The 72,089-nt window shown below is 42.2% G+C and overlaps 2 protein-coding genes and 2 pseudogenes across 3 annotated transcripts; 2 read left to right on the top strand and 2 right to left on the bottom strand.

The window, feature by feature from the left end:
- Positions 1 to 14,012: 14,012 nt before the first annotated feature.
- Positions 14,013 to 23,896, top strand: LOC118809020 (zinc finger BED domain-containing protein 1-like). 2 transcript variants are annotated; one of them, XM_036571944.1, is made up of 6 exons: positions 14,013 to 14,046; positions 14,199 to 14,248; positions 14,354 to 14,446; positions 15,119 to 15,220; positions 15,663 to 15,764; positions 22,085 to 23,896. In XM_036571944.1, the coding sequence occupies exons 2-6, from the start codon at positions 14,221 to 14,223 to the stop codon at positions 23,515 to 23,517; spliced, it is 1,758 nt and encodes a 585-aa protein (XP_036427837.1). In that variant the 5' UTR covers positions 14,013 to 14,046; positions 14,199 to 14,220; the 3' UTR covers positions 23,518 to 23,896. The 2 variants fall into 2 exon arrangements, with proteins under 2 accessions (XP_036427837.1, XP_036427838.1); XM_036571945.1 differs by having other exon boundaries at positions 14,033 to 14,046; positions 14,213 to 14,248.
- A 1,912-nt stretch (positions 23,897 to 25,808) lies between these two features.
- On the top strand, positions 25,809 to 37,393 carry LOC118809034 (annotated as a pseudogene).
- Positions 37,394 to 39,217: 1,824 nt separating this feature from the next.
- Positions 39,218 to 53,793, bottom strand: LOC118809033 (annotated as a pseudogene).
- A 3,907-nt stretch (positions 53,794 to 57,700) lies between these two features.
- Positions 57,701 to 71,400, bottom strand: LOC118809032 (gastrula zinc finger protein XlCGF26.1-like). The gene is made up of 4 exons (XM_036571963.1): positions 71,161 to 71,400; positions 68,573 to 69,474; positions 59,093 to 59,113; positions 57,701 to 59,001 (listed from the first exon to the last, which is right to left on the bottom strand). Exons 2-4 carry the CDS (start codon positions 69,322 to 69,324, stop codon positions 58,209 to 58,211), a joined length of 1,566 nt encoding a protein of 521 aa, XP_036427856.1. The 5' UTR covers positions 69,325 to 69,474; positions 71,161 to 71,400; the 3' UTR covers positions 57,701 to 58,208.
- Between the last annotated feature and the right edge of the window lie 689 nt (positions 71,401 to 72,089).

The raw sequence follows: 72,089 nt of genomic DNA, 5'->3' as shown, positions 1-72,089 counted from the left end.
GAAATTCCTTCATAATTTAATCATAGAGGTGTAAACAGAGTGATTCAGAGTGGTTTGGTGTGAAATGGTTCAGATGTCTTCACAGTGGTGGTGATAGGAAGCAGGGGTCGCCATGACTACAACAAAGATATAGACATTTTAATTACTATCCAAAACCACCAGTGAACCAACACGAGTCTTCTGAGTTTATATGGAATGTTGATGATGGAAAATAGTGGAAAATCTGAAATAATAAGTTTTCTACTGTTTTGCCTCACAGCGCCCTGCATGTATCCCTCCACCATGAACGGAGTTTAAGTTCTCAAAACGATCATAAAACAGTCTCAGTCATCAGGCAGTGAATTCATAACCATTTCATGTAGTAACTTTCTGTGAGGGAACTTTTAGAGGTGGACGTCCGGTTCACCACCACTGTGAACAATTCTGACTAGGTAAGTTTCTCTAGAACAGAGAACCACTATGAAATGAAATGAACCTTTTTCTTTAGCCAACTGTGTCTGAACACATCGGAATTAGACCTCTGCATTTAACCCATCCGTGCAGTGAAACACCACATACACACTAGTGAACACACACACACACACTAGGGGGCAGTGAGCACACTTGCCTGGAGCGGTGGCCAGCCATATCCACAGTGCCCAAGGCACCAAGGTTGGGTGCCTTGCTCAAGGGCACTTCAGTCACGTATTGTCAGCTGAGGGGATCGAACCGGCGACCTTGGCTGGTTCCCTAACCTCCAGCGCACGACTGCCCCCAAAATCGACGAGCGGTAATCAGACCCGGGTCTCCCACGTGGCAGGCGAGAATTCTACCACAGAACCACCAATGAAAAGGCTCTGAATGACTCTGTTTACATCTTAACTGTTTAATTATGTAAAAATCAGAATTCATTTTATACTGTGGTATTAAGAACATTAACAATAAACTACATTGCTGTGTTATTTGCTGCATTTCCTTTCAGTTACACCAATAATTTAATTACTTATGCTTATGTACTGTCATTAATAACGCGTTTACAGTGCTGTTTAGTTCTCTTTTGATTTGCCAGTAGATTTTACACATTTATTCATTTCAACTGAATTATGTAAGCAGTGTTGCAGCTCTTATTTCACTGTAAAATGCAGGGCGACGGTTTCAATGTTCAGAGAAAATCAGTCACTTATTCAGTGATGTGCTCATCTGTCCTGCTGGGATTTCATCACCTTCATTTTTTTCATAAGAGTCACACCATAAAAGAGTGCCAGCTTTCAAAACAGCACCAGAAACTAAAATAGAACTTAAATATATTCAATTAAAGTTCATTATTAACACAGAGGACTGAAAAACATTGCAAGTGAAAAGGTTAAGATTTATCTGTGTATTTGGCAATTATAGGCATTTACATGTCAGTATAGACACTGTTTGAAGTTCCACCTCAAATAAGACAAAATATGAACATTAAACCTTTGCTATGCACAAATATCTGTTTCCATAGTTGCACTACATATAGTTATTTATTTATTTATTTATTTACATTTCATTCTTGCTCCCAGCCACGCAAACACACTTAGCCATAGATATAATATAAATATATTTATATTATATTTATATAATATAAATGATTGGTATGATTGAGAGTGAGAGCCGTGTTTTATTGTTTAGAGGAGTCGAGATCGACAAGTGGAATTTTTTCTTTTTTATTAAACACAGATGATCTGATGGGGTTCAGTTCTGAATTACAGTAACATATTAATAAAACAGTTACTGAGATGGAAAAATCAGTTTTTGGTAAATGTGGCAGGAACTGGGGATAAAGCTGTGTTTCAGACTCAGTGCTGATGTAGGCGGAACTGTTCCGCCATCTGCTGTCGAAACTCTGTATTTAGTGATTTCAGCATAGCCGTTTATGCAGGTTTAATAGGACAGACATAGAAATAAACATTATATTTCTGTTTTAATAGAAGAAATACATTTATTGGAAGAAAGACAAACTCTTCTTACAGAATGCATGAACACTGCTGAAAGTTATTAGGAGTTATGTTCAAACATTCAAATATTAATGACAGTAGATAACCCTAGTTTATTGATCTCCAAGGGAAATAAGAGAACAGTACATATCAGTGTATATGATTCTCATTGAATGGAGCTTAAGTTCTCAAAACAGTTCATAAAACAGTGTCTCAGTCATCAGGCAGTGAATTGATAACCATTTCATGTAGTAACTTTCTGTGAGGGAGCTTTTAGAGGTGGACGTCTGGTTCCTATCACCACCACTGTGAACAGTTCTGACCCTGTAAGTTTCTCTAGAACAGAGAACCACTCGGAACGACTCTGTTTACATCTTAACTGTTTAATTATGTAGAACATTTTGGAAAAAAAAAAAATATATATTATTTTAATGATGTACCACGGTATCAAAAACACTAACAATAAACTACATTGCTGTGTTATTTGCTGCATTTCCTTTCAGTTACACCAATAATTTAATTACTTATGCTTATGTACTGTCATTAATAACGCGTTTACAGTGCTGTTTAGTTCTCTTGTGATTTGCCAGTAGATTTTACACATTTATTCATTTCAACTGAATTATGTAAGCAGTGTTGCAGCTCTTATTTCACTGTAAAATGCAGGGCGACGGTTTCAATGTTCAGAGAAAATCAGTCACTTATTCAGTGATGTGCTCATCTGTCCTGCTGGGATTTCATCACCTTTATTTTTTTCATATCAGTCACACCATAAAAGAGTGCCAGCTTTCAAAACAGCGCAAGAAACTGAAATCGAACTTAAATATATTCATTTGAAGTTTATTATTAACTCAGAGGGCTGAAAAACATTGCAAGTGAAAAAGTTATGAGGTAAGATTTATCTGTGTATTTGGCAATTACAGGCATTTACATGTCAGTACAGACACTGTTTGAGGTTCCACCTCAAATAAGACAAAATATTAACATTAGATAGATAGATAGATAGATAGATAGATAGATAGATAGATACTTTATTGATCCCGAAGGACATTTAGCAGCCAGTATCAGTCACACAACACAGCACAGTAATAATAATAAGAGTGAAACAATATAAAAGGAAGAATACACAAACACACACACACACACACACACACACCTAAACCACTTATCCTTCTGGGTCATAGTGTGGTGCTGGAGCCTACCCCAGCTGTCATTGGGTGGAAGGCAGGATATAAAAAGAAGAATAAATATTTAAAAAATCCTATTTACAGGCAAATATACAAATAGAAATATACAAAAATCTGGAATAAGATCTATAACCTGAGATGAAAAAGGCAGTGCAATAATGATGTACAAGGAGGCGCAGGTAACAGAATATAATGACAATACTGAACAAATATGTGCAGATATTGGTACTGAAATAAAGTGTCCAGGTGTGGAGTGTCCAGATGTGCACAATGCGCGATAGTGGGGTACGGAAAGTGCAATATGTACAGTAAGGTGTCCACATGTGCAGACGGATAAAATAAACCTATGATTTAGTATGAGATTCAGATTCAGTCCTCATCTCTCCTCTATGCACAAATATCTGTTTCCATAGTAGCACTACATATAGTAAATCACTTATTTATTCATTTATTTACATTTCATTCTTGCCCCCAGCCACGCAAACACATTTAGCCATAGATATAATATAAATGATTGGTATGATTGAGAGTGAGAGCCGTGTTTTATTGTTTAGAGGAGTCGAGATCAGCAAGTGGCATTTTTTCTTTTTTATTAAACACAGATGATCTGATGGGGTTCAGTTCTGAATTACAATACAGTATTAATAAAACAGTTACTGAGAAAAATATGAGGAACTGTGGCGCCATCTGCTGTTCAAACACTGACATTACAGGCAGTTCACTCAGCACTGCATCATTACAGCGGACAGACACAGTACTGATGTAGGAGGAACTGTGGCGCCATCTGCTGTCGAAACTCTGTATTTAGTGATGATTCCAGCATAGCCGTTTATGCAGGTTTTATATGACAGACATAGAAATAAAAATTACATTTATACATTTATTGGAAGAAGAACAAACTCTTCTTACAGAATGCATGAACACTGCTAAAAGTTATTAGGAGTTATATTTGGACATTCAAATATTAATGACAGATAGATAACTCCAGTTTATTGATCTCCAAGGGAAATAAGAGAACAGTATATATCACTGTATATGATTCTTATGAAAAACATTTACAGTAAAACCACAGGAATCAATACATTCAGAAAGTTAAAACAGTCTAAAGCAACACACTAAACAAATATTATTGATTACCATAAAACAGCAGTACATGAACCTTATACAGGGGAAAAATTATAATAAGAGCCTATTTCCAAAAAAGTTGGGACGCTGTGCAAAATGTAAATAAAAACAGAATGAAATGATGTGCAAATCATTTAAACCCTGTATTTCATTGCAAACAGTACAAAGACAACATATCAACTTTTTTGAAACATGCTGCTGGCATCAAATTCAAAATGGGCAAATGTTTTTCAAAAAACAATCAAATTTCTTAGTTTGACCATCTGATATCTTGTCTTTGTACTATATGCAATTAAATATATGGTTGAAATCATTTGCACATCATGGCATTCTGTTTTTTTATTTATTTAAGTTTTTTGGAAACAGGGTTGTAGATTATTCTAAACAATTACCATCATTTAAAACAAAGTTAGAATCAAAAGCCGAGTCAGAATCAGAGTCAGAACTGGAGTCATAGTCAGAATCGGAGTCGGAATCAGTCAGAGTAAGAAATCAGAGTGAAGAGTCAGAACCAGAATTGAGATCTGAACATGAATCACAGTCAAAATCAGTATCAGTGATCAAAGTGAGAATCTGAAATCAGACTCACAATCTGAGTCAGAATCAGTCGAAATCAGAGTCGAAATCAGTCAGAGTAAGAAATCAGAGTGAAGAGTCAGAATCAGAATTGAAATCTGAACATGAATCACAGTCAAAATCAGTATCAGAGTGTTAAAAGTGAGAATCTGAAATCAGTCACAATCTGAGTCAGAATCAGAGTCAGAGTCAGAATTAGGGAACGAATGACCTGTTTTCAGTTAAACAGTATCTGACAGTGCTTTCTGACGTGTGCAGTCAGATGAACATCCACACCTGAATCATAATCAGTGTCTTGGTTAAACTTTGACTTCCAAAATGAAGGTTCACAAAAAAAAAGCAGAGCAACAGTTTCGGCCCACGATCATAAAACCCCCTTCAGGAAGCTGATTTACATAAAGACACATTCATCAGAGCAGAGAGGAAACAGAAATAAAATCATAAGGGTGAATAAAAGAGATTCAGCAGTGCAGACTGAGCCTGTTTCTGCTCTCTGAGATTCCACACATCACATCAGCCGCTTTCACCTTTACTGCCAAACATTTCAAACACGCTTTGAGTCAATATGTAAATCGCTGTTGTCGGAAGAAAACCTTGCATCTCCAAAATGATAACTTTACAGGAGAAGGAAAAAACCTACTTTACTTTTAATGTAACTCAATGGAACCAGAATTTTTTCAGACTAATTTTGAGTCATTTCTTTTAGTCTATTCATCATGAAATTTACACACAATGTAAAGGACAACAGGCATTTTCAAAATATGTCACAAAACTGAAAAACAACAAAAATGGAGATACGAGGTTTTCTTCCGACAACAGCGATATTTTAGTCTGAGTTGTCAGTGCGAATGTGGATGAACTGCTCTGAACTCAAAGTCACCATAAAAACTTTAAAATGGTCCTGGAAAGAAACTTTTTTCGGAATTCTGGAAAAACAAATAAACAAATTCCACAAAACAAAGAGGTTAATGATTAATTGAATTACGTTTTCTCAGATCTTCACCATCAACTAGTGTTAATCCTGTGGTAAATGATGTCATCGCTAGTGACAAACCCTGTTTATCCAGTAACTTAAGAATGAAAAGAGAACAAACAAGAGCACAAACGTTTCTTTTAATGGCACAAACCAGCACAAACGATGAGACCCTTGTGGTGCGATTTGGCACTGATGGGGGCTGCGTGACGTCACTCATCCAACCTTTATGGCTTTATAACTGGAGAATTAAAACAGCTGGAATGTTTCTTTTAATGGCACAAACCAGCACAAACGAATAGTAGTATTTTTATTCTATTTCTGACCACATGGTGGGGCAGCTTCATGGAGGTGAAGTCATATGACTGAAGGCAGTCTGGACAGTCTGGCCTGTTTAAAAACAAATACTCAAAAACTCTGCATACAGATTAAAACACAGCATACTCTTTCAGTATTTAATGAATCACCATGTACAAATTATTATTCCTGTATAATTTGAAAAATATTACCAATTATTTACATGCTGGGCTTAAACAGATAGTGGCACAATCCACTTCTAACGAGGGTACCCCCCTCTGCCCCTTTGGTAAATTTAGCTTAAAAGCCAACAGTAGTCGCTAAAGCTGGTTTAACAGAGCTGTTTTTCTCTGTAAAGCCAGGCTTACACTGTGCGATTTTAGAAATCTTGTTCTTTGGTGACTCACACTGTACGTTTGAATCGCCCATCGTGTTCGGACAAAGCCTGCTATTTATGTGATCACACTGTACGAAAACACTAGGCCTGACTGACATGACGTGACATGGGTGCTCACACTGCATGTGAAACGCAGCCCCTACAGTAAAGCTGTTTCATTCAAAACAACACACTGCGCCTCCGATGTCCTGATCAAAATACTGGCTGAATCTCAGACGGCTCCCTGCTCCCAACATAGTGCACCACATATTAAAATAGCTGCTCCTGCACCCATAAAGTGCATCACATGTCTAATAAATAGCCTTCTGAGATTCAGCCATGTGTGTACAGTTCCATACTGGACAAACAGTGCACTGTTTTGGTGTTAAAGCCAGATTTAGCCATTGACAAACAGCTACAACAGCTTTGCTAACTTGTGCCACACTGTGCACTGAAGCTGAAGAGAAGGCAGCGTACAGGCAGGTCTACGAAGACAAAACGTCACTGTATTTATTTATACCTCACAGTTCAACTCAGTCAAACAGAGGAAAGGTGGCATACACAGACGCTGGGGCCACAAACGTGGGCTTTTTTGCCTCTGTGTCGGAGTGGTGGTTGTTATTGTGTGTGGTTTTGGGTGCGACTTTGAGAAATCGGTTCGTGAGGCAGCTCACACTGTGAGACAAGTGAAAAAATGTCAGAAATCCACCCGATCATCCGACTGCTCAGTCGGAGCTCGTTTGGGCAGTTAATCGGGCATCGTTTCCCCTCTGGCACCGCACGGCTGAAATTCGGCCCGAACATGAAATTCCGACCAAATCGGGCTTAAAAACGGGCTAAAATCGCACAATGTACGCCTGGTTTAATGTGATCTTTTTGTTACTGTGTTCTCAGAACTCACGACACAGATCTACAGGCCTAACTGGAGTTTTGGGGGGACTTTTCAGTCGTACTAACTTACACCACATCCATCTGCTAATGACGGGATTGTTGACAAGAGCACCAGCGCCCCCTACTGTAAGCCTCACATTAACAAGGTGTTGGATTGGTTTAGAAACTTCACTCTCAGTTTATTCCCCCCCAAATCGCTCTACATTCTCACCCTCATTTAGCCCAAAACGTCTCATGGTCGTTCCCTGATGTTCTTTTTACGAAATGCAGCATTAAATTTCAAATATAACTGTTCACTCTTCATAAGAGTCACACCGAACAGTTTCCGTTCAGACTAGAACAAGTGACCTTCAGAGTTGAATCACCTCATTAGATATTCAGCACTTCAAAGTTTCACTCTGACTTAAATGAAACTGCAGCTGCAGCTTAAGGCCACGCCCACAGGTTAGGGCCACGCTTCACTGTTCATACAGAACGGTCCCCATCACACTGCACAGCACTCACACTTTCTGTCTCTCTGACAAGCTTTTGACTTAGAAATGAGATTTTCAATGCATGATGGAAAGAGTCCAGATTATCAATCAATCAGGCAATCAAGCTTTATTTTGACTCAGACGTCCATGCAGTCCATGCATTTACAGTGTAGCCAAGTAGGTTTAAACAGGGATTATTTACAGAGAGTGTAGATGTGATATAAGATGCCATACGGCCAGAGAGCGCCAAAGGAATACAAACAAACCAATAAACCTGCTGAAATTCATAGAACCCACTAAAAGGTTCACTAAAAGTGCATAGGTGTAGACGGCAGGATCATTAACATATAAGATAATTAGGACTGGAACAAGGTTTGAACCTTGCAGGGACCCCTTTAATGACCGTGCGCTGCTGCGTCGTAAGTCAGAGGTGTCGGGTCGAGAGTTTTTCACACAGCAGCATACATCTTTACATACTGTCAAGTTTGTCTTCTCTGTGTGGGTCGAGGCTTCGAATGACTGACACAACAACTGAAATGTTGTCAGATTGTGAATTCATTTGTGGATAAAAGCTTACAACTGCAGTTGTGCATAGGGAGGTGTAGCACCGCCTGTGCTACCCCGGGCACAAGAAGGACGTTGGAGGCAGGGCTGAAAGTCACAGCAGCCATTTAGCTTTATTTTTCTCTTCAAGCAAACACAAAACAACTCAGAATCAAAGCTGGCCACTTTTCAGTGGCTTCAAAACTAGACTTTTCAGACCTTTTCTCCAAAACCTTTCGGCTCCTTAATCTTTTCTGCTGCTGCTCATTCCTCCCTCTCTCACTCTCCCTCCCTCCATCCCTGTCTCGCTCTCTCTTTCTGCTCTTTTTATAGGTACCCTTCAGTGTCAGTATCAGCTGGTTCTAATTAAGGGCAATGTGAGCACCTGAGCCAAGAGGGACAGAGAGTTAGTTGCTCCATCTCAGTCACTGCCCTCGCTCTCTGGCTCGTCCATCAGGATTGAATGTGAAGCAAATTAAAGTGGCCTTGCTGTGGGACCAGAGGCGGTGCCCAGGAGGTGGTGCTCAGGACCCTTAACCTCCAGCCCACGACTGCCCCCAAAATCGACGAGCGGTTGCATTGGCCGGGAATCAGACCCGGGTCTCCCACGTGGCAGGCGAGAATTCTACCACTGAATCTATTGCTGTTGTTGGAAGAAAACCTTGTATCTCAAAAATGGTAATTTTACAGGAGAAGGAAAAAATCTACTTTATTTTTAATGTAAGTCAATGGAACCAGAATTTTTTCCAACTAATTTTGAGTAATTTCTTTTAGTCCATGGATGACTGAAAGGGTCTAGATTAGTCCCGGTGGATAAAGCTGGAGGTCTAGATTCGTGCAGGTGGTTGTTGGAAAGGGTCTAGATTAGTCCAGGTGAATGATGGAAAGGGTCTAGATTAGTCCAGGTGAATGATGGAAAGGGCCTAGATTAGTCCAGGTGGATAAAGGTGAGGGTCTAGATCAGTGCAGGTGGATGATGATCAGGATTGTCCTCACATCTACTGTGAATAGACCAAATACTTGGTCGGTGGGGGAGGAGCGTGGTCACATTTACTTCAAAACAATGGGATCTAACTGCTCACCATGGGGCCATGAGGGACAGGGATGCAGCCTCACTTCCTGCTCTAAAATACAGGGACGTGACTAAAATAAGGCTCCACCTACCTATTAAACTTTTTTTATTAAAGTAGTTTCAGTAGTGACAAAAAATGTAGGACAGCATTTTTTAAGTAAACTTTTTTTTATTCAAAAATGAAGCTCATGATAAAACAAAATATACAGTGAAGTAAAGGGTCTAGATTAGTCCAGGTGGATGTTGGAGCGTGTCTAGATTAGAGCAGCTGGATGACTGAAAGGGTCTAGATTAGTCCAGGTGGATAAAGGTGGAGGTCTAGATTAGTGCAGGTGGATGACTGAAAGGGTCTAGATTAGTTCAGGTTGATAAAAGTGGAGGTCTAGATTAGTGCAGGTGGATGACTGAAAGGGTCTAGATTAGTCCAGGTGGATAAAGGCGGAGGTCTAGATTAGTGCAGCTGGATGACTGAAAGGGTCTAGATTAGTCCAGGTGGATAAAAGTGGAGGTCTAGATTAGTGCAGGTGGATGTTGGAAAGGGTCTAGATTAGTCCAGGTGGATGTTGGAGAAGGTCTAGATTAGTCCAGGTGGATGACTGAAAGGGTCTAGATTAGTCGCGGTGGATAAAGCTGGAGGTCTAGATTCGTGCAGGTGGTTGTTGGAAAGGGCCTAGATTAGTCCAGGTGGATAAAGGTGAGGGTCTAGATTAGTGCAGGTGGATGATGATCAGGATTGTCCTCACATCTTCCGTGAATAGACCAAGTACTTGGTCAGTGGGGGAGGAGGGTGGTCTTCCCCATCGGCTGGTTGTTCTGTTGATCTACATGTGCGTAGAAATCACAGTTTCTGGGAGCGACGCATCACCATTACACACATCTGCCACATACACTGTGTGTCTCTGGAAAGAGTCTGTAGATTGTCTGTGTTTTGTTTTACACCACAGCGACGAGCTCAGTGAAATCTCTCCAGGAGGCAGAACGGCTGATTCTGTACAGTCGTAAACTCAGCCAGCAGTGACTCCACACCGACACAGCACTCCTGCACTGTTCTTCATTACTGTAAACACACACATTGTTGGCGTGAACATTAAGTGTTGCTGATTTAGATATTTTAGTTCCTGATTCAAAGATAAAGTCAGAAGTCACATGACTGAAAGCAGCCTGGACAGTTTGGCCTGTTTAAAAACAAATACTTAAAAACTCAGCATACTGATTTAAAACACAGCATACTCTTTCAGTATTTAATGAATCACCATGTACCAACTATTATTCCTGTATATTTTTTAGAATATTACCAAATATTTACCAGCTGGGCTTAAACAGATAGTGGCAAAATCCACTTCTAATGAGGGTACGCCCCCTCTGAACCCTGCCCCTTTGGTAAATGTAGCTTAAAAAGCAAATAGTGGTGCATTTTTTTAAATAGCTGCCAATTCTCACCACATTTACTCTGACTATATTGTCTGTGAACAGCAGAGACCACGTACAGGTGCTGGTAACCCACCGTTAACCCACCGTTAACTGGTCGTCCCCTGATGTTCTTTTTACGAAATGCAGCATTCAAATTTCAAATATAACTGTTCACTCTTCATATGAGTCACACCGAACAGTTTCCATTCAGACTAGAACAAGTGATCTTCAGAGTTGAATCACCTCATTAGGTATTCAGCACTTTAAAGTTTCACTTTGCCTTAAATGAAACTGCAGCTGCAGATCAGGGCCATGCCCGCCAAGCTTCACTGCTCATAGTTTTTTGAGTTAGAAATGAGATTTTTAATGCATGATGAAAAGAGTCCAGATTATCAATCAGTCTAGCAATCAACCTCTATTTTCACTCGGATGTCCATGCAGGGTGACCCTCATTTACGGTGTAGCCAAGCAAGTTTAAACAGGGATTATTTACAGAGAGCGTAGATGTGATAGATGCCATACGGCCAGATGGTGCCACAAAAATACAAACTAACCAATAAACCTGCTGAAATTCACAGTACCCACTAAAAAGTTCTCCTGGTTCCTGGTGGTGTCCAGTTGTCTCTAATGATGTTCTGTGTTTTCCTGATGGTTGATATCACAGTGTAAAGGACTCTAATGGTTTAACAGGTGTTCTGTTTTCTTAATGGGATCTAAAGGTGTCCTAAAGGTACTACTGGTAACCATTAAGTCAAGTAAAACCCTCAACTTCTAACCCTAATGGTTCTAATGATCTTTTTTCAGCAGGGGAGTTTCCTGCCGCACAGCTGGAGGACCAACCAACTTGTTTCTAAAGTGTGCAGTGATGGGTCTCAGAGCAGAGCGGCAGACTGAATGTAGTGGTTTGACTGATAGATGCATGTCTGTAGGTCACATCACTGTAGTTTAGGATGGACAGTGAGGTTTAAGACAATGATTGTCAAACATCTTGTCTTGGAACAAGTATCCAAGCTTCTGTTTTCATCTGCTGACTATTTTATTAATGTAAAATTTAAACGTAAATTTATCATCCAACTAAATGCCAAGATACTTTTATTCTGTGGCTTTCTCAACGCTGGGTCCCATCAGGGTTTTGATACTCACAGGCGCTCTGAAAAACAGCATGAATTTAGATTTCTTTGTATTTAAAACTAGCTTTTGCTTGTACAGAGTACTGGAGTACAATAGTTTTTCTACTGCTACATGAACAGAGCCAGCTGAACAACACAGAACAGTGTCATCTGCCTACAAGTGCACCTTTAAGTCAGGTGGAGACAGCAGAATCAATTAATATGTAAATTAAATAAGACTGGCACAGTGGGTAGTGCTGTCGTCTCACAGCAAGAAAAGCCTGGGTTTGATTCCTGGCTGGGTGACCAGTGTGGAGTTTGCATGTTCTCCCCGTGTCTGCATGGGGCTCCGGTTTCCTCCCTTCCTTCTTTCTAAGTGGAAAGTGTGTGGACCAAGGATTGAACCTTGCAGGACCCCTTTATTGACAAGCATTAAATCTGATTTGAATTTTTTACTGTAACCAATTGTTTGTAAGCTATTTAGAAGAAGCAAGTGGTTACAGTATCAAAAGCTTTGGTCAGATCAATAACAAGGGCAGGGCAGTGCTTTTCCTGTCTAGGACCATTTAAAGAATACTTAAAGCAGCACTACTTCATATTTTTTGTTAAAACTGAAAGAAGCAGCATTATGGAATATGGAGAAAAAAGAAAAAACTAAAAATGGTGACCGTGCGCTGCTGCGTCGTAAGTCAGAGGCGTCAGCCGGGAGTTTTTCACACAGCAGCATACGTCTTTACATACTGCCAAGTTTGTCTTCTCTGTGTGGGTGGAGGAGTCGAATGACTGACACAACAACTGAAATGTTGTCAGATTGTGAATTCATTTGTGGATAAAAGCTTACAACTGCAGTTGTGCATAGGGAGGTGTAGCACCGCCTGTGCTACCCCGGGCACAAGAAGGTCGTTGGAGGCAGGGCTGAAAGTCACAGCAGCCATTTAGCTTTATTTTTCTCTTCAAGCAAACACAAAACAACTCAGAATCAAAGCTGGCCACTTTTCAGTGGCTTCAAAATTAGACTTTTCAGTCCTTTTCTCCGAAACCTTTCAGCTCCTTAATATTTTCAGCTGCTGCTGCTGCTGCTGCTCATTTTTCCCTTCCTTCCTTCTTTCCTCCCTTCCTCCCTCCCTCCCTCTCTCTCTCTCTCTCTGCTCTTTTTATACAAACCCATCAGCATCAGTATCAGTATCAGCTGGCTGTAATCACGCTTGGGACATGGCCTTAGCAAACATTCCAACAACGAAAAACCCAGCACAGGGCGGGAGAACAAAGCTGTGTTCTGGGTAGGGGATCCATCACCGGCTGGTCGTGAGCCACAGAGGCTGGCATGTCAGGGTCGGCCCGACGTCCTCAGATGTAGACGGGGCCTCCTCGACGTCTTCGCAAGCAGGCAGGGCCTAATCGATGTGTCCGGGTCCAGGGAGGTGAACTCCGAGTCTTCTCTGAGCAGGGATGGGTGGGGACAGAAGGGATGGGTGAGGATGTGGGTCTAGGGTCTAGATTAGATCTGCTTGTGGGTTTCCGAAGCACAGCTGACATTACAAAATGTTCTTCTGCATGTAATGTCTAGATTAGTCCAGGTGAACAATAGAAAGAGTCTAGATTAGTGCAAGTGGATGACGGAAAGGGTCTAGATTCCACAAATGTTCTAAGACCAGGTCACAACAAGCTGAATTACATTCAAGCTTGGCTGAAGAGTGGAAACAAAAAAAAAAAAAAGTTCAAATCAGAAGACAAGTTTATTGAAGTAAATTAGACGTTCTGGAATAAAGGGAAGTGGCTGTGGTAGCTGGAGGCTCAGCTTCTGCAGGAGGAAATGCAGACACAGCATTTGAATTTCAAATATATCTGTTCATTCTTAATATGAATCACATGCAGGTTTCCGACTGAAAGTTTCCACTGAATAAACTTCAGGGCTTAACCATCTTATTGGGTAAGAAACACTGCAGACTGTTTCACTTTGACTGAAAAGAAACTACAGCTGCAGCTCCAGGCCACTCCCACCAGACCTTACTGTTCTCACTGAGCAGGTCCCACCACATTGCACTCACACCTACTATCCGCTCCACACGTAAGTTTTTATCCTCTATATGTTTTTCTTTTAAAATGGTCAGTAATGAGATGTTTGGTAAACGTTTTGAGTAGAACGTCACTCAGTGTCATTAACATTATACTCTTTTATTTATCATCTAATTAAAATCTGAATTTGATTCTGAAAAACAGAATTAATTCTACAGATTTCATCATGACATCTAGGAGGTCAGTTTATATCGGTGAGTATTCTAAATATTATAAATGTTGTATTTGATAAAAAAAAATACTGAAATATATGAGTGTGAATTTATAATCAATGATGAATCAATAACTTTACTCTGCAGAGGCTCCCCAGGGAAGACGCAGTCACAGCATGGACCTCAGGCTGAAGCTGGTTGATAAATGGGTTGGTCCAGTCAGAGGAAATGCAGAGAGAGGTGGGAAATGCAGCTCTCTGAACCAGGCTGTGGAAACAAATTATTATTAATAATGAATAATAATACAGTTTATTTATATAGCACTTTTCTTTTCAGTTACACAATCTTAAAGAGCTTCACACTGGAATGTCATTAAAATATTATCTTAATAAAAATAACTCTAAATAAAAATAACAGCACAAACAGGAGAAAAAGAGCCATAACACCTCAACACAGAATGCTAAATTAAACATATTTGTTTTTAATCTGGATTTTAAAAAAACCTACCAAGCTTATGTTCTGAATATTCTGTAATGTTAATATAGATTATTAACTAATGGTCTCTGGAATGCTGTTCCAGAGTTTAGGAGAGATGGTAGGAGTTTGCAGCGAGTGGCCTCAGTTGAGTGAAGAGGTCTGGACTACTATAACTATAAATATTTGGCCTTTAAGAGCATTAAATGTCATAAACAAGGATTTCTATTCAAATTGGTTTCAGTTCATGCAAAGCTGAATGTGATGCTGAGTGTACAGTTTATTAGATTCCTACCTTGTACTTTCCTTGTGCCATTTTATTTGAAACACCTACTATATAGGTACACTATGCAGGTGTACAGTTACTTACTGACAGTAAATCATTCATGTCTGACTATATTATTCTGGTGGTAACCAAATGACCCTGTGAATCTGCAGTGAAGGACCTGCCTTTGCAAGATGTGGATCTCAGGAAGACGCTGAGGAAAAGATATTGGCTCTGTGATGAAGAACAGCCCAGCCAACCAACAGCGCAAAAAGGTAAACGTCCAGAACCTTCAGAGAGCTGCTGCGCTAGGAAAGTGATTCCCAGTCAGGGCGTCATTTAGAGGGGCAATGCCCCCCCACCCCCCACCCCCAACCAATAATCATACTCACTAATCTTTACATATACATACTTCTGTAGTAGTTTGTGTCCAAAAACCAATCAAACTGAATCTGAACTTGGTGGGTGACGCTGCACCGCTTAATGTAGATCTTTCACCCCAGATTTTCCTGCTGTTCTTTGAGCCTTCCAGCTTCTCTCATGACTCAGTTCTTGCACAAGGCCTGGGACCCAATCCTATGAACATCTATTGCATTTTTCCTGCTTTGAAGTTCACCATGGCTTTATGATGAGCTGATGAAGCAAGACAGTGCTCGGGGGCTGGGAAAGGCTGCAGTAGAGAGTGTTTGTAATAACTTTTAAATCACATCTTTAAAGGAAAGAGGCCTAAGGCTGATAACGGAAACCTCACTGAGAGAGAACATCATATTATGGTCCCCCAACCGCAGAGAGGACAACAACAAATGGTTACAGAGACAGGTAAGACTTAGTAAATTTTACTTATGAAATAAAATATATAGCTTCTTTCGGCATTATCTCCCCAATGTAGCCCCGTTTAATTCCACCCCTTAGCTAGGTCCCCTCCAATCACACAGTATTGACAGTGCTAGGACAGTAAAGGCTAGCATACATACATACATACATACGTCATCTAAACCGCTTATCCTTCTGGGTCGCGGTGGGGTGCTGGAGCCTATCCCAGCTGTCATTGGGCGGAAGGCAGGATACACCCTGGACAGGTCGCCAGTCCATCGCAGGGCAAACAGACAGACATACACAGTCACACACACACCTAGGGGCAATTTTAGCATGTCCAATTAGCTTAACTGCATGTTTTTGGACTGTGGGAGGAAACCGGAGTACCCGGAGGAAACCCACGCAGACACGGGGAGAACATGCAAACTCCACACAGAAACGAACGTGGTTGCCCGGCCGGGAATCGAACCCAGGCCAAGGCTAGCATGCGCTTCCTCCAAATCATGTGAACCCAATCACTGGCATTTCTCACAGAACATCGTTTCTAAGGCAACATGCTTGGAGAACGCAAACTTCCAATTCTGTCACTTTAGCTAACAGATGCCATGCTGGGGGAGAGAGAGAGAACCATTCTACCCAAGAGGCAAAGGACAATTGTGCCCTCTTGGACCTTTCACAGATGTCTGTGGCATCACTTGGGATCAAACTCATGATCTCCTAATTATAGAGCCTATATAAAATTAATTCAATCAAAACTTTAAAATATATAATTTAAAAACTACCATAACTGTGATAACCAGTGCCAAAATCTTAAAATTACTGGGATGTTTACAGTCAACAGAAAAACGTTTTCTGCTGCTACAAGCATTAATTGCTGAAACAATTGGTTGTAATGAAATGCAGAGAAACAGAACGCGTGTGTAGCTTTTGCGTATTTATTTAGGTCGAAACCATAAAAATCATCCTACCACTGATTAACTTGCAGGGCAGGTTACTCAGACACAAAGAAAGACTGAACAGTTTATATATTGTACACATGAAACAACATACATACAAGAGCAAACAGAGTAGTATCTAGCACTACTAGCACTACCTTTAGTAATAGCAATAATAAACTTACAGTTACAGGCACCCATCAGCTCATGGGAGAATCCATATGAGCTGATGATCATACAGAGCTTACAGACCCCCTCCGAGGGTCAGGTGTCCTGAAACCAGTTACAAAACAAACACAATGTTCTTTTAAGAAGAGCACAGTTCAGTCCAGCACATGGTCCTGGGGGTGTGGTAGTGGCCTACAACCTTTCTGAAGCACCCTACCTTTACCTCCAGCTCAGAGTTCTTTCTATTCAGACAAAAGGCCACTGCATCTTCTCCTCACAGACAATTCTACATCCGACCAACACCTTGTCCAAGAAAGCTCCTTTCTCAGCAACCTCGGGGTTCTAGCAACTCGGAAGTGGTCGACCCTCGCTCACCCATGTACAGTAGGGATGTGCAAGGATGTGTAAGAGTTAATGAACAGATATGTGGTCAACCATGGAGAGCTGAAATCAAAGTCAACCGGTGCAACACTAGATCCTGGTGAGGACTCGCCATCTCACACAAGGAAAATGATAGAAACACAAAGAAATATATTTTCATTGTTTCTGGACTGAACTGACCTTGGCTAGTTAACCTGGCTAGCCATGGTACGACTGCCTTCTCAGCCACAATACGTCTTTGGCAACATGCTCACGTTCAGGCAATCATGTTTTGGAGTGGCACAGTATAATACACAAACTTACAAATACGAGCAATTACTGTCATATTTTACAGTACTGTTAAACAGTGGTCTGACATGGAATGCACAACTGACAAGAAGAAACATTCTAGTGGTTTATTGACAATATAAAAGTGAACATGACCGAAACGAGAACCAAATAAAACAAAAACAAATGACAGAAACCAGGAAGCCATCAGAACACAAACTAGGAAGGAAACAAACAACCAGGGATGCTTACGCTAAAAAGACAACACAAACCCAAACAATAAATACGAGTCTAACAAACAGCAATTAAACAGACTTGAAAATGAACAGCGAATGGCGGAGCAAAGACTCATGGATAAATATAATGCTGCGTAAGGAACAGAGCGAGTGGCGACAATATATAGCTGCAGTGATGAACAGCAAAATGAGATCCAGGTATTTTTACACGGGCAAGGTGGAGCGCTGGGTTCTGACTGCTGATGGAGTGTTTGAGGCTGTGAGAAGAGGTTAGGACTCGTTACAGAACCCTCCCTCCCAGGAGCCTCTCCAGGTATGACCCTACCTGGTCATACAGCCATGATACCCACATGACACAACATTAATGTGAGTCCTCTGTAAAAAGTGGATCCAGACAAATCCTCAGCAGGGACCCAAGAACACTTCTCTGGACCATATCCCTCCCAATCAATCAGATACTAGATTCACCTATAAGTCCAGGGGGACCCTTACCACGTAAGCAGGTTCTCCGTCGATGGTGAGGACAGCATCTTGCAGAGAAGACCCTGAATTAGGGAGGCAGTTGTAGTCTGCCATGTTCTCTCTCCCGGCCTGTATTCCCATGTCTCTCTATGATAGTGATTGGCTTTAACTCCAGCATCCTCACATGCCAGGACCCAGGGAAACAGGGATGGCTAGTATCCCAGGAAACAATGGAAAGCAGTGACTTTGACAAAGATTGCACCAGGGAGTTCTGGGCATATTCACCACAGGGGAAGAACCTACACCAATACCCCTGGTTCAGCCTCTCCACCTGGCCATTAGCCTTGGGATGATGTCCTGAGGCAAGACTCATGTTCATCCCAATCTCTCCATGAATGCGTCCCATATCTGGGAAGTAAACTGAGGATCCCAGTCACAGATGATGTCTTCTGGCAGACCGTAGCAGACTTCTGGAAATAAGCATCAAGGTTAGACCATCAATGATCAATAAGGAGCCGAGCTGTCTTAGTTACACATGGATGGCCAGTAGCAGTTGATGTGTGGGCCTAAGTGATAAGCTTAGCTTGTATGACCTCTGAAACATACATTTTGTTTGCTCACTGGTCACTGGGTCTGGGTCAGTTACTGCAGCAGTGGAGATTTTCCAGAGGCTTAGAGTGACCAAGCAGCTGAACTTAATGATGGGCTCATCCTTGTTAGTGACGAGGGCTGGGTCATGAATTCTGGAGAGGGCATCAGCCTTATAATTCTTGTATTCAGGTCTGTAAGAAATGGAAAATTGGAACCTAGTGAACAAAGAGAACCCACCTGGCTTGGCAAGGAGATAGGTGCTGGTCCTCCTGATGTATTCCCAGTTGTGATGGTCTTCATGGCCCTTCCAAGAGCTTCTTGGATTGCACACCAACCTCTGAGGCATCCACCTCCACAGTAAAGGGTAATAACGAGTCTAGATGGTGAAGGATGAGTGCTGTAGTGAATAACAGTTGACCGCCTCATCTGCAGCAGATGACCAACTGAGGACAAGGCCAATCCAGCATGGCTTGCACCTTCTGCTCCACCATGTGCAGAGAAAAGGTGAAATAGGTGATAAACCCGGGCCTAAGGGCATCCCGGATGTATTTGTCCATAGCGGCATTCTCCTTGATGGATAGAGGGTAAATACAGGACCTGGCAGGAGTGTCCCCTGGCAGTAGGTCAATGGTACTGTCCCATGGACGATGTGGTGGAAGTAGTGTAGTACCATTTTACTTAAGACTGCTGCCAGATGTTGATAGGCTTTGGGTACACTCTCCACACCCTGGACTGCTGGGCTGCCTATGGACGTAGAGCTGCAGTGCAGCTGGAGACAATGGTCTGACCATGTAGGATACCAGCCTATAATTTCAGACAACAGGATTGTGTTGGTGAAGCCGCAGAAGTCCTATAAAAATAGAATCAGTCAATGACAAACAAGGAAATGCTCTCACTGTGATTGTACTCAATTGTTAACGTCAGAGTGTTTTCTAACACTCTCAGCAGACTAGAATGTTGTATGCTCACACTAAATGTTCCACAATGAAACAATCAATCCTGAAACAGTTACATAGTGATTTTCACACTGAACTATTACGTCTGTTAGAAATGATTCATATATGGGAGCAGATATTTCAGAACTTCTGGATTGACTCAATCGAGATGGTCTCATTGGGCAGTTCATACGCAGATTGCAGGCTGCTCTACAATACAGACACAAACCATTCTTCATACGCCTGTTTCTTTCCTCTTGAGAAAGGTGCGAACAATCTACCTCCATGGGTTTTGGTCCATGAATATTCACCTTGGGTCTGGGGGGCATGGATGATTTATGGCAGCGTTCCTATATGAGATGATCAAGCCAGATTGAGAGGGAAAAAAGTTGGTCTAGGCGTCAGGGCATTGTTGCAGGAGGCAAGCGCTGTATGAAATATTTGGCGCTAAAATGGAATTGGGGCACTTTCATTCCACCCTGACTGAGCTGCTTAGGTGTGAAATGTAAGTGGCGATCAGCTGCTGACTGGTTACCCTGTAAACATATGAACAATTCCTTCCCGACGCCCCGCCCTCAGGAGGATAGTCAAACACTGCTTTGTGTCTCCTCTCTCTGTCCTTCCCATTTAGCCATGAGCAATGAGATGAAGAATGCAATATTGGATGCATCTGTGAGGAACTTGGAAGCATTGTGAATAATGAACAGTGAATGCTGTAGCAAAAACCCTGACATTCACTGGTTTTACCATCATATTTGGTTTAGATATTTAAGATTTAATGATTTTAGTATTTGAATACAGATGACTCAAATGGTTAAATGAGTACTAAAGTACCCGTGCACTGCCCACTGTACAGTCCTCCCCACTTCTAATGCTCAACAGCTGTCAAATAACACCAGCCAGATCTCCTAGTGCTGGTATTACATTTCATCATGTTCCGTCAAACAGTCCCACTGGAAATGGCAGGCATATCTGGGCCATGGTGGGGGTGATGTCCATTCAGACTGGCCTTCGCCCCATCTGCAGCCAGCACTGCAGTCTGGCCAGCTGCACATTGTCATGGCAGCCTGGATGCTCTGCATGACCTCCATTGCAGTGCATTCCTCCTGCTGTTCTCATTAAGTCTTTTTTGGCTGCCTTCTCAAAGGCTCCCCCTTCGTTTTTCCAAACTTAGGTTCACAGCAGAAACATGCTTTGTGGCCTCTCTTTTAAACCTGTCAGTAGGCAGGGTTTGGACTAGTTTATCACATCATGTGATAACACATAACACAACATAATATTTGTGCAACATTAACATGAATATGACCAGAATTGCACTTATTTTTCCAACAAACTGGCCACCAGGAGTGCAAACTACATGATTTTAACCTTCTTTTCCTGTTTCTTGTCCTGATTTTTTAGATGTATGACTCAGCTCAGTGACTAATTGCTATGCAAGCCATGACATGAGGGACATATTGATCCAAGGCTATTCTCACCAGACCTTCAGAATGCCCTCTTGTTAGCTCAGTCTGCTTCTAACACACAGTGCTACTAAGCTGGGAGGGTGAAGGTTAGCCTGTGCTTACTCCAAAACATGAAGCTCCACCATATCTTTTCAAACTGGCACTAATGCAACATCATTTAAGCTCAACATGCTTGGAGGAGAACACTAACTGCTAGGGGGAGAGAAAAGGTTGCCCAGCTGTCTAACTTCAACCAATTACAATAAATCACATAATCATTCATTTCCACCAAATCATTAGCTTTCCTCTGTTCCATGTCTATGTTATTAATAGACTTGCAGAGCAGAGCATGTTTCAAACTATTGTAGTGTGTTCAAGAAACGTTGTGACATGTTAGCTTTCGGTTTATGTTTTCTTAAGCAGTTATCCACTGGATTTATTCTTCTAAGGACTCTTATTGTAGAGGGTGGGGTTGGGTGTGTGCAAGTGAGTGGAAGCTCAGGGAAAGTAGGGGTAGAGAGATGTGAGTTACACCTCCTGCAAAATTGCCAACAACAGCAAGCTGGCAGCAGTGGGCACAATACAGAGGTTACGAGGGGGGCTTGGCCGACGAATGATATGAAAGAAAATAAAGAAACAAAAAGGAAAATCCAACATTTCACAAGAATGTGAACACAAGAGCATGGAGAAGCACCAGCAGTGTAGTAGAAGGTCAAGAGGGGCATCCAATCAGACTCCTACCAACCTAGTCCATTCGGTCCTTTTTATCCCAAAAATGACCTTACCTCATTGATTACACAGTTCTGTCACTAAAAAAATACAAAATCATACCTCCTACTGGTACAGTTAATGGGAAATTGATTTATGAAATGCAAATTAGACTGAAGATAACTCTTTCCTCAGGTCCTCAGATGTCCCCTTGGCTGAACATGATCATCACTGACCTACAACTTTACAGTATTGTTGAAGAAAAGGGCTTCTTGGATCTCATGAGGTCTTTGGGACACGAAACCCTTCCAAGTGCTGCTGATGTTTATTCAGAGATGGTCCAAATGTTTGACCAAACGAAGGAGAAGGTGAGGAGAACATTAGAAGCCACAGAAAACATCACTCTGGCATGTGACTTCTGGAATTCGAAGGCTGGGCAGTTCCTAACAGTGACTTGTCACTTAATCAACGAATCCTGGAAGCAGGAGTCATTTGTTTTGGAGACCACACTGATACCTGAGAAATCTACGAGTGATAGTAACATCAACCAACTATACAAAATAGCACGCATGTGGGGCATTGAGAAGAAGGTCCAGGTGGTTGTAACCAATGCGAACAACCTGGACACGGCGGTCCAAAAAGTTGGGTGGAAGCATTTATCTTGTTTTGCCAAAACCCTAGACAAAGTGGCGAGGCAGATCACGAAACACACTCCTGTTGGGAAGGTGTTGAAGCGCTGCTGTGACATCGCACATTTTTTCTGCTACAACGCAGAAGCAGAGAAGAAGCTCTGGGAGGCTCAGATTAAGCTGGGTTTACCTCGACAGAGCCTAATCACTGCTAAAGGTGACGCGTGGCTTTCAACGCTGAGCATGCTGGAGAGAATCTCAGAGCAGCATGAAGCTCTAAAAGAAGCTCTCATTGAGACGGACAAGTTGAGACTGGTGCTGAACGAAGGTGATAGGAAGGTGATGCATGACATAATAAAAGCTCTCTGTCTTTTCAAAGAAGTCACAGAAGCGATGAAAAGAGATCAGCACTGCTCAGCTTCTTACATCATTCCATGTTTGAAAGAACTGAAGATGAAGCTTAAGGAGCAGAAGGAGAACAGTGTGGCCCAGTTACTGGCCAAACACTTGTGTTCTGATCAGTTTAGACCCGCAGAATGGCTGACCATGAGCACAGCCCTGGACCCGAGATATAAACACTTTGTGTTGTCTGATTCTGTGATTGCTAAGAGCTTCAAGGAGAGGTTCTTAGCTGAGATGTATCAGAAAGCGAAAAGTGAAAATGCTCCAGTTGATGAAGAAATTCTCTACAAAAGCAATTTTGAGAAGTTGGAAAACTACATCAAAATGGCTCCGCTTCCACGGGAGGGAAACCCGTTGAGTTTCTGGAGACATAACTATAAAAAACTGGCCAGCTTCGCCCCAGAGTACCTTAACATCGTCACCACGGTCATCCCGCTGGACCGAGCTTTCAATGTGCAAAAGTTACAACTGATGTCCAGCCGACGAAGCATCCTGCCACCAGAACTTTTAGACATGATGCTGTTTCTGAATGGAAACTGCTCTAGAGAGGCGGGAAGAGACAAAACACGGCACTCTCATTACCAAAACTTACTTTAGTGCAATTTCTATGCTTTTCTTTCACTACACTCTTAAAAAAGGGGATGTTCTGTGTAGAACCATTTGCATGCTTAAACAGTTCGTTGCATGATTAAATGGTTCTTTTGATTGATAGAGTATGTGTTGCATGGGGTTCTATTTAGCACCAAAAAATGTTCAAAGCGTCCTTACTATGGTAGAATGAGATTCATAAAAGCTCCTGTAGGTGTGATTTGTAGGTTGTGATTAGGACGTGATTAGGAAACTTCAAGCTTTTTTGTTATATTTTCTTTTTCCTGTTTCTATTTTTATGTGTTGCATCTCATTGTCTGTTCTACTATTTGACCAATTCTTGTTTTCTTTACTTTTTTTGATACATTTTGTAATAAACCGCATTTTAAACATATGCAATTTGTTATGGAAATAAGTTTATTATTATTTTCACTAATTATTCTCAGCATGGTGATAATGGTCTGAAAATGTGTGAGTATTAAAGGTGCAGTAGAATGCATTTATTAGCACTTTGTTCAGAGTGAAAAATGCCTGGATGTGGTTTTGCATGCCCTTTTACAGCCCCATGATTTGGCCCTAGAATGAAATGAGCTGCTTTCCCTTTTTGGGGTGCTCATGAATAAACTAATGAGCTCTGCTCTGATTGGCTGGTTTAGAGCAAGGCACTGCGATTGCTCACCCTGTTAGAAAAACCGGCATAGACCAGCATGACTGAACTGGTCACCAGCAACACCAGCATATCATCACTGTGGCTTCAAAACATTCTATCTCCATTTTTGTAGAGTTTATTTTACTTTAATTGCATAATTTGAAAACTCTGATGACCAGATCAACAGAAACGGTCCAAAATGACTTGGAAATCTCATATATATTTCAGATATTACTCTATCAGACATCAACTGTTTGTGGAAAATATATATTTCATATGGAAAATGAGTCAAAGTCAAGTCAAAGTTTATTTATATAGCACTTTTTTACAACAGGCACTCTCACAAAGCAGCTTTACAGAAAAATCCAGGTCTGAGCCCCCATGAGCAGCGCCAGTGATGACAGTGACAAGGAAAAACTCCCTAAGAGCAAGAGGAAGGAACCTTGAGAGGAACCAAGACTCAAAAGGGCAACCCATCCTCCTCTGGTCGACACCAGATAGCAGACAGCATTAGTATAAAGTATTATAATACAGAAACTGGAAAACAATGAAGCAATGGTTATAATAAGATAGTTTGAGTCTGTGCAGCAGCAGCAGCAGCATCAGGAGGGTCAGTTCATGCAGGTGAGGTCTGCACAGCTTTATACAGCGAGAAGCTCTTTGGTGGTCAAACCGGTCCAGAAGGCTGGCGAGCAGTGGGCACCCTGTTCAATTTGGCAGAGAAACACAGAGAGTCAGTTCTGTAAAGAGAGACTGATTACAGTTTACAGGGTTAACAGAGAGCAGCAGAGACTCCAGCAGGTCGAGCTATTACAGCCTCACTAAGAGGGAGAGCCAGAAGGTAACAGAGTCATGAGCCTCCCTGAGATGTCGGCGCCCCTCCGCTCCACCGTCAACAAACCTGAGTGAGTGTGTGAGAGCAGCGGGACAACGGCACCAACACTCCCAGTTTACCATAATATTCTATGACCATGAACCCCCAGATCTGCACCAAACTAATTACCAAAGGCTCGACTAAACAAACGGGTTTTTAGTCTAGACTGAGGCTGTGTCTGAGTCCTGAACACTGACTGGAAGATTATTCCAAAGTTGGGGGGCTTTGTATAAGAAAGCTCTCCCCCCTGATATAACTTTATTAATTCTAGGTACTAATAGTGAACCAGCACCTTGTGATCTAAGCAGGCATGATGGTTCATAATAAGAGAGAAGTTCACTCAGGTACTGAGGGGCGAGTCCGTTTAGAGCTTAATATGCCAGTAAAAGAATTTTGTAATCAATGCGAAATTTAACTGGTAATCAGTGCAGGTTTGATATTTTCTGTTATGCCATTGCCAATTACTGATTATAATTAATAATAATCAAAATTAAAATATTAATTAATTGATGTGATTCTGTCAACAATAACGAATAATTATTATATTATGATTGTTATTAAACATAAAATCAAAGCAGTAAATAAACAAAACGTGCATTTTTTACATTTCTTATTCTTTAATATTTTCCTAACAATAAACTAATACCCTAATAGTTTAGGGTCTAAAATGCATGTAATGCAGCTTAAAGTGCTTCACAGAGGATTAAATGACAGGGTGATGTGACGCACCCGCAGTCCGGGTGGGGGCGCTATTTCTGCAACTGTAACCGCAGTAAAGGGGAGAAGAAGGTCAGCAGCACACGTTTCTGCAGGGGAGGGTCGGGAGCTGCTGAAGGTAAAAACACAGGATACAGTCTGTTTACACTCTTTACACTGTTTACTTTACACTCTTAACACTTTACACTCTGAGTTTAGTCTGCACTCTTTTTACACCGTTTACAGTGTGTTTTATCCACCTTATTCCTGCGCCTCATGGTGCTTTGAATGAATTATGTACAGAAGTGTAAACAGACAATACGTTAAATGCTTATAACATCTTAATATATTAGAAATGTGGGAGTAAATAAAGATGTCAGTTTCTTATTCGCCGGCTTCCTGTTCTAATTTCCCGTTCCACCTTAAATGGTGTGTCAGCTACTGTTAAAACATCTGAGGTGCTGGAAAAACTGCTGCACCATTTAAGGTGGACCGGGAAAATTCCCACAAGAGTCTGGCGAGTAAGCTGACTTCAGCCTCGTTGATCTTTATTGTTTTGAAGACTTGTGTGCTGATGTTTACAGTCGAGCAGTGAATATTGAGCTGGACCTGTGTGAGAGAAACGCAGTCAGGTGATCCTATTTACAACCTACACTGATTAATCACACTAATAAAGCTAATAAAGGCATTTCATTAAACTGATTGTGTTTACACTGAGAGTCAGATACAGACAGAGAACCATAAACCAGTGCCGTTACACAGCAATGACTGGTTTTAAAGGGTCGGGCAGTGTATCAGAACAAGACACAGAGGCACACTCAGTTTAATGTAGGTCAGAAGAGCCTTTGTAGACGTGAGTGGTTAAAAAAAAGCAAAAATGACTGACAGTCAAAGAAGAAAAGACAAGTCGCACAATGTTAGATATTTATAGACTACAGGAAGTTGCAGCTGAGGAGGTGACAACTGCCAGAAAGAGTACATATACATATTTTAATACTTGGAGGCGAGAACATGAGACAAGGAATATGTATGTATGTATGTGTGTATATATATATATGTATATATGTATGTGTATGTATAAGTATGTATGTATATGTATGTGTATATATAGTTTTTTTAAGATTACGAATCCCTTATTAGTCCCTCAACAGGGAAATCTTTTCACATTTAACCCATCCGTGTAGTGAAACACCCACATGCACACTAGTGAACACACACACCCTAGGGGCAGTGAGCACACTTGCCTGGAGCGGTGGGCAGCCCTATCCACGGTGCCCAGTGAGCAGTCGGGGGTTAGGTTACTTGCTCAAGAGCACTTCAGTCACGTACTGTCGGCTCATGCTGACCCAGCCATAGAGTGATGGGCTGGGTCTGTTGTTTAACGTCCCCGTAACAAGGGGACGACTGTCAATGGTCAAGACGGATACAAAGGGTTCAAGGTCAACTAGGGGCAGATGGACATTCTTGGCCAGGGTAATGTCAATGAATTTGCCGGCTGACCCTAAATCCACAAAGACTTGAAATCTCTTCTTGAGACTATCACCCCATGTGAGGGTTCCAGTTAGCCAGAGCCCTGGTGTCTGGGAGGATTGGTTAGGGTCCATCACAGGCCTCTGTTCATGCAATGGACCCTGGCTTTTCCTGCCAGTTTAGGACAACCAGAACATAAATGACTGGCCTTCCCACAGTATAGGCACCTGTCTTCATGCATACGAGCCCTCTCGCTTATGGTGAGAAAGGTGGGTGCGCCCAAACTGACTGGGCTGGTTAACAGGTTCAAGCGGATCAGAGAACTGAGAAGTCGTGGATGGTGTACTAGCCCACAAGCTCACAGACTTCCGCTCCCTACCATGCTCCCTAAGTCATTTATCCAATTTGAGGTCCTCTAACGAATCTGGAGCATTGCGGGTGGCCAGCTCAATCTTGATCTCACTGCTGAAACCATGTTGGAAGGAAGCCCCTAACACCTCCTCATTCCAACCATTCTCCATAGCCAGAATGTGGCATTCAATGGCATAGTCCCTCACTGAACGTTTACCCTGCCTTATTCGGAACAGACGAGAACCTGTTACTCCTCCACAAATTGAATGATTAAAGGTTCTGCATATAGCATCCATAAACTGTTCTGCAGAGTAACATGTGGTCTCACTGTTCTCCCACAGAGGGGTAGCCCATGCCAGTTTGAGTCAGTGGGAGGGAAAGGCTTTAACAGCAACTCAGAATACAAGGGAGACGAGAGGCTCAAGGATAAAGGGGCGAGGGAGGGATCAAACTCTCGATCCCTGTGTCATTAACCCTAGACACTACAAGACATCCCTTTCTTGGATTTAACTGCGACTTGCACCTTGAGCATGAAACGAATAGCATAGTTTACTACTACCATAATGACATTACATTTATTTATGTTGCAAATGTTGGTTTCACAAACTCTGTGTTTCCTATATCTCAGACACTGCAGACACGATCTCCACCGTCCCCTCTTATTACCTTTGTGTGTTAATGTTGATGGAAACTCATGAAACAAAATATTACAGTGATGGTGGTGAATAATGTAGAGACAAAGTCGAACATTAGTGTAACCGGCTAAAGCTTTGGGCTAGTTAGTTCACTACTGGACAGATGTTAGGCATGCGGGCCAGATACCGTACAGCTGAGTATGGTTTTGCCTTGTGTCTATATATGTGGGCCAGTTCTGGCATGAATGTTGCAGACCTACAGTGTAGTTGGGCCAGATCTGGGCTGAGGATGCAGCTGTATTCTGGGCCAGGATAAACCCCAAGATAGGAAGACAAATTTTGCTAAATGGGGGAAATGCAAACCGTAACTTGGGAGCAGTTAAACAGCAGAGGGCGCTGTCACAATATTCCTAATTCCAGTTCATCGCACTGTAGTTTTTTGAAAAATACAGGTGAATACTGTCCCATTTCCCCCCCCCCACACATATAACTTTTAATTCCAAATAAAAAAACTAGTTGAAGAACATCTTGGTTACTCCTGGCAATTTTTCCACAATGTATCAATTAAAAATTTATTTGCTAAATTTGACCAGAAAAAGTAGTTTTGTTTAGACCCGATATTACCAGTTATGTCTGTTTCTGTAGCCTACATCGACAAACTTTTTGAGGTGTTAATATTTATTGCAAAAAAACGTTTGGTTAGATACATACAATCATCTTGTCACACTGTCAAACAGCATTTTTCATTTTCTCCTACAGAAAAGAATGGTGTCCTGTTCCAAGTCATCGTCTGCCCATAGTGTCCATTTACCTGCGCACTTTAAATTTACCTCTACAAACACAGGAAACGCCATCAAGTGGGACACATCGCAGTGAGGAACTGTGAGAATATGGAATCCATAATAAGCTCCTGCACTCAGGACACCTCGCCCGGTCCTCTTCACATGAACACTCCTCACAGCCACCTGCAGGAATGTTCAGGAATGAAGAGAACTCATTGCTGCTCAGACTGCGGGAAGAGTTTCCCTAAACCGTCTACCCTACAGCTACACCAGCGCGTTCACACAGGAGAGAAACTGTATCAATGCCCAGAATGTGGGATGAGTTTTTCTGCACAGAGTTATCTCCAAAAACATTGTCGCAATCACACAGGAGAGAAACCGTATCAGTGCCCGGAATGTGGGAAGAGTTTTTCTGCGCCGAGTAGCCTCCGAACTCATCGTCGCATTCACACAGGAGAGAAACCGCATCAGTGCACAGAATGTGGGAAGAGTTTTAATCGAAAGCATCATCTTCAAGTTCACCAGTATGTTCACACCGGAGAGAAACCGCATCGCTGTTCGGAGTGTGGGAAGAGTTTTAAGGAACGCCATCATCTTCAAACCCACCAGCGCATTCACACTGGAGAGAAACCCCATCAGTGCTCAGAGTGTGGAAAGAGTTTTAATCAGCTGGGTCACCTCCAAACACACCAGCGCATTCACACTGGAGAGAAACCGCATCAGTGCGCGGAATGTGGGAAGAGGTTTAATGAAGTAGGTCCTCTTCTAGCACACCAGCGCGTTCACACCGGAGAGAGACCGTATTCCTGTTCGGACTGTGGGAAGACTTTTACTGTGCTGGGTCATCTCAGACGACACCAGCGCATTCACACTGGAGAAAAACCGTATTACTGCTCGGAGTGTGAGCGGACTTACAGGCATTCGTATTCTTTAAAGACGCACAAATGTACAAAGACCGAAAACTCATGAGAAGATTGTCAAATAAAAAAACGCAGTGTTCATTCTCAGGTTTTAGGTTAACAACTTAAGATGAAGGTATTTTGTCAGCTTTAATTAAAACGTATCCCTGTTTGCAGTTCTAGGGAATACGTCAGTTATATTTCCCTTATTGTCCGAATCATAAAAATGTAATTCCGGTATCATTTTGAGGATGCTGCAGTCTCCCTCAATGCACTCATAGTTTCTTGTAAACATTGTCTCTGGTTTCTAAGCAACAGATATTAATGGTGGCCATTAGGGATGCAAACTCTAGGCAGATTCTTTGGTTCCGTTATAAGTCGGTGATAAATCGGTAATGAAAAATCTAATATCATGGACACGATCCATGAGCCCATCAAACACAGCTCTGCCTTATGCATAAACGAGTCTTTATTGAATGAATAAACGCAGCCTGACGTAGCAGATACTCTAGTAACATGATGTAATTTATCTACTTGTATTTATCACAGTTTAATAACGCAAATTAACCAGCGTTTGTGGCCTGACTGGAGATTTAGGTTCATATGCAGAGTTTAAATAACAATCAACAAAGTCAGTAATTCATAACTTTTCAAGGGCTTTTGTCACGGGACAAACTACACAGGCTAACAAACACATTTATAGGTTATAGCTGAAGGTCACACTCAACAGAAGCACCATTACATCTAAAAAGAGTTGTAACTTAATATCTTCATATATAAATGTTATAAGTAGTAACTTAAAAGTAATTTAATTTTTTATAATGTACTGTTGTGGATTGACAGTATTATTAAATTATGTTTGTTGTCGTAAGAAAAGCACAGATTAGAAAAGGAGGGTGTGTGTGTGTGTGTGTGTATATATATATATATATATATATATATATATATATAGATAGAACCATACACACTAATAGAACATACACACTAAAACCATGTGCTTGCTTAAGTGGTTCTTTGCATGGTAAAATGGTTCTTCATATTGATTGTATATAATTCTTTATAGCTGCTACTGTTATGAAGTCAAGCTTCTAACAATAAAATAACCCTTTATGGTGCTGTATATGGTTCTATATAACACCTTCTCCATCGATCAGAAGAACCATTTCACCATGCAGAGAACCATTTGAGCGCAAGCAAACGTTTCAGTCAACAGACTTTCATCAGTGCTACACAAAGACAGAGACAGAGGCACTTCTGGAGATGGGCAGTGAAAGGAGTTTCCTTAACAGGAGAATATGGTTCTGTAAAATAAGCCGTACTATGAGCACATTAATGTTAAGCAGCGTAAATATAGTGTGAAATATCCTGTATCTTTCAGTACATGTTCTCACCTCTGACTATTTAACTAAGGGAGAAAATATCTGCCCCCTCCTGGCAGCTCTGAACTACTCAGCTGCAACTTCCTGTAATCTGTAAGTGTCTAACTCAAACTGCACAATTTCTGTGACTTATCTTTGCATCTTTTGCTGTCAGTCATGTGTGCCTTCTGTGCTCATCCACGAATAAAAAGACTGTTCTGACTTGTGTCTCTGAACATCGATGCCTCTGTGTTGTTTGTTCTAATACACTCCCCGGAGCTCCAAGGGAGAACAAACTGGTTCAGTGAGGTGACGGTGGGATCAGAAAAGGACAGGAGGACAGTTCCTAACACAGACGCATATGACCACTTAACATTTGAACTTGGCACTGTCCAGTTATGATCAGATCACCCAACACGTATGGTAACGTCAGGTGTGAACTGGGAGAATAAGTGGTGCATCAGTAATGAGCCACCTAATCAACTGCATCATCACAGCCGAGATGAAAGAAATTGCTGGTGTAGCTTCTTCCTTCATCTCTCCTGTTTGTTTAAAAGCTTTGTTAGTTCCTAGGAGTCACTTTCAAACCTCCTATAGTGATGCTGCAACTCAACAAGCCCTGCCCTGATCCTACAAACACTGGGGCTCATTCTCCAGTATCTTCCTAAGTTTGTTCTTAAATGTGTTCTTAAGAAAGATCCTAAGAAAAAGTCTGTCAGATTCATTACATGTTCTTAAAGCGCAGAACTGTTCTCACCTTTGTGCAGAACAGTGTAACTGGCAGCTGGTTTTCTTGAATCGTGGGATATTCTTCATAAACAGACATGTTGAGGATTATGAGCTACACTGATCAGGCATAACATTATGATCACCTCCTTGTTTCTACACTCATTGTCCATTTTATCAGCTCCACTTACTATATAGGTGCACTTTGTAGTTCTACAGTTACAGACTGTAGTCCATCTGTTTCTCTGCATACTTTGTTAGCCCCCGTTTTACCCTGTTCTTCAGTGGTCAGGACCCCCATGGACCCGCACAGAGCAGGTACTATTTGGGTGGTGGATCATTCTCAGCACTGCAGTAACACTGACGTGGTGGTGGTGTGTTAGTGTGTGTTGCGCTGGTCTGAGTGGATCAGAGCTGCTGGAGTTTTTAAACACCTCAGTGTCACTGCTGGTCTGAGAATAGTCCACCAACCAAAAATATCCAGCCAGCAGCGTCCTGTGACCACTGATGAAGGACTAGAGGATGACCAACACAAACTGTGCAGCAGCAGATGAGCTATCGTCTCTGACTTTACATCTACAAGGTGGACTGACAAGGTAGGAGTGTCTAATAGAGTGGACAGTGAGTGGACACACTTTTTTTTTCCAGAATTAGTTTTGGTCAACTTGTTGCTAGGTGGTTGCTATGGTATTCTAAGTGGTTGCTAGGGTGTTGCCAGGTGGTTGCTAGGGCAACACACACTACCACCACCACCACCACTACGTCAGTGTTACTGCAGTGCTGAGAATGATCCACCACCCAAATAGTACCTGCTCTGTGAGGGTCCATGGGGGTCCTGACCACTGAAGAACAGGGTAAAAGGGGGCTAACAAAGTATCAGAGAAACAGATGGACTACAGTCTGTAACTGTAGAACTACAAAGTGCACCTAAACTGGTTAAAATCACAGCTCGTTTCCAGAGCAGCCACAGGAGAAAGAAGGTCTCGGGAAGTAAACCGGTCTCTGGTGTTTCTAAGTTACTAACAGTTTTAGTGGAATAGGAACTTAAGCAGGTGTTGTGTTTTGGATGCTGGTCAACCATCATGACCATGAAAGTTTAGCTGTTTTAGGAGAGTTGGTTTTTTAAGGAATGGTCCTTGCAGGATGGCTGTGGCGGTGTTTTACTGCATCAATAGGATTTAGTAAGGTAGAAAGTGAAAGTTAGTTTGGCGCTTTAACTCTGATTTAACTCTGATTCAGTGCTCGCTGACTGGGGAAGCTCTACCTGACTGCCGGAAAACGGGTGGGATTAAAAATAAGGCGGTTCCAGTGTGTCCAGGCCCAGCAGTCCAGACGGAGGCGCTGTTTCCGTTACTGTATTTTTTGCCCAGTAAAGACGAGAAGAAGATCAAAGAGGCTGGAGTGGATCAGCTGAAGGTAAAGAGCTCTACAGTGTGTTTCAGTCGATCCTTAGAGGCCTAATTGGAGAGATCACAGTCTGAAATGTAGGGTGGAAAATACGGGTTTTTGGTTGAAGGTATTTTTCTTATTTGGTTTGTTTTGCTAATATTTGTTTAGTATTTACAGTGTCTGTACTCGGACTGTAGTGGACAGATGTGTATTCTCTGCGCTCATTAATGCTCCAGTTGTATCTAGTTGGTTCTTCTGTTGTAGTGAGATCCTCAGTCTCTGCTCAGTGACCAGTTTGTCCACACATGAACTGATCTCACAAACCAGCATGAAAATTATATATAAAAACAGATAAAGGGTAAAACCCAGCTGAAAAAAAAAAAACTAGGAGAACACATTAAAAGGTTCTGCTGGTTCCTACTGGTCCAGTAGTCTTTAATGGTGTTCTGTGTTTTCCTGATGGCTTGATATCACAGACTCTAATGGTTTTAACGGGTGTTCTGATTCCAGATGCATTTGATGGTGTCCTAATGGGATCTAATTCCTACTGGGAACCAGCCTGCTGGTTTTCTAGCAGGTGTATGACTGCATGGTTCATCACTGCAGTGGTTAACATACAGTAACACAGTGGCTACAAACCTGTGAAAGTCATTCGAGAGCTTTGTTTGCAGTACAGATTGTACAGCAGAGCTCACAGTGTTCTGGTTATCGTATGAGTATTTAGTGTATTTGCAGTGTTGGTGATGTACAGATGGGTAACAAAGGAAGAACCAAGTGTTTTGGTCATGTTGAGCTGCAACAAGCCGTCTCTTCTTCTCTTCTCTTCTATATCCCTCTCTTCTCTTATATCTCCCTCTTTTCTCTTCTCTTCTCCTCTCTTCTCTTCTCTTTCCCTCTCTTCTCTTCTCCTCTATCTCCCTCTCTTCTCTTCTCCTCTATCTCCCTCTCTTCTCTTCTCATCTATATCCCTCTCTTCTCCTCAATCTCCCTCTCTTCTCTTCTCTTCTCCTCTATTTCCCTCTCTTTTTCCCTCCCAGTGGTCAGGACCCCCACTCAGACCAGCACAACACACACTAACACACCACCACCACATCAGTGTTACTGCAGTGCTGAGAATGATCCACCACCCAAATAGTACCTGCTCTGTGAGGGTCCATGGGGGTCCTGACCACAGAAGAACAGGGTAAAAGGGGGCTAACAAAGTATGCAGAGAAACAGATGGACTACAGTCTGTAACTGTAGAACTACAAAGTGTACCTATATAGTAAGTGGAGCTGATAAAATAGACAATGAGCGTAGAAACAAGAAGGTGGTCATAATGTTATGCTTGATCGGTGTATGGTTCTATATAACACCAAAATAGGTTCTTCTAATGTGACAAACCTTCTAAAACCTTCCATATAAAACCTTCTTCAGCACATTTCTCCATCAGTCTGAAGAACCATTTCACCATTCAGAGAACCGTTTAATCTCACTCAGGTCATAATCAGCCTTGTTTAACTGGATTTAGTGCAGTGTATGAAATGTTGAATAAAAACATTTGTATTCAGTTTTTTAAACTATGTTGGCCCCACTGGCCATTTTTTGTCTGCTTCAACGTATCAGATATCAGAAACAGTAAATATCATGAGAGCTTGTATCATGAAAAAAAAACTATATTTGCCAAGTTACTGCCCCCTACCTGATATCAGAAAAGAAAAATGGTATCATGCAATGTCTAGTTTTATTAAAATGATCTTTATGGGTCTCGTTCTCCAAAATCTTTCTCAGTTTGTTCTTAAGTGTGTTTTTGAGAAAGGTCCTAAGAAAAAGCCTACGTCAGATTCATGAACTGTTCTCACCTTTGTGCTCTTGAGTGTGGGTTTAAGTGGGTTTAAGAAGAAATTTCTTCTTAAGAATGGTTGGTGAATGAGCCCCATTGTTTCAGCAGTTTTATGTCATATTTTGGTTGCAGTTCACACTGAATTTTGAATATTTTTCTTCTTTGTTCCCTCCAGAAATGGATGAAGTACTCTTGCAAGTCCTCTCCTGCTCCTAGTGTCCATCTCACTACTTATTCTCTCACCACGTCACAGTGGAGCGATTAAGTGTGTGAATATGGAGTCCAGAGGAAGCTCCAGCACTCAGCCAGTGTCCTCCAGTTCTCTCCACGCTAACACGTCTCATAGTCAAACACAGAACAACACAGAAGCGAAGAGACCTCACGACTGCTCAGAGTGCGGGAAGAGTTTTCACTATCCGAGTCATCTGAGAACACACCAGCGCGTTCACACTGGAGAGAAACCGTATCAGTGCACAGAGTGTGGAAAGAGTTTTAACCAGTTGAATAGTCTCCAACTACACCAGCGCATTCACACCGGAGAGAAACCGTATCCCTGCTCGGAGTGCGGGAAGAGATTTGGAGACCGTGGTTCGCTCAAAAAACACCAGCGTATTCACACTGGAGAGAAACCGTTTCAGTGCTCAGAGTGTGGACAGAGATTTGGAGCCAGCAGTACTCTCAGAAAACACCAGCTCGTTCACACTGGAGTGAAATCGCATCGCTGCTCCGATTGTGGGAAGAGCTTCTCTCTGCAGAGTTCTCTCCAACGACACCAGCGCATTCACACCGGAGAGAAACCGTACGAGTGCTCGGAGTGCGGCAAGAGATTTACCGTACACTCTCATCTCCAGCAACACCAGCGCATTCACACCGGAGAGAAACCGTATCACTGCTCCGAGTGCTGGAAGAGCTTTAGAGACTACGGCACCCTCAAGAAACACCATCTCATTCACACTGGAGTGAAACCGTACAGCTGCTCAGAGTGCGGGAAAAATTTTACTCTAAAGAGTCACCTCCAAACACACCGGCGCGTTCACACCGGAGAGAAACCGTATCAATGCTCAGACTGCGGGCAGAGTTTTACTCTGAACAGTCACCTGCAGCGGCACCGACTCATTCACACTGGAGAGAAACCATATTACTGCTCGGAGTGCGAGAGGAACTTCAGGCATTTGAATACTTTAAAGATTCACAAGTGTCGCACAAGGAAGATGAAAACTCCTGACACGTGATTGTGCATTTTTGCGCACAATAATGGATGTAATACGTATTTTATAGGAAATTTCTCATGAAGGCATTTGTCGACCTGTTCGTGTCCAAACTGGAATTTCCTTCACTATAGCAATTCTTAGAGATCCACTGATTACAAATCTGAAAACTAAATCAAAATCGATCAATTTGGCTACAGTGTTTAAGTATCTCGGGGTCTTGTTGACGAGTGACGGGAAGAGGGGACAGGTGGCAGCAGTAATGCGGTCACTGTACCGGACTGTAGTGGTGAAGAGGGAGCTGAGCCATAAGGCAAAGCTCTCTGTTTACCGGTCTGTCACCTGTGGACCCTCACCTGTGGTCATGAGCTTTGGGTAATGACCAAAGGAATGAGATCACGAATACAAGCAGCGTAAATTAGCTTTCTCTGCAGGGTGGCAGCTACACTCTACTGACAGGGTGAGGAGCTCGGTCATCCAGGAGGAGCTCAGAGTAGAGCTGCTACTCCTCCGCATTGAAAGGAGCCAGTTGAGGTGGTTCTGATCAGGATGCCCCCGGACACCTCCCGGTGGAGGTTTACCAGGCATGGCCTACTGGGACGAGACCCCGCTAGGACCCACTGGAGGGTATATATCTCGAGGTTGGCCTGGGAGTGGCTGGGGTCCCCCGGAATGAGCTGGAGGAAGTTGAGGGGGACAGAGTCATCTGGGATTCTCTGCTCTCCCAACTGCTACCACGACCCTTATCTGGACTAAGCAGTTAAAGATGATGATGATGATGATGATTTTCCTGTTGTACGTTTTTAGTCTTATTTTTGTAAATTTTACATTTTCACAAAAAATTAAAGATCTGTTTATTACAATTTGATCATTTTCCATGAAGTGATAAAAAGGGCCAATATCTCAACAAATCACCATCAACATTTTAATTACCAGCCACAAGCAAGTTCAGTACCGATTTAAAAGAAACATGGTTCTTTAGTAAAGACAGTGGCTCTATATAGAACCATGAACACTTGAACCCTTTGCCTGATTAAATGGTTCTCTGCATGGTGAAATGGTTCTTCAGAATGATGTAGAATGTGTTGTATAAGGTTCTATACAGCACCAAAAAGGTTTTACTATTGTTACAAACTTGACATCATAACAACAACAGAACCCTTTTTTTTTAGTGCTGTATAGAACCATATACAGCACATTCTCCATCATTCTGAAGAACTGTTTCACCATGCAGAGAACCATTTAAGCATGCAAATGGTTCTTTGAGCGTTCATGGTTCTATATAGAACTGCTGTCTTTAGTAAAGAACCCTTGAAGAACCATCTTTTAGCGTGTATTCAAGCGTTGAGAGTGGAGAGAAAGGGTCGAATCCTCCTGATGTTGTAGAGGAGAAAACTGCATTCCGGGTTTGACCGGGGAATTCCCAAAGGAGACGGCAGGATCAGACCTATAGATCCAGAGTAAAGAGCAGCTCAGTGTAGGTGGGATTCACCCTCAGGTGGTGGGCTCTCCTCCATGATGAAATTTCAGCCAAATGCTGAAAGGTGACTGAAATCCTGAGAATCATCAGCAGAGCATTGGCAGAAGAAGCCATGAGAGGATGTTGCATCACCAAGAGGAGCACCTGACACCTTGCTGACTATCATTGGGCTTGAATATGGGTACACACTGGATAAACACTGTGTACTGAATACCTTAAAAACTACAACTTCATCCTCGGTGGATCTGTTCACTGAGATGTGCTCTTTTCCATGATACAAACTGCTGGCAGTTAAATACGCCTTAAATCATAGAATAAACTAATGATTTTTGTGCTTCTGCGCTCAGCAGTTAAACTGGACTGACATCATGATTCAGACTTTTTTTTTGTATAAAACTAATAAAGATACAAGACAAACGTTTTGCACACTGTCTTTTGGAGAGAAAAGGATCAAACCCAAACCCAAATGAGATGGGAACTTTTTCATTCTTTCAGATAAACAGCAGGAAGGCGTATAAAAGAGGGTGAAACTGAGACCCCACAGAGGATTCAGCTCTCAATACGTCCCGTTTTCTTCTATTCTAATATAAATAATTGCTAAACATAGTAGAAATAAATAATCTGGCTTCCCTGCTTAAAACGGTGTGCTTTGTTCTTTATTTTGCTTTTCAATAATTTGCTAATAAGCATATTGTATATAATACCCCACAGGAAATGCCTACTGTGTATTTGCTAGAAGACTTTTGATTGGCAGCAGTAGTTTTCTTTGTCCAGAAGGGGGCAGTAGAGCTCCACTCACTGTGTGTTTTCATCACTATCAGCTTGGTTTTGGCCAAATGTACCTCCTGGGCCCAGTGTGCCCTGCACTGGTCCAGTACAGCAGGTGTGCCCTGTTGTACCTGCAGAGGGCTGGTGTGGCTGCAGGTTTTCATTACAATAAAGCAGGAGCTCAGACGGTCAGCTATTTAAAGACTGACTAGTTGATTAAAGAGTGGAGTCAGGTGAGCTCCAGCTTGTTTGGAATGAAAGCCTGCAGCCACACTGGCCCTCTGCAGATAAGACTGGACACCCTTGTAGTGCAGGGATGGACGACCACAGTCCTGGAGTGGCTACAGTCCAGCAGAATGTGGCGATTTTGGCTATAACGCAGCTTCCATACCTGGTAAGAAACTAATGAATGTCTGATCAGGAAAATCTCTGTACTGTGCTGGACTGCGGCTGTTCAGGTCCAGAGCTGCGCTGATCTGATAGACCGGTGTTTCTCAGCGCTGGTCCTGGAGGCCTGTGCTTTTCCCACTTTAACCCAATAATGGACTGGTAATGAGCTGGTTAGTTGGATCAGGTGTGCTGGGAGCAGGAGAACAGTAAAAAGTGCAGGGCAGTGGGCCTCAAGGACCACCAGGGTTGAGGAACAGTGTGAGAGACCCTCCCTGGCCTGGTGTTCTTCTCCTGACTTGGCTAAACTGCATGTGTTGGTTATAATTTGAAAAAGTATGTTTAATTGATTATTAAGTTAATCTTTTTTTACCCTTGTGTTTTCATGACTTTACCAGCCCACTACGAGCTGCTGCCTCCCCAGAGTTCAGGCCACAGGTGGAGAAACCCTGTCCTACAGGAAACTAGTGGTCTCTACTGGAAATCATTAAGCCAACATATCAGACATCAGACCCAAAGACGTGAACTAAAGTCATATTGGGAGCGTCTCACGAAGCAGGATTTCTCAGTTGACCTGATAACTTTAGCCCAAAGATGAGGACATCGAGCAGTCTTTCAGAGCCATGTGCTACTGCAGTCTAACTGAGCTCGAGGGTTTGTGTAGGTCTTCGATGTTCCAGAGCGTTGAGACTTGAAGGCAGCAGGTTATCATGGTTTTCCTTCTTGTGTTTTTATAAAACGATGAAAACTTGCCGAATTACTACGTAGCGATCATTTAAAGACTCACACTGTCCGCTTTATAATCACAAATTCAGAGCTCCTGAAATGCACCCATGTGTGAAAACAGCATCAGGAATTCCTCTGCTGCAGGAACCAAAGAAGGTCTGTAGAGAAAAGATGATGATCCATTCTGTGTTTGGTCAGTTTGGACGTCTTTGGTCTGTTTTCAAAATTCAGGAATCAGCCCTGCTGAAAAAAAAAACACAGAAACCATTAAGTGTGTCTGTTGGTTCCTGATGGTTTTGTAAGGGGTGTTTTGTCTTTTTTAATGGGATATCACTGTGTAAAAGATCCTAATGGTTTAACAGGTGACCAATGGCTCTAAATGTATTTGATGGTTTCCTAATGGGATCTAAAGGTGTTCTACAGAAAACTTGTGGTCTCTGTTGAAAACCATTAAGCCAATTCCCATTAGAAAGCAAAACCATCATATTTACTCACCCTCTAAAGGCCATGTGTCAAACTCCAGGCCCATATGTGTTTTTATTTAAAAATGATATTCAACTAGTTAAGTATTCATATATTGTCAAGCTTTCCAACAAGTGCCGATATTTTGCTGTTGCAGTTTTTGCGTATTTTGAATAAATGGTGTCCAGTGTTTGGGTCACAGCAAACTGGTATTTATAAATAAAATAAAATCATATGCGCTCTCTGGTCAACAAATTCATTGAGATTTTTTATATGGCCCCTTTAGTGGTCGAGTTTGACACACCTGCTCCAAAGAAATACCCAAAGTCAATGAAGTTACATTTTAAACATTTTAGTCAAAAGAATCAGTGTAAATTGTATCATTTCAGTGCTACAATTACACATGATAAATGCTTTACTTATGAAGTTTACATTTTTAGAACTCAATGCATTGCAAGTATATTGCATAACTCCCAGTTACGTATTTTCTCTTCAGCTTTGTTAAAAAGCTTTAAAAAACAGAATTTAAACAAAACAAACAACACGAACACTTAATGCTTAATAATCATTCAGGTGTAATATCACAATATTAGTAACATTCTTCTTCAGAAGTCTTTAAGGGTGTCTTCCCACCTGTCCCGAATACTCGAGTCCGCAACCAGGGCCGATTCTGGGCTGGTTTGGGGGAGCTGGTTTGCTTCCACACACTACAATTCAATCCGAATCGTGGATTGACTGCGTAATTCCACACGTCACTTTTCTGTGTGCAGGTTTGCAGAATGGTCAGCACAGCATCATCTGTTTGATGCTTTTTATTATTTTACCTGGATACAAACACCGAAGAGGTGAAGAGCGGCTCTGTCTGTCCACAGCAGCACTCTCTCCAATCACCTCACTCGAAAAGGGAAGTGATGCGATAAGTTGAAGCAGTCACGTTACAGAATGAACCAATCACTCAGCCCCACATGCAGCGCTGGGAGCGGAGAGCTTCAACACGCACAGCAAACCCACCAGAGTTACCCCAGACCACGGATTTCAGGAGGACCAGAGATTCTGCTCCCGAGCTCGATAACAGGTTTCACGCTTGACCAAAAGTACCGAACTCAGAGCAAGCGGTCCTGTATCTGAGGAAAGCTCTAGTATGAAAACACCCTTAAACCCACACACACATTTTCTAAGCCGCTTATCCTTCTGGGTCGCAGTGGGAGCTGGAGCCTATCCCAGCGGTCACTTGGTGGAAGGCAGGATACACCCTGGACAGGTCGCCAGTCCATCACAGGGACACCCTTAAACAGGTCACATCATTTCTGTTAAGTTACCTTGATCAGACAAACTAATGTTGTACGTTATCAGCTCCCTCGTGGCGCATTTGTGGGTCTTGAAAGTACTCGAGTGCCTGAAGTTCTGCCTGCACTCTGAGCAGTAATACGGCTTCTCTCCGGTGTGAATGCGCTGGTGCAGCTGCAGATGAATCTGCTGATTGAAACTCCTTCCACACTCCGGACAGCGATACGGTCTCTCTCCCGTGTGGACGAGCTGGTGTCGCTGCAGATGATTATGTACAGAAAAGCTCTTGCCGCACTCCGAGCACTCGTACGGTCTCTCTCCTTTGTGAATGCGCTGGTGTTGCTGGAAGCTACTCAGACGGTTGAAGCTCTTCCCGCAGTCTGCGCAGTCGTACGGTCTCTCTCCCGTGTGAATGCGCTGGTGTGCTTTGAAGGTTCCTCCGTCTCTGAAGCTCTTGCCACACTCTGAGCAGCGATACGGTTTCTCTCCGGTGTGGATGCGCTGGTGGAGTTGCAGGTGACTCTGACGATTGAAGCTCCTCCCGCAGTCCGAGCAGGGAAACGGTTTCTCTCCGGTGTGAATGCGCTGGTGGAGCTGCAGGTTGTTCTGCTGATTGAAGGTCAGTCCACACTCTGAGCACAGATACGGCTTCTCTCCTGTGTGAATGCGCTCGTGTACTTGGAGGTGACTGTATCTACTGAAGCTCTTCCCGCACTCTGAGCAGTGGTGAGGTCTCTCCTTCCCTGTATTCTTCGGTGTCCGTCCACAAGCTGTGGTAGCACCGAGAACACCAGAGGACGTCTGCTGAGCGCTGGAGCTCGTTCTGGATTCCATATTCTCACGTCTAATCTCTCCCGATTTCAGCCGTGTAAACTCGGACACCTCTCGGTGGCTTCTGCTGATGGTAAACTTAAACCATTCAGGTAAGTGGACACATGAAGAACACGGTGTCCTGTATTTCTAAAGGAGAAAAAGAAAAAACATTCAAAAATCAATGCAAAATGCAACAAATGTTAGTATGACATAAAATGGTTAGGGATTGTACACAAAGATACACATTAGTCTGTGTTCAGACTGCAGGCGAGGTTTGTTTATCAAATCAGATGTTTTGAGTTGACTGTCCGCTCTGTTATCTGCGAGTGATCAGATCTGATTTGCGTGTCAAGACATCACCAGTCTATCTACGTGGGTTGCCATGGTAATGACGTGGGCGTCAGTAACTACGTAGCTACGCTGGTGACGCAGATTTCAAGCACGGATGCAGGAGAGATGGAGGAGCATCATCTCGCCCTCCAAACTCTTCAGAATTCCCTTCATAATCATGAATCTTTGGAGCTCTTCTTGAATCCCAGCACTTCAGCACTCTGGACATTTGTCGCATTGCAAGTGACATAAAAGACACTTTGAAATCTGATTTGAGTGTCCAGAGCGTCTGTAAAAATCAGACTGGAGTTGCATTGCAAACCACCTCCAAATGTGATTTAGATCCGATGCGCAAAAGTCAGATTTAATTTGTTTTTGCTGTCCAGACTATTAACCTCTATCAGACCATCTCTTGGTACAATCTGGAAATGACAAAAAGTGGATTTGGGCTGGCGGTCTGAACGAGGCCTTAGAAAACTAGGGGCACTACAAGATGCTACGTGTTCTGCCAGGCAGTAAGTGTTCTTCATAGACTTGCACTGTTTTTCACTGATTACTAAAAGTTTTTAAGATCCTGACAGAATTTAATGCATGTTTGTTTTCCGTAGAGAACCATCCAAACTGCTACGCTGTCATCCCGCATCAGCTCTGACAATCCCTATGAAAAAATGGAGCCCATAGACTACTCTTAAAAAAATGGTTCTTCAAGGGTTCTTTGGTAAAGACAATGGTTTTGTATGCAGGGCTGTCCAAACTTTTTTCAAACAGGGCCAGGTTCTCCCGTGTCAAAATATAATTCATATTCATAAAAATATAATACAAATATTACGTTTTCAAAATATCCGAACAAAGAATTGGAGCTCTCTGTGAGCTACTGTGTTTCCTATCACTGTGTAAAAGATGCGCTAAGCTTCTGTTATTGCTGGATTGCTCAGAGTATCAGGATCTGTAAGCGCTCATAACAAATTATTAAACTATTTAAAAGTAACAATAAAACATTCATTCCTATTTCTAAAATAGGAATTCAAAAATACACCGATCAGGCATAACATTATGACCACCTCCTTGTTTCTACGCTTGTTGTCCATTTTATCAGTTCCACTTACTTACCCCCATGGACCCTCACAGAGCAGGTACTATTTGGGTGGTGGATCATTCTCAGCACTGCAGTAACACTGACGTGGTGGTGGTGGTGGTGTTAGTGTGTGTTGTGCTGGTCTGAGTGGATCAGACACAGCAGTGCTGCTGGAGTTTTTAAACACTGTGTCCACTCACTGTCCACTCTATTAGACACTCCTACCTTGTCAGTCCAACATGTAGATGTAGATGTATCTACGCCCTAGCAACCACCTGGCAACGCCCTAGCAACCACTTAGAATACCATAGCAACCACCTAGCAACAAGTTGACCAAAACTAATTCTGGAAAAAAAAGACAATGATTATATTTCCAAGATGAAATATTGCAGATAAAAAGCACCTCCTCCAATAAATGAACTTGTTTTGGAAATTAAACATGAATCCAGCTGATTTAAGACAGAATATCACTGTTGTTGTATTTGTACCTGGTTAATATTTGAGCTCAGCTCAGTTGTTCTGTAACCAGTTAAACTCGATATGTAAGATTTAAACATTAATAAACAGAAACTAACTGGGACACAGCTCTGCAATTCTGCATAGTTTTTGCTTTCATTTTTTTCATAGAAATCCATGATGTGTCTGCACAGGCCTGAGGGGAGCTGACATAGAACGACCCCTTAAAAAAATGAATGATAATAATAAAAACCTCAGATTAATATTCATCCACAGCCACGTTCAGCACTGAGGTCTTCTAGAACTGATACTCTGCTGCGCCTGCATGGCTGATCTTCAGCATTAATCTGATTAGACCTGATGCTCAGCTGAATGATTAATGAGCTAATAAAGGCTGCCTAATAGGTTATTGATTCTCGCTGTGGCTGCAGCTGCGCTGGGTCGGTTTGTCTGCGCTTTTCGGAAAACGCTCTGTGTGAAAACAGTTGCTATTTAAATAAAATACAAATTTAATTCATAAAAACACACAGATATTAAACAAGCAGACGCCTTTATTTATGATCACACTTTTACAAAGGACGATTACTCAAGAGTTCTTGAGTAAAAAAAGTGGTTCTATATAGAACCATGAATACTTAAAGAATCCTGTGCATGATTAAATGATTCTTTGCATGGTGTAATGGTTCTCCTGACTGATGGAGAGTGTGTTGTACATGTTTCTATGCAGAACCATTTTGAAAATGGTTCAATACAGCACCAAAAAAGGGTTCTTCTATTGTTATGGTGTCAAGTGGGTGAAAATGGTAAGTTTTGGTTCTCTTCCTCACTCAGGCTGCAGGAAACGACTCAAGTTTAATCACAATCGCATTTCTTTGTAATTATTTATTAATTTAAATATTTTTCCCTTTTATGGTTTTATTACTTCCTGCTTTGTTTTAATTATGTGTTTAACTACCTTTGCAAAAGTCTTTCTGAGGCGCTTAATCTGTCTGAGGTGCTTAATCTGTCTAAGGTGCTGGATTTTTCTAAGGTGCTGGATCTGAGGATGTTATAAGCTGCATTATTATCTAATGCTTACATTGTTTTATTCGTGTAAAGCACTTTAAACTGCCACTGTGTTTGAAAGGTACTGTACGAAAACTTGCTTTTTTTGGTGCTATACAGAACCCTTTTCAAAAAGAACCGCATACATTGCATTCTTCATCAATCTGAAGAGCCATTTCACCATGCAATAAACCACTTAAGCATGAAACTCAGGGTTCAAGACAGAACCATTGCTTTACTAAAGAACCCTTGAAGAACCATCCTGTTTTAAAGAGTGCACAGCACTGCAGCCAACCTCAGATATACAGAACACAGAGCTGGATTCACCATCGTATGTAAACCACAGGCTTGGTAAACGTATACAGCAGCAGAGACCAGAGCGTCCAAACACCACCTCAGATCAGACTGACCGCTTCTACACTCGGCCCACCTCCTGACACAGATCCTATTTGGGATAGTATAGCAACTGCCTAGCAACACCCTTGCAACCACCTGGAATATCATAGCAACCACCTGGAATCACCCTAGCAACCACCTGGGATGCCATAGCAACCACCCAGCAACACCCTAGCAACCACTTGGAATACCATAGCAACCACCTAGCAACACCCTAGCAACCACTTGGAATACCATAGCAACTACAGAGCAAAACCCTAGCAATCACTTGGAATACCATAGCAACCACCTAGCAACACCCTAGCCACCATGTGGGATACCATAGCAACCACCTAGCAACACCCTAGCAACCACTTAGAATACCACAGCAACCACCTAGCAACACCCTAGCCACCATCTGGGATACCATAGCAACCACCTAGCAACCATCTGAGATACCACAGCAACCACTTAACACTTTTGCAACCACCTAAATTACCGCAGTAACCACCAGACTGCTTTAGCAGCACAATCACTGCATTTTCTTCAGGGAATGTACTTTTCTGGTTGCATTTTATATTTTACTACTTGGGCTGTAAATCAACTTTGAGACTATAAAAAATGCACTCTATAAATAATACCTGCATTATTATTATTATTATTATTAGTATTATTAAATTGAATGTGCAGTACAAATATAGTTCTTGAATCTTGAAATGCAAACAAGATTTTTCACATGTTACAGCTTCTGTTCAACTCAGTCTCCCCTTCAAGAAGACGAAGCTCAGAGCTGATTATTGATCTCCTCCGTCCTCCTGCCGGAGACCGATCGAATTCCGCCATCTTTAAGGACGTATCAGTTCTCTGAACTGTGATTCAGTGGATGATTACATCAGCGCTGGTTACGGTTAATGAGATGAAAGAACGATAAAAATTAATTCATTATTGAAGCTGAAGGTGTGACAGGCCTGATTTCTGAGTGTCTGAGATCCTTACAGCTCAGTAACAGGTGATGAGGGAAGGACGCCTCATCGGTCGTTGATTTCTCTCTCCATCACTCCATCTTCTCCTCAGGTCTTCGGGGGGGCTGAGACGGGAGGGAGGGGAAAGGGGGACATTAGAGACGTGAGCTCCCCTCGGGGGGTCAGATGATCTGAAATCACAAAGATCTGCATCATGATTATGAAGGATCTCATGCACCTCCATCATGGTCTGTTGGAGAGCAAGCCGGAGATCAAGAACCTGCTTTGCACCATCAGGTCAACAAGCTCTTGACCGGCTCCCCCCCTTTAACCCTTCCAGTGACCTCAATCACCAAACACAGGTGACTAATCCCACCACCAAAACAGCACCTGCTCTCTCTAAACTGAGACCACGTTTACACATAACGGCACAGTTTTATCTGCATCTCTTATCTTTTCTGTTTATCTGTCCATATTTTCTCATTGTTTATGTTTGTGTGCACCAAAAATATCACCTGCTGAAAAATCCCTATAGAAACCATTAAGTGTTGCTGTTGGTTCCTGATGGTTTTGTAATGTGTTTTGTGTTTTTTAATGGGTTGATATCACAGTGTAAAGGATCCTAATGGTTTAACAGATGGTCTGTGACTGATTCTAAATGCATCTGATGGTTTCCTAATGGGATCTAAAGGTGTTCTACAGAAAACTAGTGGTCTCTAATGGAAACCATTAAGCCAATTTCTATTGAGTTCTAATCCTAATGGTTTCTAATCATTCTTTTCGGAAGGGATGGTCTTTATTTCCAAACAGGTTTATTAGAGAAGCTCAGCGAGACAGAGTACAGAGTAAGAGAGTTAACAACTGAACAGCTGAAGATCAGAGAACCCTGCAGGACCATTAGAGATAAAAACCTAACGGTTTTGCTTTCTAATGGGAATTGGCTTAATGGTTTTCACTAGTTTCCTGTAGAACACCTTTAGATCCCTTTAGGAAACCATCAAATGCATTTAGAATCAGCCACTGGTCGCCTGTTAAACCATTAGGATCCTTTACTCTGTGATATCAACCCATTAAAAAAGACTAAACACATTACAAAACCATCAGGAACAAAGAGGGTTTTTCAGCAGGGCTCTGCTCCTCTGATTCCTAAATAAAGCATTAACACTGTTTATGGTGGTCAGAGCCGGTTATAGCAGAACATCAAACACAAGCGCGAGCCAATTAAAGACTGTCTGATGGCTTTGATCTACATTCAGCACCTTTTCACAAACACAACATCTCACCGTCTCACCGTCTCTCAGCTGCTCTGCTGGTCAGTGAAGGCGCTGTAAACAGAGTGAAAGCTGATGGAGAGAGAGCTCCTTACTTTCAACACACACACTCTCTCACTCTCACTCTCACTCTCTCTCTCTCTCTCTCTCTCCTCTCTCTCTCTCACTCTCTCTCTCTCGCTCGGGATCTTCTGCTTCTCCGCTTTATTTGGGTTGAAAAAAACACAGTTACATATTTAGCGCCACCACCTGGACTGCAGGAGCTTCACACTGGACACCACATGCACGGACATGGGTGCGTTTTTAATCCCACCCGTTTTCCGGTAAACCCCACCAGTCCTGCAAATGGTCAGCTGACAGGTCATTTTTCTCATTTAGAAATCCGAGTGAATCAAAGAAACTTTTCCATGATAAAATGGTTCTTCAGTCTGATGGAGAATATGTTGTTCTATGGTTCAATATAGCACCAAAAAAGGGTTCTGCTATTGTTATGATGTCAAGTTTGTAACAATAGAAGAACGTTTTTTTAAGGTTCTATTTAGAACCAGCGCTGCGATGGACTGACAACCTGTCCAAGGTGTATCCCGCCTTCCACCCAATGACCGCAGGGATAGGCTCCAGATCCCCCGCGACCCGTATGTGTGTGTATAGAACCACATACAACACATTGTCCATCAGTCTAGGAGGCATTTTCTAATGCAAAGAACAACCTCAGCATGTAAAGTGTTCTTTGAGAGTTAATGGTTCTATACAGAACCATTTTCTTTACCAAAGAACCATCTTTGTGTGTAGTTTGATTGTAAAGATTATGTAAAAAGGATGTTAATTTTATGATCCACATGTTTAATGTCCACAATATGTTCAGAAAAGCATATTGTGAGCTCTGAGCTCGACTGTCTAATAAAAGCTGAACTGAGCTCCACAGTTTAGAAGCAGAATAACTGAAAGAGTCTCTCCATGGTTTCTGCGTTTTACTGAAGGCGTTTACAGAAGGTCAGTATCTGCAGATGTAAGATCATAAACAGACAGACATTCAGGACCTTTAAGATCATTTAGAACATTAAAAACCAGCAGCAGAGCTTTAAAATCTGTCTAAAAGATCCAGGCGGTCAGTGCAGTGTGTAAACGGGGTGATGTGATCTCTCTGTATTGGTGCTGTGAGGATCCGTGCTGCGGCGTTCTGTACGAGCTGTAGAGGATGGACTGTTTTCTCCAGTAAGAAGATCATTACAGTGATCAACTCTGCTGAACAAACGCAGCTACAGGTTTCTCTGCGTCGCTCTGAGAAGAGAAAAGGCTGAACTTCAGTGATTTTCTCACATGAAAAAAGCAGCTTTAATGACTGTGTTTACATGCAGATTAAACAGATCTCAGTCTAGGATCACACTCAGGTTTCTACTGCAGGTTTGGTACATGAAGATAAAGAGCTGAGATACTCATAAAGCAGCTTTCTCTGAGTTTTAGTACCAATGATCAGTATTTCAGTCATCAGAAGGAAAACATGTACAAAGAGAAAAGCAAAGGCCCTAAAACTGAACCCTGTGGGACCTCAAATGTTACATCTCTTTAACACACAGGTACCAATAGATATAAATCACACAAGAGAATGTCAAAACCTGTGTCTTACAGTGTTAACAGAACACCAGCTAACCTAAAGAAACAAAATCATATCTCTTGCTTTGACAAACTCGTGTTATAAGTGTGCAGCTCACTTACAACACACTTGTGTGTCTTCAAAGTACTCAAATGTCTAAAGCTCCGCCCACAGTCCGAGCAGTAATACGGTTTCTCTCCGGTGTGAATGCGCTGGTGTTTCTGGAGAGAACTTCCGTCACTGAAGTTCCGCCCACACTCTGAGCACCGGTACGGCTTCTCTCCAGTGTGAGTGCGCTGGTGTAACTGGAGGTGACCCTGTTGATTAAAGCTCCGCCCACACTCTGAGCACTGATACGGTTTCTCTCCGGTGTGGATGCGCTGGTGTGCTTGGAGGGAACCCATGTCTCTGAAGCTCCTCCCACAGTCCGAGCAGTCATACGGCTTCTCTCCTGTGTGGATGAGCTGGTGTCGCTGGAGGTGGCACTGTCGCTTGAAGCTCGTCCCTACACTCGGAGCAGCGGTACGGCTTCTCTCCTCTGTGGATGCGCTGGTGTGTTTGGAGGTTGCTCTGTATGTTAAAACTCTTCCCACATTCTGAGCAGAAAAATGGTTTCTCTCCTGTGTGAGTGCGCCGGTGAAGCTGGAGGTGACCCAGCTGAGCGAAGCTCTTCCCGCAGTCAGAGCAGCAGTACGGTTTCTCTCCGGTGTGGATGCGCTGATGTACTCTGAGGCTGCTTTGTCTATTAAAACTCTTCCCGCACTCTGAGCAGCGGCGAGTTCCCTCCTTTCCTCTGTTCTTCTGAGCTGTGTCCGTGTGAAGAGAACCAGAGGGCATCTGAGTGCTGCACTCCATTTTCTCAAATCTCTAATCTCTCCTGATTTCAGCTGCGCAAGGTATTCCGTTTGGTGTTCTCTCCTGATGTGTTAGTGGAGGTCAGTTTAAACTGCAGAAGAAGGACGTCCCTCATTTCTAGAGGAGGAAAAGAAATAAAAACATCTCTATTTCAATCTGAAATGCAGCACAAATGCAACATACAACTGAGATCTAATTCAGTAGGGATCAAATTTAAACTGTGTGAAAATGGGCCACGCCCAAAATATCAAAACATTAAGCTTTTAATGGTCTTAACAACAAAACATTTAGTCTTGTGAATAAACTCACAGACAGTATTTTACAGAAAGAAGAGTCAGTATTTTTCCACTTGACGGCTTCAAACAGCTGAAAAACACTGCCGAGCTCGTTCGACCCTCATTTGCACCTGGTCACTTCATGTCGTCAGTATCTGGAATGATGAAATGATACAAATGCAAGTGTAAACGCACATGTATTTAAAACGAAAATAAATCTGGTCACGCAAACCATTTCAGGAGGTCAACTGAGACGCATTTGAGACACTTTATAGCAGCGTAAACACATCCGTCTCTACAAGACACACTAGACAACCGAAACTCCTCCCAGTACAACCAAAACTCCTCCCAGTACAACCGAAGCCCTATCCAGTGCAACCGAAGCCCTTCCTAGTACAACCTAAACCCCTCCTAGTACAACCCAAACCCCTCCTAGTACAACTAAAACCCCTCCCAGTACGACTGTGTAATGAGCAGATTTGCATATTCTGTCCCACAGCAATCAGACTTCAGTCTCACTAACCGGAGATGCATCTGACTACCAAGTGTAAATGCACTAGGCTAAAATCTTATCACAATACAATCCAGATACAGGACACCGGAAGTGACCATGTGTAAATATGGTGAATGTGTTTAATGTGAGCCCAATTCTTTAAGATTTTGGGTTTGGAACATTTTCCTGTGGGAGTGTACAAAAGCTGCCCTGGGGGAAAATCCTTAACTGTCTCTGTTGATGCGTGAGCGTACAGTGTGCTATAGATATTTAAGGTAAACTTCACGTTCAGGTTGGTCTACGTCACCACAAAGAGTCAAGTACACTAGTAACACCCTAACAGCCAGTATTTACAGCTCATTCTCCATCAATCTGAAGAACGCTTTCACGATGCAAAGAACCCTCCAATCATGCAAATAGTTATTTGAGTGTTCATGGTGCTAAAAAGAATTTTTTCCTTACTAAAGAACCCTTAAAGAACCATTTTTTTAGTGTGTAGATAACACAGGTTTGCAGAATGAGTAGTTTACTGTTATACTGGCTACACTACAATGCTCATTGTACAAACCTGTGTTATTAATGTCCCTTACTAACTATCATAAACTGAACCTTTGATAATTTAATTAATGCCTTTGCTTTATTGGTCTAACATGTATTTCTGGTAGGTTATGCGGTTATAAGTGGTGGTGGCCAAAACATACCTATGAGGTAAATATTTACTTATGTCCATTTTGCACAGATGCCGATGCACTGTGGGAAATGTAGTGCCTGTAGTGAACTGGCAGGCGTGTCCTGTAGTTCAGCTCAGAAATCCAGGAAAAAGAAAAAAAGTTTTATGGCTTTTTTATTAGCTTTTTACCGCCATGATTTTAGAGGGGTACAGCAGCATTTTACTGGGGGACGTCCTCCAGTAAATTGGGTCTAATGAAGACCCTGGCTGAGCAATTTGGGTAAAATATGTAATTTGCCTACATTATTTTGTCTAATTATTATTTATTATTAAATTGTGATTGTTTTCTATAAATAATGTAATTTTGACCAAAATATCCACTTTTTCTGGTTTGACGCTTGAACACTGGACATGGTTTGTCGGACTTACATTTATGCTGCTTTTAATTCCTCCTCAGAAGTTCCTACTTACGACTTCGGAGGTCATAAGTACAACTTAATGTGTGTTAAAGTGTTGTTTTTTTCAGATAGACTGGAAATAGTTTCGGTTAACTTTTATTCTTCTGTTATTAAAGAGAGTGTGTATTTTGCGTTACTGCAACAGAGTGGAGAGCAGAGGATGCTGATGAGCAGAGTGATGCTGTCATGCAGTCAGATGTGTTACACAATGTGCTTACACCTGTATTTCCATGTGTGGATGGTTTCAGGCTGCAGTGTCAATGTTGTGGCTGAAGAATAACTGAAATACCAGTTTATCACTGGCTATCATTGGCTTTTTGTTGATGCCCCAAACTCGGAAACTCAGGGCTCATTGAAAAATCCAAGCTTTCCACAAGTAAATGCGACACTGTGGTGGCGTTATGTGCACTCATCTTGTAAATCTGTTGTTTCCGACACGACTTGAAGGCAGCATTAGCTGCAGTTGTGATGTCACAGCACATAGATGTTTAGTTGCTTTGATTGGTCTAACCCAGGGGTGTCCAATCTTATCTGCGAAGGGCCGGCCCTCAGCGGATAAGATCGGACACCCCTGGTCTAACTGATCTACAGGTGGTCCACAAGCTCTGCGTTATTAGATTAACGTTCTCCACTTAAAATTCAAGACAATGTTGTTAATAAAATAGGCTATAATAAAAATGCAGCTCTACTGATTATAAAATCGCACTCAATCATTTTTCTTATATATCTTATCTTAGATATAAAAACGATTAACCTTTCAGCCGTACAAGAAGGGGTGTAATGATACGCAAACTTCATGACACAATACATATATTAGAGTATTTGTATATGATGCGTTTTCGACACAAGATAAGAACAAAATGATTACATAACTTTGCATTTATTTAGTTTTTTTGATGCTTGTTTTCCCCAAAAGACACCACTGCTTGCAGAAGGGATAAGATACAAATCATGTTCTTTAATGATATAAAATAAACAGAGGGTTCTTTAGTAAAGATGATGAGTTCTACTAAAGAACCCTTGAAGACTTGAGAGTTCTAAAAACATTTCATGCTTAAATGGTTCTTTGCATGGTGAAAAGTTCTTCAGATTGATGGAGAACGTGTTGTACGCCTTTTTGTACTATTATTATTATTATTATTATTATTATTGAATTACTATTTGGCACCAAGAAGGGTTCTGCTATTGCTATGATGTCCATGTTTTAACAATAAAAGAACCCTTTTTGGTGCTGTTCAGAACCATATACATCACATTCAATCTGAAGAACCATTATGCATGAAATGGTTTTATAACCTACAGAACTCATGGTTCTAAATGCAGCCATTCCCTTTACTAAAGAACCTTTGAAGACCCATCTTTTTTGAGTGTGTATGTAAAGCAGGACTCTCACCTTCTGGCTGTAATGAGTGTGAGGGGAGATCTTCTCTCCCAGCAGACCGAGGCACCCAGGATTCTCCACCCAGTGCTTGAGCTATTGGGGCTACTGGAAGCTCTGAACGTCCCAGTGGACTCAGAACCTGCACTGGGTTCAGGTGTGGAGGGAGAGGAGTTTAACCCGGAGAGAAGCAGTTGGACCTTCAGGTGTAGTTGGACGAACTGCTGATCAGATCAGAACAGGTTCTTCCATCTTCTTCTTCCCTTTATTTGGGTTACAGTCAGAGATCGAGCGCCCCCAGCTGGGCTGCAGGGGCTTCACACCGGAGACATGATGATAAAGAGTCTGACGGACATTTTTTTTATAGGCGCTGCTGATCTACTGATTAAACTAATCATTTACTCTTTCACTGGTCTAAATTATCCTCTCACATTTTTATCCTTATCAAACTTATTTACTCCTTTAATCCTAAAGATGTTATTTATTAACATTAATGTTGACATTAAGTGTGTCTGTTGGTTCCTGATGGTTTTGTAATGTGTTTTGGCTTTTTTAATGGGTTGATATCACAGTGCAAAGGATCCTAATGGTTTCACAGGTGACCAGTGGCTGATTCTAAATGCATTTGATGGTTTCCTAATGGAATCTGAAGGTGTTCTACAGGAAACTAGTGGCCTCTATTGGAAACCATTAGGCCAATTCCTACTAAAAAGCAAACCCATTAGGTTTTAATGTTTCAGCAGGGCTCACTAATTTAACTCAACTGATATTTCTGAGGAACATTAATTGGGTAGATAAAGACCCTCAGCGTAATGATAACCGATCAGAGCAGGCGTTAAGCCCAGTTTTGGGTAGTTGGATGTTGGATGGTTGAACCAACACTGAGTACAAAGAAGCTCTGAATGAAACTTATTACTACTGGTTTTGAGGCATTGCGACCAAATCTCCCAGTGACAAACCTCACCAACACAGCCAGAGATGATCTCAGTCAGGACTACAGCTGGATTCACATCTGCAACAGTGGACTTGATGTTCTCCTTCTGCTGGTGGGTTGGTCTAGTTCCAGAACGGTTTACCTTCTTAAAAGATTTAACAACCTCAGTTGAAACACACCATGGTTTTTAATGAATAATAGTACCTTATTACATTAAAAACAAAAACAAAAAAATAAGGGATGGAATGATTTATCATAGAGAATCTAGTTTATTTGTCAAATAGTATATCAATTATTAATAAAAGACACCTATGGGCATTGTGAGAAAATACAAAAATGAACCCAGATCCCCAGGACCCCCTAATTAATCTCTTGGACCCCCTGAATGTCTCAAAATCTAAATTCTGGGGGTCCCTGAAAATAAACTTATCATGAAGTTATTCTGTCCATTTGCACAAAAGACAGACTCAAATCCAGATTCACTGAAGCTCATTGTTTATCTGCTTCACCCACAATCAGCTTCGGTCTTTGGTGTCCTTAACTAACTAGAGCTGCAGCACTGTTCTGCCTCAGGGTGGCGCTGTAGCAGACTGGCTCACCCAGTTGGTCCTTCATGGCCTAGAAACTGTAACTCTGCCCGGATTCCTCTGAAAAACTTTACAATGAGCTGCAGATCTGTAAATCAGAAAACTCGCCCAGTTTCCCAAGAGTTTGGAGTGAAGAGTGACTGTTCCTCATTTCTCACACTGAAGACAGAAGAGGAGACGAGGAAGATCTCAGTTAATGTGAGGAAGAGCGCAGAACCACACTAGAACAGAGACTTCACAGCAGAACAGCTGATAAAACAAACATTTACTGCCATTGAAGCATCAGAGCCGCTATGGTGAGAGAGTTAGCAGCCAGACAACATGGGACCCCCGAATACCAGGGGCATTTCACAAACTGCATGCAGTCCAATAGCAATCCCTCAACATTCCCTCCTCAGGTCTGCTGGGGATGTGAGGAACTGTTTTTTTTTATTTTGTAATGACCTCCAATTTTGACCAGGTGTTCCAGATTTACATACCCATACTTTCCTCTCTCAATCCGGAAGCAGCATTCAGAGTTCCAGTACCTGAGGGAAGTATATATATCAGGTTTGTGTACCCACGTTGTTCCCAGTTGCTGATTTAAAAAGACCCGTTTCAAGGTGAGGCATTGAATCGGACAGGTGAGTTAAAGCTGCTGTGGGGGGGAGGAAGTTACTTATTATCACCCACCCCTAATTCTTCAGTGACACGAAGCTGAGGTCAGATATTCATCCAGCTTCTCGTCCGAATTTTCTTGTTCCACCTTAAATAGAGCAGCAGTTCTGATGCCTGAGGCTCCAGAATGTAACTGCTGCACCATTTAAGGTGGAACGGGAAATTTAGCTAGCTACCGAGACATCAGCACTACTAGTGCTCTTTATGCTTGTTATGAAGAAAAGGACCATACTACACTGAAACAGCATTAAACTAAGATAATACAGTGATTATTGTAATTTTTTAACAGAGAAAATTCTCACATTTGTGGGCTTCTTTGCAGCCATCTTGCCGTTTTTTCTTTTTGTTTTCATAGCACTGTTTGGGGGGCCATGTAGCCCTAATATTTCGTCCTTCTGAAGTTCTGAAGAATCATCTTTAAGTGTATTACAATAAAAACAAGACATAGCAGGCAAATAATAACAGGAAATCCAGTTTAATTATCGATTAGCAACAAAGAAGTATATTAAGTCAATTATGAATAATAAATAATTGTGCCTGGTTAATGAACACTTATGTACATGAGAGAATAATGATATAAATAATACAGCATGTAGTTCATAATTTAGTTTAGTGTTTGTATACAGTCAAGATTAAAAACCATTCATTAATCCTACTTGAAATATTTTATGATGCAAAACGTTGTGTAAATCATCCTAGCAAACCTAGTATTACATAAAATAGTCCACACTGAGTGTCTTTACATGCTTTTAGTAATCTGATACCTGCAGAAAATCAGACTGTGTCTGTAACTGTTTCAGTGTGTTTACACTTAATCATCTGATAACTGCAGAAAATCAGATTGTGTCAGTAACCGGTTCAGTGTGTTTTCATGCTCTTGGGTAATCAGATAATGGGGAAACTCTGTGTCTACATGAGTCAGGCAGTAATCAGATTTCTGACGTTTTTTTTTTAAACACAGTATAACTTTAAAAATATGAACACACATCATCTAGAATATGAAGAGTATTTATATCCTTCATTTGGTCGAACATGTATTCGGTTTCAGCTAAACGCTGCTCTCTGTTTCCGGGAAGCTGCTCTGTTTCACACATGCTCGAGAAACAAAAGAAATCAGGGTGAGAGTTTTCATGCACCGAATAACCCCATTACTGAGCTCCCAACTTTTGCCGTCGACCACAGCGGTGGAACAAATGAGATGACTGTGGATGCCAAACATCTCGTTGTTGAATATCAGACAAACTCAGTATTACACAACACAAAAGAGTGCAGAACCACCTTACATACACACTCTACACTAATAAAGCTCTCCTCTGATAATCATCCATTTTTGCCGGCACCGTGGTCACCATGGCGACGACTGTGTGGGTTTATGCCGTCGTCGGCTGCAAACCGCTATGATGTGTGGAATGCCATTTTGTTCAACCCAAACATGCGAACAAAGCATCCACTAACGATCTGATTAAGTGCATGTAAACACACTCAGTATCGGCTGTTCTTTGCCACCATACCTGTCCAGTTACTTCAAAAACAGTCATTTTTATTAGGATGAATAAGCCAGGATTCCTCACTGGGCACCAATCCAAAACCTTTTAGTATGTGGTCAACTCTGCTTACACGCCCCTTAATTCTCCTACAGCGCCCCCTCGACATGGTAGAAGAGTCTTCAGGACCAGTATTCTATCTCAGTACCTCAGCCAGAGGGTAGTTTAGACTCTAATCGGTCCTACACACTGAAAAATGATGGTTCTTCAGATTGATGGAGAACGTGTTGATAATGATTCTATACTGTACCAAAAATGGTTCTGCTACTGTTATAATGTCAAACTTATTACAGAACCCTTTTTGGTGCTATATAGAGCCAAACACATTCTCAATCAACCTGAAGAACGTCACCATGCAAAAGAATGCTTTAAATATGAAATAAACCCTCGAAGAACCAAATTTTAAGTGTGTATCTCCGAGTGAGCGCCCCTGCTAAATGCTATAAATGTTAATGTATAATCACAATTGTCATGCAGATGTACAAATCACACAAAAGATATTTACACTGCAAAATTGTTACCTTTTTTTTTTTAGTTGATTTTTTTTTCTTCCCAATTTAGTTATTTCCAGTTCCACTCCTAGTTCTGACTACCCCAATCACACGATAGCCCCAGCTCTAGGAGACCTGTGAAGCTCCATCGCATCTTTTCAAACTGCCGCTCACACAGTGTCATTGAACAGCTGAATGCGCTTGGAGGAGAACACTAACCACCTGTTCTATTACATCAGCTAACCTGCACTGGCTAGCACCGCACTGAGCGATGGGGGGGACACTGGGGGCCATCCTGACCACACAGAGAGAGCGAGGACAACTCTCCTGGACTCCCGACCACGGACGGCCGTAGCATCACCGGGGGATCGAACTCGCGACCTCCTGATGATCTCCTGATGACAGGGCCAACGCTTAGATGGTTGCGCCTAAACGCAGGTTACAATTAACCTAAAAATAACAATGATAATCAAATCACCACCTCTAACACGGTCACTTCATGAGTGTCGAACTCGCTCTTAATGCACTTGTGTGTCTTTAAAGTTTTTGAATGTCTGAAGCTCCGCCCACACTCCGCGCAGAAATATGGTTTCTCTCCGGTGTGGATGCGCTGGTGTTTTTGGAGGGTGCTCCGGTCACTAAATCTCTTCTCACAGAATGAGCACTGATACGGTCTCTCTCCGGTGTGAATGCGGTGGTGTATTCGAAGATGGTTCTGTTGGTTAAAGCTCCGCCCACACACGGAGCAGTAATATGGCTTCTCTCCGGTGTGGATGCGCTGGTGTTTTTGGAGGGTGTCTCTGTCTCTGAAGCCCTTCCCGCACTCTGAGCAGTCAAACGGCTTCTCTCCGGTGTGGATGCGCTGGTGTCGTTGGAGATGGCTCTGTCGGTTAAAACTTTCTCCGCACTCCAAACAGTGATACGGTTTCTCTCCGGTGTGAGTGCGCTGGTGTAGCTGCAGACTGCTCTGCACGATAAAACCCTTCCCGCACTCCAGGCAGTGGTACGGTTTCTCTCCGGTGTGGATGCGCTGGTGTGTTTGGAGGTGACCCAGCTGAGCGAATCTCTTCCCGCACTCCGAGCAGTGATACGGTTTCTCTCCGGTGTGAATCCGGAGGTGCGTCCTGAGATCACCGCGGTCACGAAAGCTCTTCCCGCACTCCGAACACTGATACGGTCTCTCTCCGGTGTGAATGCGCTGGTGTATTCGGAGATAACTCAGTCGAGTAAAACTCTTCCCGCACTCTAAGCAGGGGTGAGCTCTCGGGGCGCTAGTGTGGACAGTATCAGGAGACGCTTCCTCAGTGCTGGAGCTTCTTCCAACTTCCATATTCTCACATTTAATCTCTCCGCATTTCAGCAGTGTGAAGTTTTCTTCTTAGTGATGAACGTAAACTGTGCAGGAGCAGGAGAAGGTCGGGAAGAGGACGCTGTTCATTTCTGGAAGAGAAAAAGAAGAAAAAAATTCAAATCTTAATGTGAAACGCAGAAAAATGATGACAAAATTGAGAGCAGTACCTGAGGCCAGAAACAAACTCAACGCAAGTATGCGATGACAGCGCTCTGCCAACACACTGGAAACACTCGGCCCTTCTGTACAAACTCCCCATGCGTGAAAACACTCAGTACTGAAGGGGGCGCTAGAGGACAAATCAGAGAGGATCTACTGTTATTCCAACAGCCTTAACAGCTAAACATGGACAGTAGAGGAGAGTGAGCTGCTGTACCTTTTTCTCTCCTGCTGGAATGGAAAGGTCATAACCTATCATATGTTTATGTTTATGTAAGTCATCTTTGTGCGAGACTCAACTGATCGTCTGCTATAACAGTTGAGAAACACGTGACCACTTGGGCAGGCCTGGCTGTTATAGCGCCCCCTGCTGTAACGCTCAGAATGCAGCTTGTGTTTGCGTTGCGTTATGAAATGCGTTGACACATTTTTGAACACAACTACGTGTGAAACCTCGTCTGCGCAACTCAAAGTGTTTGCGTATGTTTCGAGACCGATGTTCGGCAACTTCCAGAGCCAAAACAAACCATAAAATCTAATTAATCAGTTCTCAGCAGGAACGTAAGAAATGGGGGTGCTGAGGGGGCTGCAGCACCCCCTGACTTCACTGTTAATAATTTTATGTAACTGTTAATAAATAAAATAATAATAAAAAACGCACTGGAATTTGAGTGCGATAGAGACCCATGTGTGCTTGTTTTAGAGCAGAGTTTGTATCTTTTATATTCTAAATCTACAGGAGCTGCTCTGTTTAAGTGAACGCTGTATTATCATTGCAGTGAGACAAAAACTGGTCGCTTTGAGCAGCCTACCATTGCTTTTTAAACTGAAAGCCCATGTGTCAAACACAAGGCCAGATGAGGCCCACGACGCATTCCTATCTGGCCCCCAAACGTATTTTCATTTTCTATTAATATAAGCTTGTTTCACAATTTGCTGCACTGCAGTTTCCAGCATGCACTGCAACGGAACATGCTCCGACTCTCCTTCCCCAACAACAGTCTATGGGACAGTGGTTACACCTCAATTCTACACAATTCCACACCAGTCACATCACCAAACACACTCGCTGCATTTCAACGGCAGTTCATGCAATATAAACACTTAACGTCAGCTCAGCAGCTCAGAAACTGAGCCCAGGTATTAATGAACTTGCAGCAAAGAAAGGATGGCAGGTGTTTAGTTCAAGGAGATATGTGGTTTTAAAAGACTGAGCTTCTGGGGACATTTACATTTAGAATGTTTCAACTACTCATGTAATATTTCAAGGTTTACTACAAGTGTCTATTTTACTGTTGAAGTTTTTGCACATTTCGAATAAACAGTGGCCAGTTCAGGTTACAGCACAGCATTAATTACAAATAGGCCCACAGATTTGTTGAGATTTTTTAATATGGCCCTTTTAGTGGTTAGGGTTTGACACCCCTTACTTAAAATGTTAGAATTATGTTAGATTATTCTTTATCTCCCACTCAGTATCTCTCATTTTCAGTCAAAATACACATTAAGTGCAAGGTGTTCATTTTCAGTGTCAGGAAAAAGCAGAAATGATCAGAAAATTACACAGAAGCCTACAACACTAAATATGACATCAAATATTAAATATTAATATTTCCACTGCTTTTGTGCTCCTGCTGCCACTTTACCTGTTCTACCCTTCCTATCCTAAAACCAACCACTTACAGACTGGGTCCTCCAACAAAGCTGCTCCTAAAGGAGTCACTGACATTACATTCCCCTTCAAACAGACACCAGCATTCACGCTAACAACCACCTCACGCATCTTTCTAAAACATCTAAAGGAGACGTTTCTGAGGAGACCAGATGAGATAATCCACTTGCAAAAGGAAGGAGAACGTTAAAGGAAAGTGAGAAAAAAGGACCTGACCAAACTACATATGTTTGTTTTTTGAAGAACATTGGTCCTCATTCTGCAATGTCTTCCAAGTTTGTTCCTAAGTGTGTTCTTGAGAAACGTTCTAAGAAAAAGTCTAAGCCAGATTCATGACGTGTTCTTAAAGTGCAGAACCGTTCTCATCTTTGTGCTCTTGAGTGTGTGTAGATTCAGTTCTTACCTAAGAACAAATCCCACATAAGAGAACACTGGTGAGTCAGAATCTTCATAACTGCGTAAGTGAGTTTAAGAAGAAATTTCGCCTTAAGAACGGTTGGAGAACGAGGCCCAATGATTGTCACTGCAGTGTTCACTGTACACCAATCAGGCATAACATTATGACCACCTCCTTGTTTCTCCATTTTCTCAGCTCCACTTACTATATAGGTGCACTTTGTAGTTCTACAGTTACAGACTGTAGTCCATCTGTTTCTCTGCATACTTTGTTAGCCCCCTTTTACTCTGTTCTTCAGTGGTCAGGACCCCCATGGACCCTCACAGAGCAGGTACTATTTGGGTGGTGGATCATTCTCAGCACTGCAGTAACACTGACGTGGTGGTGGTGTGTTAGTGTGTGTTGCGCTGGTCTGAGTGGATCAGACACAGCAGTTTTTAAACACTGTGTCCACTCACTGTCCACTCTATTAGACACTCCTACCTTGTCAGTCCACCTTGTAGATGTAAAGTCAGATGTAAAGTACCCAGGTTGTTTAGCTGTTCTTCTGTCACAGCTGCCGACTGAAAAGCTGCTCAGTGGTGATGACAGTTTGGGAATTTAGTGTGTGGAGCTGGAGAACGAACTGCCGGCTGTGCAGCGAGTGGGCGGAGTTCGTTACTCTGACGTAGCTCAAGCTGCTTGTTAAGGAACTATAATTTGGTGAAGGAACTGCGAACATTAAAACATATTAAACGCCGCGTTCACGACCCAGTTTATTAATTTATTACTTTAGTTATTTAACTGTTGTACAAAAGCAATAGAACACTCGAGGAGTGTGTTATCGCCAATAACATCACGGCTGTGATGATCTACGGCGACCAAATCACAGTTGTGATGTTATTTCACGATAACACACAACCTCAAGTGTTCTACTGCTTAAATAACAAACAGAGCAGGAACGCTGTTTATATTTGAATACAAATATAAAAACAATAATAAATCAATATTAAATTAAGAAAATCGACAGTTTTCTACACAATCATAAACACAGGCAGGGCTGAAGAACGACAGGTACATTTTTCTTGGGGGTTCTCTCTGTTAGATATGGAGTGATTATTGGCTCTACACTCACAAAAAAGACAGTTCTTCAATATAGTTCTTCTATATAGAACCATGAACACTCCAGGAACAATTTGCAAGCTTAAATATTTCTCCTAATGCCGAAATTGTCCAGATTTATGGATAATGTATTTATATGAGAATATGGTTCTACATCGAACTCTTTTGAAAAGGGTTCTTTATAGCACCAGAAAGGGTTCTGCTATTGTTATGTCAATCTTGTAACAACCCTTGTAAGAACCCTTCTGTTGCTATACAGAACCATATGCAACCATATGCGTCTCCATCAGTCTGAAGAACATCTCACCATGCAAGAATCATTTAAGCATGCAAATTGTTTTTGCGTGTTCATGGTTCCATACAGAACCAATGTCTTTACTGAAGATCCCTTGAAGAACATTTTTTTCAAGAGTGTACAGGAAACCTGTGGTCTCTAACTCTCTAATTGTAAACCATTAAGCCAATTCACGTTAGAAAGCAAAACCATCAGGTTTTAATCCTAATGGTTCTAATGTTCTTTTTTCGGTACTCCTGTTCTAGGTTGTATCTGTGTCTCATTGCACATGCAGACTGTACTGTCCGTTTATGTTCATATACAGTAGATCTTTTTCTCCATTTATCTTACTGGGTTTAATTGTATGTTGACACCACCATCAGAACATCTGGTGGTGACCAATAAAGGCTCTGATCCTGGTTTTCAGAACCTCACAAACAGGAGAAGGTTTGGTTCTTGAGAGCCTCGACACTCTGAGCTGAGCGTCTGGTGTGTCTTTTTGACTCACACTTCTTCTGGTTCCAGCCCCAAGACCTGCTGATGTAGAACCTCATCATGCACAGATGAAGTTCTGCCACGTTCACAGTGTCGCAGCTCAGAAACAGACCATCATCGCTCCACCGTCTCCCACACTCAGTGTCTCAGTGTGGAAGAGCTCCTCACCTTCAGCAGCTCCGGGTTCTCCTGCAGGGTGTTCTCCTCCGGAGAGGATCTCAGGTAGAGGCGTTTAATCTGGACAAAACAGCAGTTTGAGAGATTATATGGGCGAATCTTCTTCTTCTTCTTCTCCGCTGTTTTCAGAGGCTGGAGAACCACAGTGACAGCGCCCCCACCTGGACTACAAGGGCGTCACACTAGAACCAAGCGATCACAGGGTCTAAATGAGCTGTTAAAGGGGAAGTCCACCGAATTTTTCCTGCAGAATTCAGAGTGGTTTGTACAACGGCGTTTTAGGGCTACTCTTAATAAAAATATAAATAGTAGACTTCGAGAAAAAAGTCGTAATATTTCGAGAATAAAGTCGTGCTATTTCGAAAAAAAAAAGTCGTAATATTTCGAGAAAAAAAGTTGTAGAATTACGACATTTAAGTGGCATTAATACCAGGAAAGGTCGCAATATTAATAAGGCAGCGCCTCCTCGTGTTAAGTGAGGGGCGGTGAGTTGGTGGAGTTCTACTTTCATATCGATTCACCCATAAAGAAACACTCAGTCTCCCTGTCTCTCCTGCACATCAGCACCAGCCTGTTATTAGGATAAGACCCGGCTGAAACGGCTGAGCAGGAAACCGTGTTTATCTAGAATAAAGAGCCAGACGGACTCGGAGGAAACTGTGTTTATCTAGAATAAAGAGCCAGACGGACTCGGAGGAAACTGTCTGTCTGTGTTGCTGAAGGAGAATCTCAGGCAGGGTCGTCTACACGGCTATCGGGGGCTACATCTCCACCCATTCAAAGAGGGCATGAAGTTTCACAGACAGTGAGAATGAAGATCAAAATGATCCACAGAGAGACAGGAGTGAGTGGAGCTCAGTCAGTACAGCGACCGAGACCCCAACACGGTATGGCAGCCCCCCAACAGTTAGCCCGCCTACAGTTAGCCCACTTTATCCTCCAAATATTACAACTTTATTCTGAAAAAATATTACGACTTTTTTCTCTCGAATTATTACGACTTTTTTATCGAATTATTACGGCCTTTTTCTTGAAATATTACGACTTTATTCTCGAAGTCTGCTATTTTTATTTTTATTAAGAGTGGCCCTAAAACGCCGTCGTAGGTTTGGTGTGAAACAGTCCGTTGTAGAAACTTACTGGGTCAGAATTGTTCACAGTGGTGGTGATAGGAACCAGACGTCCCCCTCTAAAAGCTCCCTCACATAAAGTTCCTACATGAAATGATTATGAATTCACTGCCTGATGACTGAGACACTGTTTATGATAGTTTTGAGAACCTATCCATTCACGGGGGAGGGATACAAACATGCAGAGTGCTGTGAGGCAAAATAGTCCCCAAAGAAAACTTACTATTTCAGATTTTCCACTATTTTCCATCATCAACACCCGTATAAACTCAGAGGACTCGTGTAGGTTCACTGGTGGTTTTGGATAGTAAATAAAATGTCTATATTTGTGTTGTAGTCATGGCGACTCCTGGTTCTTCACAGTGGAAACCACAGAGCTGCTGATGTTGGGAGCGGTGTGGAGATGGGGGCTGCGCCTGAGGTCCACCATCATCTCTACAGAATCCACCAGGAACCAGCAGGAACTTTTAATGGGTTCTATGTTTTTTCTCAGCTGGGTTATTGGTCTGTTTTTATTTAGTGGGCGTTCTCTGGCCAGACGCCACCTTATATCAGATCTATACTGTCTGTATATATCAGCGTTTATCAGACTCGCTCTAGTGGCTGATCTCCTGTCAGCTTCAGAGACTTTTTACTGAACTGGAAGATCTGCTTTTCGCTCCAGTGAACTGGAATCCACTACAGAAACTCTAGAGCTCGGCTCACTGGAGTCACTCCACCATTATAAACCTCTCGTCTCTAACCTCCTCCACTCAGCCTTCACTTATCTTTTACTGTTCTATTTTACTATTTTATTGAATAATTTTATTCCTAAGATTTTTACTTTTTCTTATTTTAGTTGTTTTTATTTACTTTTTTATTTTTTTCCCATATATTTTGTTGCTTTTCTACATCTATTTCCTATTTGAGTTTTTGTATATTTTATTTCTTTAATATAAATTTTCTTTGCTCATTTTGTTGTTAGTCTTGATTTGTTCTAAATTCAGTTTGAACATTTTCAATCCCTGTTTAAACTGCTTGGCTACACTATTAATAAAGGTCACCCTCAATGTACTTCAGAGCCCAAATAAAGGTTGATTGATTGATTAAATCACACCTGTTTTCAACTGAGAATCATTCGCATCAGCAACCACAACTCAGCCAGCGATGGGAAAATACACGGTAAAAACCTAGCCCTGAGCTAACGCGGCACCGACCCAGGCCTGAACTAACGCGGTAACGACTTAGCCCTGAGCTAACGCGGTAACGGCCCAGCCCTGAGCTAACGAGGTAACCACCTAGCCCTGAGCTAACGCGGTAACGGCCCGGCCCTGAACTAACGCAGTAACCACCTAGCCCTGAGCTAACGCGGTAACGGCCCAGCCCTGAGCTAACGAGGTAACCACCTAGCCCCGAGCTAACGCGGTAACGGCCCAGCCCTGAACTAACGAGGTAACCACCCAGCCCCGAGCTAACGCGGTAAACCTGAACCTAGCCCTGAGCTAACGCGGTAACGACCTAGCCCCGAGCTAACGCGGTAACCACCTAACCCCGAGCTAACGCGGTAACGACCTAACCCCGAGCTAACGCGGTGACGACCTAACCCTGAGCTAACGCGGTAACGACCTAACCCCGAGCTAACGCGGTAACCACCTAACCCCGAGCTAACGCAGTAACCACCTAACCCTGAGCTAACACGGTAACGACCTAGCCCTGAGCTAACCCAGGCTGAGTCTCAAACGGCTCTGTACTCCCTAAATAGTGCGCTGTGTAAGTTTAGAAATTCTATCTAATACAGCCAAACAGTGCATTGTGTCCAGTCTGGATGTGGCTGTGTCCCAAATGACTGTTTGTTAACTATACTTAAGCACTGTTGTGGTGCAGGAGCCAGTATTTACATTGGTCACCGTTTTATAAAAGCAATGAGCCACTGGAGGCTGCGCGTTACAGTGATTTTACCATGGGGAAGGAGGTTTTGCCTGTGAACAACTTCCCCATGTAAAATCACAGTAACGCACAGCCTTGAGTGATTTATTGCTTCATTATTAGAAAAGCTTTTTCAGTGTAGATTGTTTATTTAAAGTGAAGAAAGGCAGGAAGATGATCTGTACTCTTATTTTGTGTTGTACAATACTGAGTTCATCTGGAATTCAATGAGATGTTTGCTCCCAAAAAACACAACATACGGTTTATTCCACCGCCGCGGTCGACAGCAAAAACGGGAAAAACTGAACTCCTAATGGATCGATCTGCTCACCGCTGTGGTGTGTGGAACGCTGCCTCAGGCGGTGGCAGAATGTTTAGTCGCCACTACTGAAAACAGTGGAATATCTGGTTTGCTGTCGTCCGTCTACTGCACACATGTGAAAGAAGCCAAAGTCTAGTAACCATTTAATGTTAACACAAATGTGGCAAAGCTTTCTGCTTGGCTTAGAGCTGCTGCACGGCACCAATCGTTTGGAGATATTTTTTTGGCTACTGATTGTGCCTGCGGCGACAGCACTCAACACGCAGTCACTGTCAGATTACAGTTACAGCATGATGCCATTGGTGTGTGAGTTTATTTCATTCTCAAAATATGTTATTAACAATAAAGGCTGTTGTATCTTGTCTGTTCAGCACCAACATGTGACCATAAAATTGTCCTCTTATTATTAAAAACTGAAAAAAATGTGGCAATAAGAAAAAAGAATCACACAAAAACCTAAATAGCAGCACTGTAAAACAAAAACCTTGTCTGGCCCTATTCATCAGAAACACATGCTTAAAAAGATGGCTCTTCAAGGGTTCTTTAGTACAGAAAATGGTCCTATATAGAACCATGAAAACTCAAAGAACCATTTGCATGATTTAAAGGTGTTCTTTGCATCATGGAAAGGTTCTTCAGATTGATGGAGAATGTGCTGTGGATGGTTCTGTATACAAGATTTTTAAAAATGGTTCTATATAGCACCAAAAAGGGTTCTGCTATTGTTATGAGGTCAAGCGTGCAACAATAGAAGAACCCTTTTTGGTGCTATAAAGAACTCTTTTCAAAAAGGTTCTATATAGAATCATAGACAACATACACAGATCAGGCATAACATTATGACCACCTCCTTGTTTCTACACTCGTTGTCCATTTTATCAGCTCCACTTACTATATAGGTGGACTTTGTAGTTCTACAGTTACAGACTGTAGTCCATCTGTTTCTCTGCATACTTTGTTAGCCCCCTTTTACCCTGTTCTTCAGTGGTCAGGACCCCCATGGACCCTCACAGAGCAGGTACTATTTGGGTGGTGGATCATTCTGAGCCCTGCAGTAACACTGATGTGGCGGTGGTATGTTAGTGTGTGTTGCGCTGCTGCGAGTGGATCAGACACAGCAGTGCTGCTGGAGTTTTTAAACACCTCAGTGTCACTGCTGGACTGAGAATAGTCCACCAACCAAAAATATCCAGCCAACAGCGTCCTGTGACCACTGATGAAGGACTAGAGGATGACCAACACAAACTGTGCAGCAGCAGATGAGCTATCGTCTCTGACCTTACATCTACAAGGTGGACTGACAAGGTAGGAGTGTCTAATAGAGTGGACAGTCAGTGGACACAGTGTTTAAAACCTCCAGCAGCACTGCTGTGTCTGATCCACTCGTAGCAGCACAACACAAACTAACACACCACCACCACATCAGTGTTACTGCAGCGCTGAGAATGATTCACCACCCAAATAGTACCTGCTCTGTGAGGGTCCATGGGGGCTAACAAAGTATGCAGAGAAACAGATGGACTACAGTCTGTAACTGTAGAACTACAAAGTGCACCTATATAGTAAGCGGAGCTGATAAAATGGAGAAACAAGGAGGTGGTCATAATGTTATGCCTGATAGGTGTATTCTACATGTGAAGAACCCTTTAAACCATGCAAGCATCTTTTTAAGAGTGTGGTCCTGCAGACCAGAGACATACTCACACAATCATACAGATGTATAACTCCTACAGGAGAGCTTTTCTTTCAATTATACTAACTGTCCTCACAAATACAGGTTACGGTTCACCTAGAAGAAAAAAACTTCACAGCCGCTGCTTTGAGAAACTCCACGCGTGATCTTGATGCACTTGTGTTTCTTTAAAGAAGTCAGATGTCTGAAGCTCCACCCACACTCTGCGCAGTAATACGGTTTCTCTCCTGTGTGGATCTGCTGGTGTCTCTGGAGGGTACTCCTGTCACCGAAGCTAATCCCGCACTCCGAGCAGTCGTACGGCTTCTCTCCGGTGTGAGTGCGGCGGTGTGTTTTGAGGATGCTCTTCTGAATGAAGCTCCTCCCGCACTCCGAGCACTGATACGGCTTCTCTCCAGTGTGAGTGCGCTGGTGTGACTGGAGGGTTCCTCTGTTTCTGAAGCTCCGCCCACACTCTGAGCACTGATATGGCTTTTCTCCGGTGTGGATTCTCTGGTGTCGATGGAGACTGTTCTGAGTGTTAAAGCTCCGCCCACATTCGGAGCAGTAATACGGTTTCTCTCCGGTGTGAACGCGCTGGTGAAGTTGGAGTTGACTCTGTAGAGTAAAGCTCTTCCCGCAGACCGAGCACTGATGCGGTTTATCCTCCGTGTGAGTGCGCTGGTGTCTCTGGAGACTGACCAGCTGAATAAAGCTCCTCCCGCACTCCAAGCACTGATACGGCTTCTCTCCGGTGTGAATGCGCTGGTGCTGCTGCAGGTGGCAGCGCTGAATAAAACTCTTTCCGCACTCTGAGCAGTGGTGAGTTCTCTTCTTTACGGGACTTCTTTGCATTTTACTGCGATGTGTTTCGGCAGGAGGACTGTCAGGGGACGTTTCCGGGGTGACGGAGCTTCCTCTGGACTCCATGTTCTCACGTTTGGCCTCTCCGGACTTCAGCAGCGTGAGGTTTTTCCTCTCTGTGCCCCTTTTTGAGGAGTTTGAGGAGGTCAGTAAAAGGTTTGAGGGCAAACTGACACTAGGAGCAGGAGAAGACTCAGAACAGGAGCCCAGTCATTCCTGAAAGAGGAAAAACAATACAAAATATCAATGTGCATGTCAGCCACAGAATGATGTAATATTGGGGTGTGTGGCAAATGTTTAGTAGAGTTCAGAACAAAAAAATGATTTAGGATAGAAAATAAACACAAATATAATCCTGTTGTTGTCAGTCGCTACACTCTCAACAATAAAGGTAGTAAACTGTCACTGGGGTGGAACCCTTAAGGGTCCATCTCAGGACCTTTAGTCAGGGAACATAACTGAACCATAATCCACTGAAATGATATGTTCTAAGCTGTACTGACTCCACACACCCCGTCTCGTCTCCAGGCTTTTATTTTACTGTTCTGTTTTAAAACATTCGGTTATGAAAAGGTACAAATACGAACTTTTCACCTGGAAAAACTTATTTAAGGTTCACAATCAGACCTTAAAACCACTGTTGTACCACTGAGGGAACATTTGCATTGTTTGTACCTTGATGAACGAATAAAGTACCAGCACAGAACCTTTATTTCTAACAGTGTGCTGGGAACATTTCCTGTATGTTTACTTTATTTCTAATTAAAAAATAATGAATTAGTTACAAATAAATAACAATAAATTAATAATACATGATAAATACAATCATTATATAATAATAATAATAATAATAATAATAACAATAATAAATAATAGTAATACAATAAACTGCAAAATTATAGTCTTTATAAATGTATATTAAAAAAACATCCATAAATAAATCACTTTGTAATTTATGAAGTAGTTTCACAAAGACTAAGCCCAATAAGTAATTACATAACTAAATAACTAATATTTTCTTCTTGCACACTTAAAACAACTGATGTTGCACCAAAGTCCTTTACACAGATAGCAGTGATGTCCAGCCCTGATCCTGCACAGTTCAGTTCCAGCCTGCATTTTATTTTATTATTTATAAATCTCTCTCTGGGTGTATGCCAGCCTATATCTCAGCTCTGATCTCTACAAATAAGAGAGATTATCAGACTCGCTGTAGTGATTGATCACCTGTCAGGTAGAGTTTGAGCTGAACTGGGAAAATCTGCTTTTATCTGCAGAGCACCAGAGAACCAGAGTCACTACAGGAGTCTCTGAAATAATATCCTGTCTGAATAATGTGGAGCAAAAACCACCAAAAGGACCAGCATAACTCTCAGGTTTAGGCTCTACAGTCACTCAGATTTGGTGGTTCTAGCATGCAAGCTGTAAGAGGAACAGTGCCGACCAATTTCAGAGGAGAATAATAATAATAATAATAATAATAATAAGTTAAAATTGAACATAAAAACAGGCTCCAGCATGAATCTTACAACTGATGGATTTCAACTAAGAGTCCATTGAACAAATGTACTCTGACCATTAGAATCAATAGGATTAAAACCTGATTGTCTTGCTTTCTAATGGGAATTGGCTTAATGGTGACCATTAGAAGTAATCATTTTATCCTGTAGAACACCTTTAGATCCCATTAGGAAACCATCAAATGCGTCTAGACTCAGAGCACATGTTAAACCATTGGAGTCCTTTACACTGTGATACCAACCCATCAGGAGAACACAGAACACCAATAAAGACTACTGGACACCAGCAGGAACCAGCAGAAACTTTTAATGGGTTCTATTATTTTTAATATACATTTAAATAAGGCTTAATACAGATTATGATGTAGGATTATGAACATACCGGCCTCCTGTATCAGATCCTCACCTTCAGCAGCTCCTGCTTCTCCAGACTGCAGCTCTATGGAAGCTCGGATGGGTTTGTCTGTAGCAGCTTCTCCGGTTCCGGTTCTGAAACAGCCGGTAAGGCAGCACGAACACGGAAACATCCGGGTAACGCTGGAAGAGGAGAACCAGGAGAAAAAAATGACAGGAACTTTCGTAGGATTTGCTTTGAAGTGCTGATCAAAACAGCAGCTGCGATCTTCTTCTCCTCTTTTGTCTTTTTTGAGGTTAAAGAACCACAGTTACAGAAACAGCGCCCCCACCTGGGCTGCAGGAGCGTCACACTGGAACTGGAAGTAGATGGTTCTTCAAGGGTTCTTTAGTAAAGGGAATGGTTCTGTTTATAGCTGTGAGTTCTTTAATAGAACCATTTGCATGCTAAAATGGTTCTCTGCATGGTGCAATGGTTCTTCACACTGATGGATGTGTATGGTTCTATATAGAACCTTTATGAGAAGCACCAAAGAGTTCTATTGTTACAATGTCGAGCTTGTAAGAGTAGCAGAACCCTTTTTGGTGCTGTATAGAACCACATAGAACACATTCTCCATCAATCTGAGAACCATTTCACACAGAACACAAAAAAGGGTTCTTCTATTGTTACGATGTCAAGCTTGTTAGATATAAGGACAATTTTTAGTGCTGTAGAGGACCTTTTTCAAAAGGGTTCTATACGAAACCATCTACAGCAGATCGCATTCTTAATCAATCAACAAGAACCACCTTTTTTCAGGTGTGTATTTAAAGTAGTTGAAACTGGGTCATTCTACGGAAACGTCTATTTTTGTGTCCCTAGCATTTACAGATACATTACACTTGAAAAACATGTTAGGGTTACAATTCATTTATATTTTCAAATAAAACAATAAGTTATTTTAACAATTACAC

Source organism: Colossoma macropomum, unplaced genomic scaffold (assembly GCF_904425465.1).
Source record: "Colossoma macropomum unplaced genomic scaffold, Colossoma_macropomum, whole genome shotgun sequence".
Classification (NCBI taxonomy): Eukaryota; Metazoa; Chordata; class Actinopteri; order Characiformes; family Serrasalmidae; genus Colossoma; species Colossoma macropomum.
The sequence above is the reverse complement of the archived record's forward strand: the minus strand, read 5'-3'. Positions and strand labels throughout refer to the sequence as shown.

Bases quoted from the DNA above. Each gene is read 5' to 3' on its own strand.
- LOC118809020 (XM_036571944.1), top strand. From the start codon at position 14,221: ATGACATCTAGGAGGTCAGTTTATATCG. The intron at 15,221-15,662 runs GTAAACGTCCAG...ACATCTTTAAAG, and splicing joins CCAACCAACAGCGCAAAAAG to GAAAGAGGCCTAAGGCTGAT. The intron at 15,765-22,084 runs GTAAGACTTAGT...CTCTTTCCTCAG, and splicing joins ACAAATGGTTACAGAGACAG to GTCCTCAGATGTCCCCTTGG.
- LOC118809032 (XM_036571963.1), bottom strand. From the start codon at position 69,324: ATGGAGTCCAGAGGAAGCTCCGTCACCCCGGAAACGTCCCCTGACAGT. The intron at 59,114-68,572 runs GTGCATCAAGAT...ATCACTAAGAAG, and splicing joins ACTTCTTTAAAGAAACACAA to AAAACTTCACACTGCTGAAA. The intron at 59,002-59,092 runs GCGGAGAGATTA...TAGCGCCCCGAG, and splicing joins AAACTTCACACTGCTGAAAT to AGCTCACCCCTGCTTAGAGT.